Raw genomic sequence first — 72089 nt, 5'->3', positions numbered from 1 at the left:
GAGGGCTGCCGACAGTTGTTTCCTTTCTCTCTTACCGTCCGGAGATAATTCAGTCAACAGGCTTTGAACTGCAGATAAGAGAGGAAGAGAATGATCCCGGGGTTAGGCCTACTGTATATGGGGTACAGGCAAAGGAGTAGAAGGGCAGTACAGGCAGAGGAACCTGCAGGAACAGGTGTATGGGAACTGGAGAGGTCCAAGTAAGATAAGACTTTAGACAGACGCAGCTGTCCAATTTACAGTGCACTCTTAGTTTTATAAGCTTTAAAATGGATGTAGATTTTTGTGCTCTCACATAATAACCTCTTAACTTCTATGCTTACACTTTTTTTTTTATAGCATTCACTACCATTGGCCCTCCTGCACTTAAACATTTAATGAGCACATGTCACAAAACCTTATCAAACACACAAGCACAATTTTTCAATAGCAGAACAAAAGTCAGATCTTAATCTACAATTCACTTCATCATAAGATCAGTAAGTCTTGTGATTTTTTTAATGATCTATTGCCCGTACTGAGTCATATTTCCTGTGCCTGCACATATTTGAGCCCCATATCATCCTGTTCTTTTCCGTCCTGTGTTTTATGAATGCAAAAAGATGAGGGGGGGAGAGGAAATTAATTTCCAATAATCGTTTGACAGAGTGGCTTTTGTTTTGTCTCTGGCACGTGGTTTTGCATACCTGCCAGGTGTTGTGCGACGCGAACCCCATTGGGCCCCATGCTCTGTGGAAAGGTGCATGATGAAAGGCCTCGGGTGGCCCATCAAAGGGTCCATTGAGATCCAGCCACGAGCAGGACAGAGGGCCACAGTGTGGGCCGTGGAAATGTGACACCCTCTGACAGAAGCTCCATACAGCCCACTCAGGGCCACGCTGACAGCATCGCTCGCAGGAGATCAGGCGCTCTCTCATTCACTTCTACTGACTCTCTACCTGCTGACCCCGGGCAGAGAGACAGTTAGAGGGACAGAGAAAGAGATGGTTACAATCAGAGGGAGATAGCCCTGAAAAGAACATGGTGACAATGATCATCTTAAGCTTAGTTCGTTTTATGTAAAACAAGTGATGATCCCTTAGATAGATATTTGCAGCTAATGTTTCAAATATTTTAAATAAATAAGACAAAAATATTTGAAGGAATCACAATTAAGGGAACATATTTTGTGGTGTGCTGACCTTGGACATTAAAATGACTCTTTTGACCTGTGCAACAGCGCTACTTGACCTCGATCCCTTGGTCATTATGATTTACAGTATCGTTATAGATTAAACTACCCAGCAGTATACAAAGTAAATTAAATTATCCCCAAATTTACCAGCTGCATCATTAGAGATGCTTACACATGAATACATTACTTATTACTTATAAACCTGTGATTTAATAACGATAATGAAATAGATCTTTCCGCGTAATGAGAACTTTTATTTTAAGTAATTTGTATATTTTAAAGCTCATACTTTTGTATTTTTACTAGTCAAAATTTGAATGCAGAACTTTTACATGCAAAAAGTTTTTTCCACTGTAGTGTTGCTACTTTTACTTAAGCAAGATTTCGGAATACTTCTTTCATCACCGTACTACATTATGTACACCGTACACACTATCTACAACAATATTTCCTTAGATATGTTGTGTAGCCTGGAATTATTACCGAATTTCAGACTAGGAATAAAGAGAGAATCCACAACTATAGAGCTGCTACAGAGAAAGGCTTGGTATAGACAAGTAGTACGTTTTCTTGAATTAAATAGCTTGAAGACAAAGAGTCTACAACCACACCACCACACCTGAGATTTGCCACTAACGCACTACAAAGCACACTTCAAAGTTGAAGTGATCTTATTAACCAAGCACCTCCCGAATATCATTCCTACACAAATAAAAAAAGGATTGTGTTTTAATGAAGTGTAATATAATTTTAACTGCGGTCTCTCGAATTAGCAGTGGCTGGGTCACGACTGGGCCGCTGCTCTCATCGATGCCCTTAAATAGGCTAAGCCTCACCTGTCGGGCAGTAAAAGAGCACACAGGCCCTTCAATCAGCAGAGAGTGAGCAGTGGACAGGTCCCTTTCCTCAAGCCCACAACCATAGGTATTAATAGACACAGACAAACAGAGACTTATAGTGAGCAGCTAATGCAGGCAACTGTATGTGTTCATTCATTTATTTTTATCAGCTTTAAAAACAGTGTAAACTTGTACAAGTACAATATAAATATGTGGAACAAAATGTAATACTATTTCTGAATACATCAGTTGTTTGCTTCTAGTTAATCTGATCAATACGAGGGGAATAAAACAAATGATTTCAATTTATCAAGCCCTCAGTCCTCGTAAATAATGCGAACAACATTCAAACCCCAAGCTTGATTGCACAGTCCTGGCCATTCAAGCTCATCACCTTTAAAAGACACAGCCTTAAATAATAAGAGTTGTTCGTGTTGACACTCAGGCTGATGTTTGTTGCTCAGTAATATATTGCTTCGGCAGAGCAGAGCAGTTGTCTGCTCTCTGCACCTGCACCAACCATTCAGCCTGAAGTCTATAAATCCTTGCGCGACGAGGAATCAAAGAGCTGGAATGTTCCACCCTGGGTTTGCCTCCTCTTGTCACCTTACACCATGTGAAGCCTCGGTTGAGATTTAGTTAGTGCACATATATGTTTGGCTTTGTGGTGGGACCTTTGCATGTGGCGGCGCTTTGATTAGCTGCCCTCACCACACGAGCGGTACTCCCCGCCCCCACTTTCTTCTGTGTCGCAACCAGCCCCCACCACCACGTGCCACCGGGCTGTGCATATACAAATCACTACGGCCTTGTTAGCATAGTTTAGTGAAGATGTCAGCTTTACGAGGGCCAGGATGCTTGCTATGCGTGTCAGGGACGGCAGGGGAGGGGCTGACCCACAAGGGGAGTACAGCGGGGCACACAAGCCCTGCGCTGTAAATTTAGGTCTGAGGTATGGGAGCTGTGAAACGACAGGCCCGGACCTCTGTGGAACAGCGTGAACCCACGCCGCACTGTATGATTTAACAGGGACACAGCAGAGCAGGCAGAATTGAAACTGAGAGAATGGGATTCTCGCATCAAATAAAAAGAGCTCCTTGTTTTCTGATATATCATAAATAATAATTTGATCATACATCACTGGAGATGCCTTTTCCTGTGCTCATAATCAAAGCTACGATAAATGGACATTTGCTTATGAGTATTGTTTTGTGTGTGCATGTGTGTGTGCGTGTGTGTGCAGAGTGTGCTGGCATCATTAGATTGTTAATCTCATTTCCTTTCTGATGATTGAAAATGGAGAGAGGCTCTGAGTTTATCAGGCAGATAAATGGACGGCCCATCCTCTGAGAAGATCTAATCTGTCATGCGTCAAGGCTAGGGTTCACCTGCTGCCGGATAATAACCATGTCGAAGGGCACAGATGATTTAGGAGAGCCCGGGCTCTTTGTTTGCCTTTGCAAACACCTGATGGTTTCATTAATTAACCAGTCTCAATTAGCGGCACATGTCACGCCAGGTAGGCTCCTTCAAGAGAAATGTGAGATATTAAAAAGCAGGGAGGAACTCCATTAGAGCTGACCTTTTCTGTGAAATTACTGATATTTGAGATTTAATTCAGAATTCAATGAAAACTTCATCTTTATTCTTATGGCTGAGACCCTTTCTGTCTCCAGTCTGAAATGGGGTCTCCAGCAGCCTGCAGGTCGTTAATTATGATCTTTATAAATTAAATTAAGAGGATGTCACTGCTTGATTTTTTTTTATCTTCCTGTCCTACAGGTTAAAGAGTAGATAAGATATTTATCACCTCTTGACTGATCTCCTACATATTAATTATAAAATGTATCAAACTCCGAATTGGCTTTTTCTTACAGTCTGCTTTCAGTTATCAAGACAAAATTTATTACACGTTACCAGAATACATTGAGAGTATCCTTGTGAGTTTATTTGAACAAATGGCCTTTCTTCCTCTGAGGCTAAAAAACAATCTCAGCTATTCACCTGATAGTTAGGTAAAATATTCAGCGGGACAGCAGCTGCCTTTGACATGTGACAGATATGAACCCAGGGACTGAAAAGACAATGTAATTCTGAGGGTATCCATCCTGATAAAAATGCCTCAGGCAAGATTAAGTGCAGTGTATTGTTAGACAGTAACGTTTTAAGATGTGTAATACTCCAGATGATTTTATACTCGCTGAAGGGGAGGTAGAACTGAGATTCCTGTCCTTCCTCTGTCACATTTCCGTTTTACTCTCTTTTTTTTTCTCTGTCTTTAACTCACACAAACACCTTAAAGCACAAGACGACCACCACACTCATCCCTCTAAGTCTCCCATTCCAGTCTCGTACTTTGACTCAGGGCCACTGCAGCTGCCTGCTCTCATCTCATCTTATCTCTCTCTCTTCCCCTTTCTCGCACACACACACCCTTGTACACAAAAACACACACAGCCACTGCCACCCGCGTGCATTTATTTATTCGTTATATTTCCTAATTCAGTTTGACGAATGAGTGACAGCTTGACACTTCATTCGGCAAGATTAATAGAACGACACAATATTTACGTGGCAGAGACAGCCAATTATCCCACCATCTATCATCCAGATTATCTTTCTGATTGAAAACTACTCGTCCATGTAATCGGAATTATTTGGAATTAGAAGGGAATTTATGGCTTCTTGTGTCACTTTTCCTGGACGGTGGTAAATTAGAAATATTAGATACATAAAGAGAGTATAGGAAGTGGGATAAATAGAGGCCTGGAATTAATGTCACACATTTCCATTTTATTTTTTGCCAGTGTGGGTGCCCCTGAATGAACCCCAACATTTTCTTCACAAATTATTGACACACACTGTAGGATATGTATTCTTTTGATAATGCTAATAAAATGGTACAGATATGTTTGATTGAGCAATGAGTTGTTTAAATCAGAAAGCAGAATAAAATGTGTTGAACTTTGAAGACAGTAATAGATTGAGCTTATCAACAGAGATAGCCTCGTGTGTATTGATCTCTGGCTATGATTTTAAATGTCCATCTCACTCAAAGCAGAACCGACATTAGTTTACTCCTTCAACCTCTGTCCTTCAGCCTCTGTTGATTAATTTGCCCGACTCTTTCTATCTCACCCTACAATACTTTGTATTCTGTTTTCATACATCACCTTTTTGTACCATTCTCTTATCAAACTTTCATCACTTGTTTAATTTACCTAATCTCTGAGCTCTGCTTAGTGTCTTTGAGTATCTACGTTTCATAGCTAAACCATATATCCATCTGACTTTTTTATGAAAAACAAGAGAACAGAAAAAAGTGTGCCAGCAGACTGTATAAGTATGTGATGTGGTTGTCAGGCTGTTGTCAGATCAGTTGTGACATAACGAATGGACAGGACTGATAGTAAAAGCTCTAGCACGACTCCAACACACTGCAGGAATCAATGTGCTGGACAGAATTTGAAACTTGTTTCTAAACAGCTATACCTTAAATTAAAATAGATTTATAATGTAATCTGTTGCCAAATGGCTCAATAGGTCTTTAATAATGAAATTTGGAAAGTGACGTTTCATCCATTTAGTAAATCCTGGCTGTCTAAAAGCCTAGCACTCAGTCATTTCTTCTTTTAGAAATGGTGAAAATTGCCACATATAACAATGTTGCTGGGGTCTGATTTTATTGGCCAGAGTGCGTTCAGACTTGTAAATGGGATTATGCCATCCCAATATAGTGCTTCAACAACTAGCTTGTTTATTTTTATCCTCTTATTAAGGGAGTTGAATCCTTAAAGGGTGCCAAAATTATCCTGCAAACCGCTGACAGGGAAAAATGAAAGGTCTCTAACGGTTATTATAAGCAATCTGTCTGCATTGAAGCACAATGTGACTGCTGCGCTTGCGATACCAACGAGGTGACCTCAGTGAGATGGGGAGGAGAGACATGTTGAAAGTCAGACACACCGTCTGGATGGGACCACCAGGAATATACACACACCACGTTCACACCACATCCACCCTCAAAAGGACACTCATTATGGACTGTAAAAGTTTTCATTTGACGGTATTATAATACATCCTTTAAACTTTTGTGTAGTACATTGTCTGAATATTGTATATGTGTATTTAACAGTATGTGGGACAATCATTTGTGCAAAATGATATCAAAACCTTTATACTTGTATACAAGCTACACTATAAATATATATATATCAGTACTTCCCACTGATTTGATGGTGTAAAAAAATCAATCAAGAGTCAATTAGGCAACTCGTAAAATCATTGGTGAGCGGCAGGATTCTCTGCACGACATTTACACCAAACGCACGGAAAGCTAAATCCATCACATCAAATCCATAACATTTCCCTGAAGGAATATGACCTCCCTCCCATCGGGTCAGGGTTACAGGTTTCCAAAATTTTATTTTTATTTGCAATAAGTGCTCCTAATTCTGACACATTATAAACCAGCCTGTTGCTTCCCTTAGCAATTCAATTTTCCTATCTTTATTCTTTCTGTTGCAGCTTCAGCACCATACACCCTTTATTTTGCGTACAGACTTTGTTTATGTTTAATGTCTTTTTAAGTTGCAGTAATTTCTTCAAAAAGATGAACCGAAGTTAACTGAACTGAACTAAACAAACACAGAGCTCAGTCATGCCACCAACGATTAAGAAGATTCAGTTCAGCAATATTATGCCCGATAGTAAAACCTGTATACGGATAAGATGAACATCTACCAAAGTGAAGAAAAGGTAGACTAGATAGAATAGATACTCGTCACGTAAACGTGTAAAATATGGCTAATCATGTTTTGCTACTGGCTTGTCAGTGCACCAGGAGAGCAAATAATAATTACAAATAAATAATTCCTGAAACAGTCAAAAGTAAAATGCTGTTCATGTTCTTCATAATTTTAATCCAATAAAAGCATTTAACTTGATTTGTTTTTTCTCAATGTTATTAATTGATAATATACATTAAATTGGCTAAAAAGCTAGTAGGTTGGGGAAATATTCTTCTTTCACAAGGGACTATGACAAAAAGAAAAACTTGAAATACTTCAATATTTCTATATTCAGACACAGGGATTTGTTGAGTAATCACAAAATAAAAAGTTGTGGGTAATCCACCAAGCACAGTTTGACAATCCATGTCATGGAGATGGTATTTGTCAAATGTCTTTATCATAGATGGCTGCAGGCTGCTGGAGGAGCTGGTATTTTGGATATATCTCATGAGTTAGCAGAGCCAAATCACTCTGCTGCTTGACTCCTTGGACCCCGGGGAGCAAATTAACAGTATCTAGCTCTTGGTTTCCATGTAACCTTTCCCCATCCTGACTGACATTTGTGTTTTCATTTGCCTTGGGCCTGGGCGTATGGCGGCCTTTGAGAGAATGCATGGAGATGCTGCATATGTTAAACAATTGCATGCATGTGTTGCTGTAAGGGTATGTCTGTGTGTGATGTGAGAATGTGTGAATGTCTAGAATATGTGTGTTTGCGTGCCAGCCAGTCCAGCTGTTGCGTGGAGGGGCTTCCTCTGCTGTGAAACTGAGACTCTGCGCAGGACTCATTGGAGGGGTCGCGACCTCAGAACATGGCACAGATTCACAACTCTGACTGGAACGTATCCGAAACAAGAGCCTCTGAAAAGAGTTGAAATGTTGTTCTCGAGTTATGAAATCTGGTCATGGTTTTGTCACATTATCATAACACTTGCACAGCCCACTACTGTGCATCAGGACTGCATGTTAGGAGATCTGACAGAGAGACAGTTAAAGAGACAGAGAAAGTTTACTGTCAGAGAGATATTTTTCTGAAAGAACATCATGACATAGGTTATTTTAACTTAAAAAGTTGTATATCTTGCATTACACAATTGATGATCCTTTATTTAGATATTTACAGCAAAAGTTGAGAAATATTTTATCAAGTCACAATTAAGACAAGCAGTGTACTGATCTTTGACATGTGACATGAGTCTTTTGACCTGTGCAAGGATATTTGATCAGTGATGTTCTGATTTATGAATGATATGTGAGTCGTATGTAAGTGTGATAAAGAAAGTTAATCTTGCTGTCACTAAATTAATCTGCACTTTATCTTTCGTGGAGGCCTTCAATCATTTTCCCTGCCAAGACTGTAAATATTGTGATACCACAAGCTGTGACAACATGACAGTAAATCAGAGGGACTGTGGATTTTATTTTATTAACTGTTTTGCAGTTAATAATTAAATACTTTTCTTTTTGTTTTGTTTTCCAAGTTCGTGCTTTAATTGTCCAGATTCAGTTAATCATTACCTTTTGCATTGTTTTGTGGAACCACAAAGTCTATGAAAAGTGCTTTTAGAAATCTAGCACCTATTATGATATATAATGAACACAATTTGTTAGTTTGAAAGTTATAGTTACTTATTAATGTGAAGATACAAAATTTTACATACTATACATGACCATGCAATAAAATATAATGCACCATTAGAGATTAAAGTAAAAAATGTATGAAACAGTTAAAATGAACTTTACCTCAACCAGTTATAACATTAAAATGCATCTTATACATGTATGCATCAGAAAAAATAACGGATTAATGTAATACATTATAACAATATACTGTGACTGGGCCCATTCTGCTGCATAATGAGTACTTTACTTTTACGCATTTGTAACATCCAGCCTTGACTACTGAAACAGTATCCTTTATGATGCCATAAACAAAGTCTTAAATAAACTCCAGTGGGTACAGAAGTGATCACATCAGCCCAGTCCTCCATGACCTCCACTGGTTCCCGGTTAAACACATGGTGAATTTCAAGTTTCTACTCAATCTACAAGGCTCTCAACAACCTGGCTCCCCCCCCTCTCTCCAGCCCGCCCCCTTCCTGATGCCTTAACCTGCTGATGCCAATTTCCTGCAAGTCTCCAGGACCAAGCACCTAACCTAGGACAACAGAGCCTTTTTAGGTGTCTGTGGAACTCTTTACCAAACTATATAAAAAATGCCCCCACATTGCCATCATTAAAAAAAAGCAAAACCGTGGTAAAACTATAACATTTCGGCCAAGCCAACAGTGAGGACATTTTCTAAATCTGAATTTCTTTACGCTCTGACTGGATGATAAAGCTGCACTGAAACAAGTGAACTTCTGAGGAGTGAAGGGGACGCAGTGAATTTTAGTTCCCAGAAAAAAACGAAGTGGTGTGGTAGAAGAGGGATGGAAATATGGTTGAGTATATGAACCTTACAGTGGAGCTGTCATGGTGCTAATGGAGGAAGTGGAGCAGAGGGTCAGGAGTCCTCAGCACCTGTGTGGAAGATTAATGACCACAGAGCCACGGGAGGGAAAGACAGACAGAAAAAGAGAGAAACTCTGAAACAGGCCTTGGCCTATCTGACGAACTCAAAGGTCAGAACTGCTTGACCTTTGCTAGGGAGCTACAATATTAACTATGTCTGTGTGCACTAATGTCACCTGTGTTAGTCTTAGAAAATGAGCTAAAGAAAATTCACTTCAACAATTATCAAACACCAGCCTGAGAACATGCTACAACATCACCCAGGATCATCATGCTATATGTAAAGTCTATCATAGAGCAGTTAGATTCATATTCAGCACAAGCTGTTGTCCCTTTAGACCATAAAAGGTGCTTTCAGGCAGTGATGACAGTAGAGACCTTTATGATTACCTCAGTAGCATGTAGCGCCACAAAAAAGAGATATCGTCATTATCTCGACACAAAGGCGGCCCTTACATTGTTAAAACAATTTGCTGCTTGCTAATGTAGGCTGTCAGAGCGGCGCACAGGTCTAGTTCCAACAGTTAAGTTGTAGGGCTTTTTTTCCCTCCCTGCCTGCCTGGGGAATCACGGCGGGTACGAGGCTCATTTCCTCATCAAACACAGGACGAGTGATTTGGAATATTTATGAGGCTCCCAATTTAAGTTAAACATTTAACAAAAAAGCATCCGATTAAAATGAGACAGCAGAAAGGGTTAAAGTCCCTGTGGGCAGCCAAGGCTAAAAATTAAACATGGAATGCTGGAGATGAATTAAAGTAGCAGGTCCAAGGCAGATTTCAGCTCAGTGGCATTATACTGTAAAGAAGCAGTGGTGATATGGCATATGTTGAAACAAGCTTTTCATTGACTGTGACTAGAATTGTAATTAGGTATGAAGAGATAATGCTTTGATAAAGTCAATGCAAGATCATTTTTGAATAATTTGCATACTAATGTGACAGTTTAATATATATAAGAAATCGTTAAATATGTTAGAAAATACAAAAATCAAGTATGTGAAAACAAGAATCTACATATTTATCTTTTTTGCTATTTATAAATAACTTTGTATTAAAAAATATATATAAATTACCCTCTGATGAAAATATCACGATTATTATGTGAAATGGTTCAGTGGTAAGCTAGTTAATAATTTTCAATCACTCTAATCAGAACATTGTTGAATAAAAAATACCCTGATAAGCACACATCTAATTGTGGAATACAGATAAATGATGAGGATGTCTCCTCCAATAGTCCTGTCATGATAAAGATATCAGAGCTAGTAACCCTGCTTAGGTCAGAGGGCACGTGTAACACAATGCCGCATTGACTTTATTGATAATCTATGGCTCCCTTTCATTCTTTCTCTCCTCTCCTCTCGTCTTTGTAGCAGCAGATCATTGAGCGGCCCAGAAGGAGGGGTCAGCCAGCTCCTGGTCGGCTCAGTGACTCTCTCTACTTCCTGTTTAATCACCAGTCCCTCAGGGATATTCTGCCATCCATCTATCACACCAAGAAAAAGTTCAGGTGCTTTATTTTGCTGAGAGATGAAGGGTTTGGGTGAGGTCCAAGTGTGTATCAGTATGTGACTGTACACTGATTTTTCCAGGATGCAAATGTGATCCTGAAAAACGACTGACGGGTGTCAAATGATGTATATGTGTGTGTACCTATCTGTATTTCTGTGTATGTTGTGTACCAGATTTACTGGACATGGTCACAGGCTTTAATGGTTGTGGTGGAAACCTATCTTTCTTCCCGTGCAACTACAACCTCAAGACGTTCCCTAACTCATTTCACTAAGACGCCGCAGGGATATCAGATCAGTTCAGAGCTTAAAGGAATAATTCAACATGCTTATTTAAATCTACAGCTATAAGATTAGATTAGTTTGGCATAAAGACTCGAAACAGATGTAAACAGTTTCAGCATCACCTGTTTCTGTTATCTATTGTTCCTACATTAATTGCATCCATTTGACTTATCTACATAATGTACTAATGTGCCCCAAAGTTCACTGTAAATAATATCAATGTTAATAACTGTTTTATCATGGTGAACACTTTATACGGAATGAGTTTTCTGGAATGCTTCCCTGGAGAGGATGGATGCTGTGTGTTTATGTTTTCGCTGGCAGCCCTGAGGTAAGTGACTCATGGCTCAACCACTGAGACACCGCCTCAGGCCATCATATGTTGGCCGCCAAGGTTCTGCGATGCAATCTTCATCCCCTAGTGTGTGCGTATGTGTATACACAAGTATAAGTGGGTATTCAAGTTTTTGTATCTTTCTATACAGATGTGGCATTTTCTTTAGGAGAAATATTGCAAAGGGTGCACAGACGCTGCATTAATTACTGATGCAACTGTCACAAATATTAAAAGTAAAATTATGCAATGCTGCAAGGCACAATGGTCGAAAATGGAGCAACACTGGCTGTGAAATATATAACTGTATAATTTTGATTTTCATAACCAAACACAGGCCTTCTTAAGCTCTGTAGCTGCTGGTAAATGACAATAATTTGGAGTCAGTTAACACCTGTTAGTGCTAAGCATTAAGATAATTTATCACAGTGTCTGATTTATTATAATGTCCTCTTGGTTGATGCAAATGGTTTTCCTCTATTATCTTGTAGCCTGGAATGAAGGTCTTCCAAAGGCAGCCCCCCTATTGTGGCGGTGTGATCTCATTTTCTCAGCGGTGAAGCGAACCGCTAGCCTCCCTCTGATCCACCTGGCAGGAGGGGAATTTGGACTGAGACAGGCTGGCCAGCCCACTGACCTCTGGGTAAAATCTCTAGCTGCGCTGGGCAGGCAGCCTGTGTGGGCCAACGATGGGGCACGAATGACTGAAGCAATAGGGCTGTGATTAGCTGACATGGCGGCTGGGTTTTGCAAGCTGTCCTATTCTCGGGCGTGGGTGGGTAAAGGGGCAGAGCAGCTAAAATGGGAATGAATGTATTGATCCCGCTGCCGTTATGAGAATGACACGCACAAGCTATTTTTACAGGAGGGGGAACACATTGCTGGCGAAGGCAATCTGTCGGTGACGTAGATAAGCTCCTAAAGAATAGATGGACCCAATGGGTGAAAAAAAAATGCAGGCTTTATTCAAAGGAATAGTTTGCCATTTAGCCATCTTCTTATTTGCTTTATTGCCAAAAGTTAAAGGTGCAAAGATCAATAACCCTCTCTTGTCTGTAAAGTAAGCATGTAGCTATAGACAGCATCAATTTAGCTTACTTTACCATAAAGACTGGAAACAGGCTAGCCTGGTACTGTCCAAAGGTCACAGAATCCGCCAAGCAGCATCTCTAAAGCTTATTAACACATTATATCTCATTGTTGTTTCCGTTCAAAATCGGAAGCGTAAAAACAATAAGTTATGCTATACTACTTGTGGGCCAGTCACAGCTATGTCCTATAGTCTATGCTGGTTACCTGTTAACCTCATCTTTTGCAGCCAAGAAATGATCTGGCAAAAAATACAATGTGTAATTTTTTGAGGCGCTTGGTAGATTTGGAAGATGTCTGTTCAGGATGAGTACAATAACAATAGATCTATGTAATTATGTAATCATTTTACAGAAGCAGTATATGAATGATGCCTAGATGGACAATGTCGCAACAAGATCCCTGTCATGGTGCAACAAAGCTGTCCACTGCTATCTCTCCTCCCTCCTCGCTGCCCTTTAGTTCCCATAGGAGGTTAGCTGGTCCAATTGGAATGCTGCAGCCTGCTAACCGCCAGAGTTCTGTGGAGGCTTATTCTCACTCACGCCACTCACTGAACTCCTCCACTCTTTTTGCATAAAGTAATTGCTGTCAGGGAGTGTGCACTGCAGAGAGTTGCTTGGGCTCCACAAGCACTGAGGGTGAGATTAGGGAATAAAAGAGCTAAGTCAGTGCTACTTAGGCACTCCCAGATCCTGCGTCTGTCAATGTGCTGCTATGGATGAGGGCTGACAGTGATGAATATTGGCCAAAAGTTGGTATTCCACATGATGATTTTCCCTAATGAGAATTGATGAATGCGGGAGGGGGGGACTCAGGATTGTGTGATGAGAGGAGGGACCACTCATTAGAAGCCAGTCATGCTAAGTTGATCGGCTTTAAGGTGGGCAGGGCTGCTGGGCTGTATGCTACTAAAGCAATTCTTCAAAAAATGTCAGCTGATATCATTGATCAATATAGCATCACACAGAAGAGTGTCAAAATCACATTTATCCATAGGAGGAACAAAATCAATATGAAAACTCCTCCCTGTGCACAAATTGCTTTTAGCAAAACTGTCCACATAGCAGAGATTTTATCTATAGCGATCTCTGAATCCATATGCATGAAGTTGTGGTTAACACCACGGTGTGGGGCGGTCGCAGGCCTCTGCTGTCCCAGCTGCAGCCACACCAGCCACGGAAGGGGAGCAGGGCCGCTGGTCTAGCAGATGGCAGTGTGGGCTTTGAAAAGCCATGGCCCTGAACGAGCCCCAGGCAGCCCCAGAGGCTAAAGCTCCACATGTGGCAAGCCAGGAAGGACATTAAGTGGATAATAGTTAATAGTGAACCAGGTCATTTACTATCATGTGGTTACTTTATGAAGCAAAACCGCCACTATTGTGTGCAGAAGGGGCCATGGCTAGGGGAAGGTTCAACTTTAAGATGCAGATAAAAGTGCTAAATGATCATGCAGGTCCATTTGCATACTGTCACATTCTTGGATAAACATTGGGCAATACTTCAGGTCATTTAATAGCTTGTTGTTGGGTTGATGAGAAGGAATGGTGGACATGTTGTGCTTTCAGTCTTATGACTGTCAACAGAACATGGCCTTGCTTTTTTCAACATGTTCCACCCTAGATGTTATTGCCCCTCTCCTTTACAGGGCCCTGGGCCATGTGATGTGTCACTCCACTATGGTTAAGTACAGATGAAGAGATAGCCTCTTTAATATCCAGGAGCTCATTTCACAGTGGCTGGCAGGTCATAGCATGATGACAGCTAAACAAGCCAGTCTACAGGATGGAACACAAGCCACACAGAGCATATGGACTGAGGCCTGAGTGTACAGAGGACACCAAACACTCAAGATGTATTGTCATTAAGATACAGTTAGTGGTGAAAGCATACATGCATTTGTTCAAATTGCTAAATATGCAGTTTTTGAAGTGTAAATGTCCTCCACCAGCCAGAACATTTGGAGTTCCTTTGTGTATAACTTCATTGTTAAGGACAGTCCGAATGTTTTCTCTTCCTTAGCCAAAGTGACGGACTTTGTCATTGGCAGATGCAAAGCAGGGATATCTAGGGACACATAATAGGATTGTCTTGTCTACATTGTGTCTTCTCTGCAAAGTGAATTAGGATATCTCTTTTCGTCACAGAGGGAAATAATGTATCCGATAGGCGCATTCCAAACCATTTAACCACTTTGTGCTGTATTCATAATTTGATTTTTCCTGCAGGTTCCTTCAAACATCTAGCCGTCACCATCTCCAATATTGGTTTTTTCAAATACTTCTATTCATGAAGCCCTCTCTTTATTCCCTTCCTGTTGAAACGGCATGGTTTTTAATCAGCCAATGCACAAAATGTCTGACTGCACTGGAGTCATTAAACCTGCCTCTACACAGAGACATGCACAAATCCCACTGACTGCATAGCCTATTAGAGTGATGGAAGATTATGGCCTAAATGAAGCCATTAGTTACGCAAACCTAATGATCATCTTATTTGTATGTATAAATCTGATCCATTTCCCTTGCTCAAGTCAAACATTGCTTTCCTCAAATGATTTTGGAGGAATTGAGTGAAAAAACAACAGAAGCATCAACAACAAAACAACATCAGGAGCCCATAATGAAAGGAGCGGAGGGAAAGGCACTCAGGCAATTGCATCCATTACCCCTCTCCTCTATATGGACCCCTTCATAGGGATTACCCCTGGTTCCAGAGAGGTTGATTATTAGACGCTCGCAAAGGTTTCGTTTGAATCGCCCCAGTTAAACGAGAAATTGCAGGCTGAGGAGAGAGGCTAATAACAGTTATTAACCCCGTGCGGGCGGCAGTGTAAAAGAGCGCCACAATAACGAGGTGCACCACCAAGGTTTGAGGCGCAGCGCAGCTAGCACACCCCCGAGGAGAAGCTAACTTATTAAAATAATGAATTAGCCGACCAGATTACTGCAGCCTGCGGCAAAGGCAATTATCCCCCTTCAAATCCCTGGACAGGGCTCCCTAGCGCCACCATAAAACAAGTGCTCAGATAGCTGGAGCCCTCCGCTCCACACAAATGAATAGGCTGTTAATTAGGATCTCTCCCGCTGCGGGTAGCCTTCCCACTGCCATAACAGAAACCACTTCCACGACAGGGAGAGGAGGAGGGGAAAAATAATGGGAGAATACTGAATGAGTGTAATTGCAATAGATAGTGAAATATTTAAAGAGTAAGGAAAAAGTGAGACTGCGAATAGTTTCAGTAGCATGAAAAAAAACACATACTGTAGAATGACAATGCAAGAGTTGGTTTGACTGATCACTGGTGGTGTGAACTAAAAACTGTGTGTGATGGCCTCTCTGGAAACAGCAATCAATCCTAGGTCTGTGCTGTGATCTCTGCTAAACCTTTGATGACTTGACTTTATTGTACATGACCAGGTCGAGTGAGCCAGTGAGGACTGACAATCAGTGCCTTCCTTTCGTGCATTATGTATGTTTTAGACAACAGCAATTCTAAGAGAAAACTGTGCATTAATAAGGTGCCTTTAAATACCAACCTTTTTTAAAAAAAATAGGTGCGAAAAACTAATGAAGATCACCAACAGCAGCTAGGATTCCCTTAAAGTAAGAGGTAAAGTTTTACTCCTCACAAGGGGTTATTGGTCGTAGACAAGGATAAAAGTGAAGTAGGCCAATGGCCACCCTGAAAAAGAGCCCGCTGTACTTCATGACATATATACAGCCTCTAATGGTTATAAATACTAAAATATCACATGGTTGACATCGTGAACCAAATCTGGCCACCTTCTGCTATCACCTTCTAACTCCACATCAGTAGAAATCACAAAGTTTTGAAGGCTGGTCTCACCTTGTCCTGCATAGCTATACTTTCACAGAGCAGGGAGATATAACAGTCAAAGTGGAAACTGTGCCAAAGGGATAACTGCTGCTACACGTGTTGTGGTTCAGCTACCTATTTGGATGTTCTATTATGCCTTTTAGTTATAACGCCTGTGTGAAACAGCCATTCATATACTTGATCTGAAGTCTCTTATTTCATTATGGGTAAAGATTAACCAGATACATCTGGTCCACATTTAATGGTTTGACCAACTTATGAGGCTTCGTTCCAAGCAGCTCCAACTACTGTACATTCAGTCTTTATATGCAGTAATGTCAATATTGACTCCCTGTGGATATAATGCTACCAATTGTATTTGAAAAAAGTATATGTTTACATTATCCTATAACATCATACAGATCATACATGTACTGTATATATGTATAGAGTAATTTGGAAATGAAACATTATGTATGAATAGTTTTTAAAGCAATACTCTTTATAGTGCGATTTGCTCCCTGGAGAGCGATTATATAGTCACACAGATATGCAGGGCACGAAACAAGACATTATGCCAGTGTACTGTATGAATATGCCTGCAAGGCTTGACATGAATGCAATTTCATGTAATTTGAATGCCTTTCATGAGGCAAGGACTCTTTTGAACTGTCTTAAAAAGCTCATCCACCATGGTAGCTGCCAGTGGCCCTGGGTACAGAGGAGTCATGTCGACAGGCCCAATTAATGATGGGGCGTCTGAGAGGGAATGAATGAGGAGCTTTGAGAGGATTCCTCCACCTTAAATCCCCCTGTGCTGCTGCTCCCAGACTGCCTGTGAAGAACAATCAAACGGCAGCAACCCCCTCCTATTTATCACTTTAAGACATTAGCCAGACATGGGCCTGAATATTAACCAGCTCCTTTTCCAGGAGAGTTCCACACCAAAGGCTGCGTGTGGCAACATACATTTTTAATCACAGGGGAAAACGAGGGCTCTCAATCGCTCTCATCCATTACTGTGTGCTTAACTCTACGCATATTTTCTCCAGGGCTCTCAAAACAGGAAACAAGCTTTCTTTGTCGTTGCTCTTTCCTTGTGGTTCGAGGTTTAATTTTGCTATTGTTTCTCAAAAAAAAAATGTTTCTTAATGGGTCCAAATTGATGGTGCAAATCTAACTCTCTCAGTGACTATCTTGACTACGCTGACAGAGTTCATCTCCTTGGGTTTACTGCGTGTCTTCCTGCATAGGACAACTGGGCTGAGGCGGTGGAGCGTGGTCCAGCTTAATTGGAGTCATGTTCTCCAGAGCCTGGAGCTGCTCCTCTCCCTGCACCGGTCTCTCTGGTGCCGGGCCTGTGGTGGGGAAGGAAGGGTAGGGCAGGGGTACCATGCAGGGAGATGATCTGTTCACCCCACCCTCTCCCTCTGGGTCCCCCCACTGTGACACATGGCACCCTGGTGACAAGGTTACTTCACTGTTGTGGCACCACAGGGGGAACCGGCCTTATTATCAGGAGAGAAGACATACTTAAGAAGAATCTAAAGGAAAATCTGATCTCGAATCACATTTATTCACGCAAGACAAGGTTTTTTATGTCCAAGAGCTTTCTTTCTAAGTTTTTCAAGGGTAATAATTGACTTGAAATTAGTTATGTAGAAATGATGATCATTTTCTTAAATGTAGGCCGAGACATATATTTCTACGTTATTAGGGATAGTGTACGGGGAGCACATAAACAGCAATTCCCAGTAAACAGCATGTAATCCAACCCTTCAGTTTATAACATAATAACTTTTAATGTCTAATTAGCTCTGAGAGTGAGTCAAGGAGATATGGTTTTAAAATAATAACCATTTTATTTAAGCCAATGCAACAATACCTTAAAATGTTGTCGTATTCGCTTGCATTTAAGCTGTCTCTATCAATACAAAAAGGTGCTATTTTTTAAATTTGCAATTAATTAAAACATAAAAGAGCTGCATCAACACATCAGTGACACACTCTTAGCAAATGTTTTTTTTGCTTCACTTAAAAATATTTATTGCAGTGCTCCTGCATTTTAGATCAGTATTTTGTACAGGTGTTGCTGTAATTGTTCAGTACCTGTATCATTATAACATGTTACTTGGATGGAAGGGAAAGGAAAGGAAAAGGTGGGCGATAATGTGACAAAGGTCAAGACCTGAACACATAATCCTACAAGCTCGCTACAAGCACCACAGATCACTGTGCACCAAGTATCCCTAAGAATTACGTTAATAGACTATTATTTTGAAATGCTTCAGAATTGCAGTTTTGTTATGTAAGATGGACTTACATAAAAACACAGAAATGTACGTTAAAATATAGACATAAAAATGTCTAACAAATCCCAATAACTAGAAATCCAACCTACTGCAGATCGTATCAAAAAACGAATACAGTTAAGGCTTGAATCATATTCTATAAACTAGATGTTTACAAAACAAGTAATGCATTCGATTTTTGGTTAAGAAGTTTAAAAGCTAAAAAAATTCAGTCGATGTCCCATTTGTTTAGGGAACTATTTAATACTCCCTGTTTAGTAAGGAAAAGTACAGAAATGGGTTAAATGAGGTACACCATGCATGGGCTGGAACTGCACTGACAGCATTTATCAAACTCAATCGCTCTCACAGTGTAGGAAAGTGAAAACTAAGGAAAGTCATTTTGTGCCCAATGAAAGTTTTCCTTTGGAAATTTTGCCTTCCATTAAGAATCAAATTAAGCACTGGACCAGTGCGTTCTAGAAAGTCCACCCCCTCCAAATACACACACTTCTAATTTGTGATTTATTATGTTCTTGATGTGTTAGGAGCATTGGTGTGCTGTTGAGTGAGAGGCGGTTTATTCACTCCACAGTGGGTAAGGTGTGTGTGTGTGTGTGTGTGTGTGTGTGTGTGTGTGTGTGTGTGTGTGTGTGTGTGTGTGTGTGTGTGTGTGTGTGTGTGTGTGTGTGTGTGTGTGTGTGTGTGTGTGTTTGCCAGTGCATATGTGTCACAGAGGGAGGTGAAGCAGAGTATGCAGCCATCATTCACTGCCGTGGGTCAGCCCTCACACGTGACAGCAGGTGACCAGTGTCAGACAGGAAAGGTCGCAGGCCTGCAGTCTGCACTCTCTCCCAGTTTACACAGCTTAAAAAATCCTGCAGACAACCAGGCAACATTTGACTCTACAAGACTGATTATCTGCCGTTCTGAGGTTTGGGTCATGGTGAGATGATGAGCAGCTAAACGTGCATGTTCACTTGGCTGGATGCCCCTTAACCTGATGTGTTTTCTCCCTGTCCTGCTCTCTTCTCTCACTATTTCACTTTCTTCACTGTATCTTTTTCTTCAGAATTTAAGACCGCACACGTAGCCTTTTCTTCCTGGCTCGTCTGTCTGCATGGACCCTGATGACAGTGAAGTCTGGAGGCAGTGTTTTTGAACATCTTTCAGCCTGGCTACTCTCTGTGGGAGTCCTCGGACTTGAAGGTACTACCTTATTTGTGTAATGTGTGATGCACATTTGACATTCACCTGTGAGTGTGTGTGCTTGTGTGTATGTATGTATGTATGCGTGTTTGTCTGGACCTTATTCTTGTGTTCACAGGCCCATTAGTGAAATAGATGAAATGCATTCCTTTTTCATCTTGGTATCGCCTAAAGGGTGTTTTTCCTCTATTGCATTACAATCATAGTAAGCTGTCCCTCATTAGTGGTAAGCATGTTTTAATATCTTAATAAGGGAATTCTACACAAACACATGCACATTTTTTGGTTTGTTTTTTTGTCACGAGCGCAAGTATTCAAATGTTTGTTTTCCTGGCTAAATTGTTGGTTCTTTTGGTGCTATTTCTTCAGGGGAAGATTAAATCTGGGGGATGAAGATTAGCTATGAAGTTTTACGTAGGAAACCTTTGTACTAGCCCCTCCATTGTGGGAAAAGGGCATTGATAGGAAGGCAGATATAGCTGATCAATAAGTAGTGCAGTTTTCTCCCCAGGCCTTCTTTCATATCTCTCTCTTGTTTGTGTTTTGAAGGGGTCGGGGGTAGGGTCTGGTAAAGTGGTGGCGTGGGCGGGCTCGTGCCCCTTTATCAATCAGGATTTTAATTACACACGTCTAGGGCGACAGCTAGATTAGAAACCAATCGACGCTATCGGCCACAAAATCTAATTACTGTTTATTGACAGATAAGGGCAGGCCCCCTTCACTTTTCCAAATAAGATAAACCTCCCCCCTCGTACACAATGAAGAGCAGCCCGTACTGTCCATGAAAGACGATGATAAGTAAACCGCCACCAGAGGATTCCTCTATGCTTATGGTGAGACGTTACCTCTATGGACTTCTCTGTTTTAGATGACACAGGATCAGTGGGAGAGCCAAATTACACCTCTCCTATGAGCTTTGTAATAGTAGAATACGTTTGCTAATACAGTACTTGTGTGTTGAGGATTTCTTTTTTTTTGTCATTGGAGCTCATCTCACTAACCTTTAACCTCATATTTCAAAAACTCTAGTGACTCCCTTTTTTTTTAGTCGCTCATAAATCAATAGGGTCTTAATGATGAGTAATGAGTGACCTTTAACCCTGGCGAGTGCACACAGGTGAACCATCCTGTCTCCTGTAGAAAAATATCTCCTCTGAGGACAGTCCGCCTCTCTCCGAGCTAGAAACGGCCCCAAACACCCTCCGCACCCTCACCCATATCAGCCGCTTTACAGCCTCCGTCACCACGCAATGCACTTTACCTTTAAAGCTGAGAATCTGCTTCAGGTAAATATGGAGTAAATGATTGGATTATTGTTCTTTCATTTGGCTGTGTAGTAATGGCTGGATTATAAACATTGCAGAGTATAGATTTCCTGTCAGATCCTATGAATCAGACATCCTTATCTCATTTCCAGACTGCCGCTCCACCCAGCGCTGCCATCTCCCAGCCAGGGAGTCTGGGAGAGCATGGGGAAGCACACACACACACATGCGGACATAAACATGAACAGACAGACAACCAGACACAGTCACACACACACACACACATATACACAAACACACACATATGGGTTAGTGGGAAAGAGAGAGACAGAGAGACTGTTGTCACCCAGAACAGCACAGGCACTCCAAAGTCCATTCGAAGATTTCAAAAACCACTTAGGCCCCCTGTCCATATTTGTTAAGCAAGTAAATCTAAAGGCTACGGCGCACTGAATTCAAAAAGAGAGGAGAGGCAGCGACGTAGAGAGCATGAGAGAGACGGAAAGGGAGAAAGATATCTCCTAAATGGAATTTAGGCGAGGGTGGGATGGAGAGTGGCTGACAGCAGGTGGAGGGAGAGCGGCTTTAGAGCCTCTGATTTAGTTTGAATCGGGCAAGAAAAATGTTTTGGTTTGAATAATGCAGCATTTTTGACCGGGGGTTGGAGATTGATGCCTGATTCATCTGATGCTTGGACATCATATCAGTAGTTGAGTCTGATATGTTTCATGTTTTTCTCTCTCTGCCTGCCTCTCCGCCTCTTCACTGAATTTGGTTTCACTGGATTACCAACACTGTAATTGGGTTAGGGAGCTGTGTGGACCAGTAACCGCCGCACAAGCATGTTTTTGTTAGAATCCATCAAAACTCACCGCAGAACTATACGGAGACAAAAGTCAACAAACCAACACACGCAAAACTGGTATTGCAATAATGTAGGGTACATGGACAGCCCTATTTAAGTAGTTAAATGATTCTAAAGCTAAGAGCAACAAGCAAAAATGGTAATCCACCTGCAAGATTTCATTCTATCTCATGTTAAAAGTGCCATTCCAGTGCGTTCCAGTTTACCATCAAAATACAATAGCAGGCAGGAGAGAACGCAAAATAATATTTGCTCTTACAGGCCACAGTGACGTGGGCCATTATCATCATTTATTTGAAGGTGCAGTCAGAAAACCATAACAAAAACCCAAAGATATCCGGTTTAGAATGATACAAAGCAAAGAAAGGCAGCAAATCCTCACATTTGGGAATCTTCCTCTTAATTAAATGTTTGAAATGTATGATTAACCAATAATCAAATTTTAAAACAGTTGCCAGTTTATATTGAGTTTATCAACTGATTGATCAACTAAGCATTTCAGCTCTACTTTGAACTACATTAAGCAAAAAAATTAAGTTAAGGAACTGAAATAAAGATTCTACAACTTCATAAAACCACTTTTTCATTTATTCGCACTTCCATTTCCTGACAATATCTCAATGACATTACATACTACAGTCCTTCATCTCACGGCTCCAACTTTTAAGAGAGGATTGTTTATGTTAGCCAATAAAAAAAAATGACATGTGATTGTGAATTCATACATTTAGCGATATTTTCCTTCACCATCTGGAGAATCTTTCTGGGGGTAGTTGAGAGCCGCTCACTGGTAGTTAATGCACCTAACACAGGGAACTGAACAGGAACGCTGTTGTCATTCCTTAGCGCTGAAGCGCTGTGCCATTACATTTATAGATTTTCTCTTTGATGGGATAATTTGGTCTTTATATCTCTCACAAATGAAGTGATCCTCAGTGCTCCTTGCGCAGCTCAATGTGCAGGTCCCATTTTCAAATACAGTTAATTGCATTCGAAAAGAATCAATGATACTTTCACGGTGACAATATCATTCTTTTAATGTCACTTAATTTCCTCAGTGAAATGATTACATCAATAGCCTGGAACCCATTTCTATCTTTCAGCATGAATTAATCTATTAAGGACAATAATTACACGTTTGTAATGGATAGGTTTTTGTGCTCAGAAGTAAATGCAGTCGAGTCTCCATTGTGCGCCGGGTTGTTGGCCCTGTCCTGACTGTCATTCATTCAGTTTATGAATTACACTATCACCCTAAAATAAATAAATAAATAAATAAAGGTACCTCTGCTGCAGCTCCTTGCTGGCCTTGTTTTGAGATAGCCCTCCCTCTAGTGGAGATGATAGAGTTGGTTACTGCTGTCAGCTGGCTTCATGCTCTGGGGCCACAGCTGAGGCAGTCAGTCAATGATGGAGAATGTAAAATGGGTGGAGGAAAGCCTTTCATAAGACAGGATAAAACAGAAATTAGACGAACAATTTCAAATCTTTTTGTCACATGTATAATAGGAAAATGGCTCCAGAAGCTGTAGGGTTAGCTGTACTGCTTGTAAATGTGTTGATTATTTATTAATTATGTTTATACATGTTGATGTTTCGGGTTTTTTTTGGTGTTTTTCCATAAACACTGACAGTGGATCCCAAAATAGGACCAGAGAACCACCAGTGCTTATGCAGAGGGGCACTATGGGGGCCAGTAGTGAGTTCCATCTCACGATTATGTCCAACACATGCATTGATTATAGTTAAGCCTTCTTTCACATGGTGGCCTTAACAGGATCTCACCTTGGCTTTAGTGAAATACATACCAAATTACATTGAAAAACATATATATTTAGATACTGTCACCCTTTAAAAAAAAGGGGAAAAAAATCAAATAGAGTTTGTGAACGCCTGGGTTATGTGATACAGCTACTGTGATCTCTGCAACGGACGCCACACTGCTATTATCCTGTAATTTATTCATCAATAGTGGAAACTAATCGACTGCTGTGGTGTTCAACCTTTTCACGTCTGCTGTCCCCTGCCGTTTTCTCAGGTGAAAATCTATCCACCACACTTCTGGGGTGCTGACAGAGAGTCAAAATAAACCATATTAAAGCCTCTGACAAAACTCAACTAACTGCTGCATAGGGAAAGAATAGAAGTAGTCCTGCCTATAATAATAATTCACAAAGCAGTGAAATAAAATAACAACGGTGGGATAATTAAGAGTATGTATTGTGCGGTATTTTACAACATAGAGTCTAAAACAAAAAAAAACTGGGCGTTAAAGTCACATTTCCTCGGTCCCTAAATCCCATTTGACCCCGCTCACTCGGGTCCCTGCTGCCCGGTGGAGGTGTTTGGTTTAGCCACAGGGTGCGCGCCGGAGGAGGAGTTGGTAGTGGGCTGCGGTGTGTGACAGTTAAACGGCGCACTCGGACACGCAGAGCCACATCACCGCCACCACCGCCACTACGACCTGGAGACACCGGTGCGCTGTGCTCAGACGCGGGGGGATGTGACATGACTTGTCCGAGTAAGGTACACTATACATTGATCAACCTGAGGTTAAATAGTCCGTTACACAGTCGGTGGGAACATTGTTTGGTCGTCCTCAGTTTTTTGTGTAGTTTTTTTTTTTTTTTTATCTAGACATTTTTATGTAATTTTTTTAAAAGTGGCTTCGACACACCTGTGGCTACTGTACATTATACAAATGTGCACGCGGTTCTGAGTGAGGCACGAGTGTGCGCGCAGTCCTGCTACACTGCCTTTCCTCTGGGAATAGTGACTGAATTATGTTATCGATTAGAGCATTACTCTATGCATGGACAGGTTAGATATGACGACTTTACGAGGCCTGGCTGTCTGTTTATTTCCAGAGATATTCTGAGGTAGAGTTTTTCTTAAATGCACTAACCACTAAAAAATCAGATTTATTTGCTAATTCTTTGCAAAAGTTCAGTTTTAAGGATGCTCGGTTGTTGAAGTGCCTTTATGCCCTTTTTTTTTTCCAGGCCATATTTGTTTACATCAACAGACTTAATATAACATTGACTTGTCAATTAGAAAATTGATAAAAGCAACATTATAACACCATCAGGATGCTCTATCATGATCTATAAAGTTCAGCAGAAGTGCACGTTTACCTTCAGCACTGTGTAAAATGATTAACTCTTGAGTTCTGCAGTAGAGTATTAAAAAACTAAAAAAAAGGCAATATCATTTCATGGCACTGTCTCACTTGAGGTTACCACACTGCTTAAAGTTACTGTAGTTTAACCCACTGCCAAGTAAACTTTGCTCACTGTTTTCTAATTGCACAACCCATACTGCACATACAGTACATGTAGACAAGCAGACACGCACAGGAGCTGTTAAGAGTAAATAAATGCAGATATGTCTGATGCTACTTAGAAAACAGAAATCCAAGTCATTAAAACAAAAAACCAAAATATCATGTTAGATAATAAACTCGGCCCTGCTCTCGGTTGCTACACTCCAATAACTTTGTCATGCCATGTGTGATTGAGTGTAAGCCAAGTGCAGCTCTATTCTTTATTTCTATCAGATCCCTTCCTGTCAAATCAACTGTCACCTACCGTGATTTTTTTTTTTCATAACAGAGCTGATAAGAAGCAACGATAGCAGCAGCAGGGCTTTCATAGCTCACACTGCGTGACAAAAGTCTGTGCACTGTCAGTCGAAAGCCTTGGGAGGCCAAAAGGAAAATATGCAGAAATGTCATTTATCAAGTGAAGGCGTTTATCAACATGAAAGACAGTACGCGGTCTAGATGGCTGGATAATATTGCAGTCCGTCTTGAGAGAGGAACACCTCTTGATTCTCTGTTGAGTAGCAACTAAGTCTGACGACTTAAATCATGCTGGATCAGCTGTTTGTGCTGCTAGAATTATGCTGTGATTGCTACAGCAATTCAACTCAAAATGGCTGATGTTTTGGTTTTCTTTAAATAAGCTATTGTTCTTCAAATATTTTGTAAAGATTTTTAAATCCCAAATGAGAGAATGGAGTGCCACAACTTGTAAAATAGCAGAATAATTAGAACTCTAATGAATAACGAAGGACAATATACAGTATAGTTTGTTCCCTGTGAAGTGAACAGATTTTTCCTTTCCTCTTATTTCCTACAGTACCTTATTGAAGTATGAAAACTGTGTTTGATAGTGATTTTATTCCTCTTTAAGGAATTAAACTGACAGGTGTTTGACTTGGCATCAATCTTAATTAGATTTTCATTTATTTAGTCATTTGTTTTTGTCACAAAAAGAGAGCAGATGCTGTGTGATCTGTGCCACTGTGAAGGCACTCTTGCTGCACATCAATAGGCCCTGTGATGATCAATAGGGATTGCGTGATGTTTTTGCATTGATTATAGAAATGTGAGCCGATGAATGGAACTGGATTCCTCTCTAAGGGTTATGCTGTTCCTGTTCAGCAGAGAAAAACCCGAGAGCAGCAGAGCGACCTCACGCACCTTTTCGCACGAATCTGCTGGTCGATCTCGACTCCTCCTCACGCACTTATTTTTTACTGAGGAAGCTGAAGACTGTTGTCAGGCACCTTGTGAGGCTTTTGAGAAGTGGACAAGCTGCTGCTTCTTTACTGCTTGACTCAGCCAAGTGTCAGCCATTGTCGGACTGCTCATTTCTCCAATAAGATGCCATGGTAAGCTCTGTTCTTATAAGGTTGGGATACAGTAACATGGAGACCCTCACCGACTGTGAAATGGTATCTACATTCTCGGCATTCTTACTGAGCTTGATCAACAGTGAAACACAGGCGGTTCTAAAACTGGGGTTAGAGAAGACAGAGCCGGATTTTCCGCTGCTTTAGAAGTTGATGGGCTTCCAGAATATGAGTTATGGCTTCGAGATCATCTCTCACAGGTGGTAAAAGGTTCACAATGGTACCTCACATGTAACACCCGCAAATGGAGCTAGCGACGCAGCTCAATAAATACATTTACTGTCCTTAGTGGTTTGAAAGCTATTGCTTTTTGAAAGTGAAGTGCTGCAGATGCACTCGACTGCTTGCTGGAACTTCTATAGTGTGGCTTAGGCTGGTGTCAGATTTTGACTTTATTATGTGTTAACAAAATGTACATGTACAGGCTACATTTTGATATCTTAAAAATGCATCAAGTACATTACTGTAAGTTTTTAAATTGTCATCGTTCTGAAATGTCAGCTGCTTGGGAAAGTTCTCTGTGGTCGTCGTGTGAAGTTGCTTTGCCGTCATTTTTTTTTAAATATAATTGAAATGCATTTTCCTGGAAGCATAAAAACAGTATGAAGAAGCTGAGACAATTTCTTTTGTAAATTCATCAAATGTGAATTACAAAATGTGGACAAAAATATAAAGATACATCAGTATTAAATATAATACATGTTGCATTTTCCACAAGTCAATACAGAAAGAAAGAAATGCATCTTTTTTTTTTAATATACCATAAATTGTAGCTGGCTGAGACAGTCTCCTTACTTCTATTGCTTTATATTTCAGTGTGATTTCACAACTCTTTTTTATTTAATTGAGATAGAAAAACTTTGCATGTGGACTGTTCTGCCAGCTGCATCTCTGTTGTTCATATGATAGGTTGTTTTGTCTATGTGTGTGTGTGTGTGAGCTTATGTGTCTGTGCACATAGAGCGGAGGAGTGTGTGAGTGAGCGTTTGGATCCCTCCTCCGCGGTGCTGCGCCGGCCCCTCTGTCGCTTTAAGTCCTGCCCCTCGGAGCCAGCCAACAGCAGCTGTTCCATATTCATCAAGCCCTTGAGTCTTAAAGAGCCCTATCCCGACCACGGAAAGAGTCATTCCCCCTCGCTCGCGCTCTCGTGCTCTCTCCATCTTAGCGCTCATCCCGCTGCTGCCTGCGCTTCTCTCTCTCTGTCTCACCCCCCTTTACCTCCTCCGTCTATCTGTCCCACCCCCTTTTTCTCTCTCTCTCTCTCTCTCTCTCTCTCTCTCTGACATACACACACTTTCACTTACATACACTCAGACACACTCTCTCTCTCCCACACATATAGACATAAACACACAAACACACATGCTCACCCACACACGCGAGTCCAACATACCTGTGCAGGCTGGGGGGAAGCGGTGCTGGAGGGGGCTTTTCGGCAGCGGTGTGTCTCTGAGGGTGCTGTGCCATCATTCGGGGGAAGAAGCGGCTCTCAATTGTTCTCTCTTTCCTCTTCCTCTCATTCCTGGAATGCTAAAACTGGACTGATGGACATTTCAGAACTTTGTCTTCCAGACCCTCTCAGCTATCATAACCAGTAGGTGCACCTTTTTTTCCCCTTTCTTTCCTCCTTCACTTTAACTTTTAACCCCTCTGTTGTGATGCACTTTTATTTCTTCTCTGTCATTCTTTCATTCCTTTTTTTTTTTTTTTTTTTTTAGCTTTATCTGCTTTTTTTTAATTTAATGTGCCTGCTCTAGTTTTGTTTCCTGAACCCAACTAGTGCGGGCGCAGAACTTTTTCTTGCTAAAGCAGTCATGTACTTTTCCTGGCTTCTCTATTCATCTACCCTCTAAAAAACATACTCACACTCTAAAAGATGCACTTTCTCTTGTTCATTGTTTTAAGGGCTCTTAAATCATGTAAGACTTGACAGTATAGAGCAACAGGGCAGGTGCAACCGTGTATGTGTGTGCATATGTGTGTAGATTTAATGTGTGAGCGCATCATGTGGAGAGAAAGACTGGCATCTTTTTAAATTTCATTCAGAGCACGGCTGATTGATTTAGCTTGCACCTCTGCAAACTGTGTATTTGTTTCCTAAAGAATTTGGGCTACCTGTCCAGTTGGGTTAGGAGGTTGTTTGCTGATGGCTTTGTTCTTAGATTCGGCCGCACAGGGAGAATATATATATATATTTTTTTAAGGAGATTAACGTGCACCCGTGGAATTGGAGAGGATAAATTACACAGTGTAATATTTGTAGCCAGGAAAGACGAATGAAAGGACCTTGTAACCTCAGCGAGCTGTCGAGTCTGTCCCAGCCAGCGGCACACGAGGCAGGCTGCTGTCTGAACAGCTCCTGACTGCTGGGACAGTTTGAGCTTCCACCACCTACCACACTTTAACTTTGTAAAAACATCCATAGCTTGAATTTGATACAAAAAAACTTTAGTTGTTAAAAAAAAAAAAAAATGTACATATATTTTTTTTGTTGTCAAATATTATTTTATTTCATTCAAAATATCCCTGTTAATGTTAACTTTGGGCTTATGTAAGGATATTTTTAATTTGTGGATTAAATATGTTTTTATATCAGTCTTGATTTTATTATATAAAATGTTCAATTTAGAAAGAAATATTGATAAAGTAGTATATATGCAAAAGTAGGGATTTGTGGAGACCAATCAGTGTTTAAAGACATTTCAATTACCTCACAGTTGCCTGATAAGTAATTTACACATTTAGATCATTTTAATTTTATTCTGTCTCTTGTAAAATGTTTGAAACATTCCAGTTAAAATTTGTATCATCTTGTAACTGAGCTTTTCCTGTACTGAACATAATTTAATGAGAATTGAGGAGTTTAGTTTTGTTTTAATTCATTAGTTTTTAAAGCAGTATTCTACATGCAGTGAAAATACGTAACAGATGATAATTTAGTGTACAGTTAGTAAGCTAAATGTAGTTAGTGTGTATTGCTTTACTTGACCCATTTGGTCACGAATATTCTTTACTTTGGGCTTTAATCACTGAAAAATGTAAAAGTAATTCTAGAGAACATATTACTATCTTAAACAGATATTCAATTATCTTCTTGTTCTTTTTGTTTTTCCTGTAATGGATTAAAAAAGTTCACTTCTTTCTCTGATACACATGAATACAAATTACACAAACAGCAGTAAAAGTGTGGGTATTTCTGTAACACATCATGTATTATTTGTTCATGTGTATTTATATTTGTAATTGTAGTATTCCCTGCAAGTATTACTTTCAAAACTACTTTCATTAGTATTTATTTTTTTAAGCAGATCTTTACACAAACTTCACATTTATGTATATTTATAATTTTGATATATGATTATTCTTAAATCTAAAGACAAATTATTTTCCCTACAAATGCAATTTCCAAATAATTTCGGATCATGTTCATTTTAACACGGAGTAACATTATTAAACATGAAAACATTTTCAGTTATGTTGGAAATCATTTGTTGAAAATGTTTTCAGTTTCAGTTGACTGTATTTGACTTTGTCTCCTTTCAGGTAATCCAAAGAAATTCATTAATGTATTTTAGATCTTACTTCCACTCTCAAATATTATAGTTAATTTATCAAATGTAAAATATTAGGTTCCTAAATTTGCACATGAACAATATGTTTCAGTAATATATTGCAGTTAATGTTCATCTTTGTTCATTTGTTTTAGTTTTTTTCCCAAAACATTACAGTTGCATATTGATATATATATTATTAGAGCTTTAGTGATGGTGTTCAATGATTTGGAATGTGTATATGATTAAAAAATATATACTGATTAATATTTAATGGCACTCCACACAAGAAAGCAGTTGCATTTCTGTGTCCCATGATCAATATACTATTTGATTAATATTGTACATGGAACATTTAAAATAAGAGTGAAAAGAGCATCTGCTCTTTTTAAAAACCGAGTTGTGAACAGGTGTTTGATTTATAAAACACTCTGGTAACTTACTATAGATGTGTTAAGAAATTATAATAATTTACATTTTACATTTTAACTCCTAAGCTAAAAATGTGTCACAGTAACTCATGTAGAAATGTTGATAGTAAATTATCATTTTCCTGATTCCATGCCTTCCTACCAACAGTTAGTTATTTGTGGGATCTCTCTAGCATTGGCCTGAGTGTGCTGTTCATTTTGGGTCAGCAGTGGCTCTCCTCTGCTAATTGTACAGCGGTATTTGCAGCCCCTCACTGTGGGCTGGATGTGGCCGTGATGCTTGGTTGAGAGGATTAGTGGGACATACGTGCTCCATGTAATTAGCACAGCACTGTTGTGGAATCACTGTGGTATACTCTCTATAGATCTACCCGAGGGCATCACCACTGCCTGGGAATCACATGGAAACCGGAGTTTTGCCTTCAGAATAGAGAGACATGCACCTCTGTAAGCGCATGCAAGTTTTCACTGAGTATTCTGGATTTTACTGAAAGTTTAATTCTATACGTAGTCTCACAAAATGTGTTTCTTACATTGCCGTTGGTATGAAGCCTGTTACACTCCGCCTGTTATTTACTTTTGCTTGACACGTTCGAGTCTGAATGTCTCCTGGCTCAGAGGCAGGGAGACGAGCTGCTTACTGTTGGAGTCTGACAGGCTTATTGTTGATCTTGTATTGCAGTGGCAGTTCGCGCCACTCAGAAGTCAGCCAATGCCGAGGATTGTCAGTTTGAGTTCCTCTGTGCTTGCTAGAAATCACACATGGTCTGAGCGGCGGTGAATTGAGATGTGACATCTTTCTGCTTCTAAATGTTCCATCAACACCCTCGCTTTCCTTAAGTCCTGGCAGAGCCACTGCTATAAACTAACCAGGCTATCCAATTTCCCTTCTTGAAATAAGAGCTTTTTAATGCATTTTTTTGGGGAAAACAGAGAGAAGTTAGCACACCATGATGAATTAGATTTCAATTCATTTGACTTCATTCCCAGCTTGCTGCATTAAGAGCCTGCAAACACCCATCTCTAGCAGTCTTTCTGCTTGATTCTTATTAGGTTTCAGAAAACAAGGCGAGGGAATTGCATTAGTGTATCTTAAGTTAAAAGCTCTTTGCTCTTTGACCAAGTGTTTCATTGTTATTGGGTTAATCAGATTTTTGCTGTCTTCATGGAGATGCTATCGCAGGCTAGAGGCAGTGGTGGGTAACCAAAGCAGCCGTGCACAGACACTATCCAGATGGGATCAGCTTACGGTAATTTGGTTTCAGAATACATTACCAGAAGAGGCTCCTGGCCGAGAGCGGCCACCCCGCTACGAGCCAGGAGCTGGTGGCCTCTGTAGCTGCAGTGTCCAGCCCCACGGTCCACCTGTCCCCATCCCACCCTCCTCATCTCCCAGAGCCTTTAAGGGGGTGTTGGGATGTGTGCCTTTTTTTTTTTTTAAAGTAAACCCTAATGTTTTAAAATTCAGTCTGTCACCCAATTCTAAATACTTCTTCCTTGTACCAACAGGGCTTTGTTGTCCAATTCATTAGAGAGATTCCTGAGTCCACTGGCCACGCTGGAGCCCTCTCATTTCTGGTATCTAGTATCATTACTTTCACTGTAAATATGTCACTCAGCTCAGGCTGAGTGGGGGTGGGGGGTGGGGAGGGTGGAGCATGTTGTCCCTCTCCAGGCCAAATGGGGATGCAGAGTATATTGACACTCTCTGGATGTTCACTGTTTTGTAGCTTCAGATGCATTCGGGTTCATGCTTGTTAGTGCTTAGACTGGCTTTAAAGGAGATGTTAATCAAACTCACTTATTTATTTGTAGTAGTGTTACCCCACCTTTGGGTGATCTAGTCCGTGGGTCATTAATTAGGAGACTAGGAGTAAGAAAAGCATGCATGCAATATCCAGACTTGTTCTGTTCTGAAATATTATGACCTGTTCTATCTAATATTGTGCACAAAACTCTTTGTAAAAAAAATGTCGTATTGCAAGTTAACTTTTTCTTTCAACAAACATACATCATTTTTAATATAACTGGTAAATTTAGGATGTTACTGTTATTATAACATGCTGTCTCTTGAGACCCCATCTGATGTTGGGCCTTTACACCTCTCAGTGATTAGCTACCAGGCCTCTTTGGCTATTTCACAACATCCACCCGCACAGAAACCACCAGCCGTCACCGCACGCGTCCCTCCAGATTTCTCATCCATTGTAACCTTGGACACCTCCACCGCAGTGTGAGAATCTGTTTAAAAATAACTAGGTCCATTAGTCTAGAAGGATAATGCTAGCCTACGTGGGCTCTCATGCCCTTGTGGCAGCAGAGTGCTATCACTGACACGGTGCGTCAGCACTTCTTCCTGTTGCTCCAACATTGAAGGGCTCCTCTTCATTTACACACACACATGCATGTATGCGCACAGCACACACACACACACACACACCATCTAGAACACTGAAGTTTAGAAGAGTCTAGAAATAAACTTGAAAAAAAACCTTAAGGGAAGTTTCCTGTTTGCCAAGTCTGCTTGTTTCCTATAGTTCTCTCCATTAGAATGATAGATATGAATGCTCACTACAATGCTGCTACTGTTCAACCACTCTGTCCTAAATGTAGTATATGGGAAACTTGTAGGTCCACTAATTCACATTTGTAAGAAAATGTGATGTAAGGTGGGTAACTATATGGGTGTTTATCAGTGAAGGCTATTGGTATTGAACGGCCAGTTGTTTGAAGGTTATGTTTCGGAGCAGTAATTGAAATGCAAAATAACATTAGGATCGATGGTTAGCTTTGTTTATTTATGAAATCAATATTGAAACCGTCCGTCACGGTAGCCGCTCTGATTCCCACTGACAGCTTCACCAAGTCTCCTCTGCATGGCCAGAGTGAGCCTTGCACCCATTACAGCTTTTAGACCGAGCACTTTTTTTTGCTCACCACTCTTTGGACAGCTGTGATTAAATGTTTCAAGCTCACATTTGAACACACACAGTCTGTAGTTTTGAAGGAAAACTGTGCAGCATGGCATCATCAACTGTACAAAACTGTTACATTTAAAGGACTGGTGCAGTGTGCACACTTATCGTAGCTATGTTATGGGTCTGTCTAGATAGAGAGAGAGAGTGAGTGTGAGAGAGAGAGAGAGAGAGACAGTACGACTATCACTCATCCCTGATTTGCCCAAGGGAAGTAGATGTGACCAATAACCAGCCATTAACATGGCAGTGTTTAAAAAGCCAGCCACTATAGGCCTAGTTTCTCTGTGCTGAACAGGAATTTCTATTGACGTATCTGGTTCTCTTGACCCGTGTCAAATGTGCATTGCTCATATAACAGAAATAAGAAAAACCCTTTGTTTGAATTTTACAATCCTCTTCCTAAAATCAGAATTGAATGGTCTTCGAAAACTAAACATAATTGATACATATTTTATTTAACATTAACTCATGTGTATTCTTACTTTATACTGTCATTTTAACCTTTTTTGAAAGATGACCTTTATTTGTATTATTTGTTAAAACTGATGGTGCTTCCATCTCAGATTAAATCAGATTATCAAGCTAGGTTCTGACTCTCCATAAACATTATTCATTACAGGTTAACTTTGTTTGTCTCATGTCTCATAAAACCTCTTGTTTACAACTTCACAACAGAATCATCTGATAACTGACAGATTTGTTAGTGTAGAAGAGTGTGTGTGTGTGTGTGTGTGTGTGTGTGTGTGTGTGTGTGTGTGTGTGTGTGTGTGTGTGTGTGTGTGTGTGTGTGTGTGTGTGTGTGTTCCTGCTTGCTCGACTGTCTTCAAATTATACAACTATGTGCTTGTGTGTGTATTTTCCTGTTGGTCACAATACACATTCACATTAAAATGCCTCCTTATGAGAGTGCAATCGAATGGTCACATTGAGTGTCTGGTTGTTGAACCTGCAACTTGGAGAGTCGCTCCCTCCCAGTTCATCCGCTGACACCAGACGTGGTGATCGCTGAAATGTATGTTTAGATTGCCCCCTGAAGGAGACACATTAATTCAGGAAATATCCCCAAAGTTTAATTATTCCTGAATGGTGTGGTGGTGGACACTACCGTATAAATCAGTTAGGCCCACCCGTCTTTTTATTACCAGCACTATTTATGGGGAATGTGTGGCAGCTGGTAGAGATGAGCCTGTAAAAAAAAAAAAAAAGCCAGAGGCTATAGCTATGACTATGTCTGCTGCTGTGGCAGCCAGTCATAGCAAGACGGTTTTGAGCAGCATCAATTCATTTTGGAACTGTTTGAATTGTGTGCTGCAATTTAAATCAGAGAAATCAAGTTCAATTTGATGATCATGTTGTATTATGTACGTTATTTTAATCTTACCTATGTGCCGTGATGACACACCGACTGTGAACAAACATTTACACATTTGATTGTGTTTAAATTATCCTGGACGCCTGATAAACCTGCTAATTTTGTCCTGTTAATTTTCCCTTGTATATTTTTTATGTATGTGTGTGTGTGCGTGTGTCTTAGTCTGTTTGTATTTGTCTCTTCTTCTTATGAAGAGGACAATTTATGATGGAGGCCGGATGGGCTCTTTGTTTTAAGCAGGTAGAGTTCTCCCCTAAACAAGGACGGCCTATCAGAGGAAGATTAATGAAGTAATTTCATGCATGGCTCTATGCCTCCGTCCTCCTGTACGCACAGCCACTGTGTCTAAACCTGTGATTTACACTGGACTGTGTTAAATAGCCTTAACCCTTTATAATAATATTTCTCTCTGTTTGTGACTGACACAAACACACACACACACACACACACACACACACACACACACACACACACACACACACACACACACACACACACACACACACACACACACACACACACACACACACACACACAAACACACACACACAAACAAAAAACATGCAGCACAAGTCTGTAATATCCTTCGCCCCTCTGATAAAATTGGATTGGATCTTTTGCTCAAGTTTCCATCATTCATATTTTATAATCCCCCTCTCTTTATTTTACATAAGGAACCCTACTGAGAGTGTGTGAGAGGTGTGCTGTGGTTGATATCTGCTGGCTTTCCACATAATTTATGGCAGTTAAACAAAACCTAGCGTTAAAAGGCCTTTGTAGTATGAAACAGAATTTTTTCAGATATAGTCTTACATTAGCCTGGACATGTCAGTGATTCAGGAGAATATTATCAAATCCTGTTTTTCTTTTACTTTTGTGTTGACATTTGGGTCTTATTGAATCTCTTTCCACTGACTTTATTGATTCATTAAATTACCATATTACACATTTAAATTCTAGGAAAATCACAGTGGCAAAGGTAACTGATGATATATTTTGTCATGAAGTGCTGATAATATGATTTAGGCTTCATGATGCAGGAGATTTTGGGCGAACAATTAAATTAACGATACATCACTGCATCTGTCACTGAAGAGAAAACCATACCATTCCTCTAGAATGTCTGAACAATTTTTCAAAAAGGAGGAAATCAAACATATACTGTAGTGTATTTATTTTTATGTATAAGAGGACTATAGCCTAACAACAGAACTGTGTCTTTTTAGTAATATGTTCCATCATTCAAATGTTAAACAGAGGTAATGTGATAAAGAACTGCCATAAAGCGTAACAGTTTATAGTTAAAACATATGTTGTAAAGGAAGTCTCCACCAACTGTATGCCTCAGTATTGCAAAGGAGTGTATTGTGATATTGGCCTCAGTGTATCAGTAACATATTACACAATGCCATTTAATATATGGCATTGTGCTTATGCCAAGTCATTTAATATACAAAACGCTGATAACTAGAAACTGTTTTTAAGGAAGATTTTTTGCCAGTAGTGGACTATAATTACTTTTTGTAGATATCACTAGCCATTGTAAATGTATGTTGTTAAATTATACCATGGCCATGCCTCATAATGGATGTAATGGAAACTAATCTTTTCTAATGAAAAAGCAGAATTAAAAATTTGATCCCAAATGTACGGCTCGGCAGACTAGACTTATCACGGAACTTCTTTTTTTATTTTTTATTTTACATACAGTATGATGAGCTGTTCAATTCTGCAGGGAGCTTCCCCACTGGGTCTGCATAGAAGACGGTTAACTCTTTGCTCTCCACAGTGGGCTCACATCCCCCAACGACAGTAGCTCTGTCATTAGCCATTTGCCTCTCTCAACATCCTGAACTCAGCCCCCTTATTAGAACCAGATCTGCCCAGTGCGGCCCAGACAGTTTACGTCAGACAAACAGCAGCGCCTGTATCACAAGAGGCCCTCTCTTTCCTGCCAGCAGCATCTCTAGAAACAGGAAGGAGCAAGAGGGGGGGATCAATAGATGTGATCTGCTTCTTGGCCAGCGCTATCTCGTGGTGCCGCTGGAGCATGGGGCTCATGTTGTCGTAGTGGAGTGAGCTCATAGCTTTATAAAGACTACAGTGACATCGCTGTGGAGCAGCTAAATATAATCCTCTGCTCGAGACTGAAAAACTTAATTGCCCCGGCCACAGAGCAGCATGGTCCCCCCCCCCAGTGGTAACCGTGCACGAGCCCCCAGCCTACGGACTATTGATCCGGGGCCCTCGCTCACCATTGGTAGCATAAACACTGCTCTCTCTTCATCTCTTCTCTCTCTTCCCCTCACGTATCGCTTACTTTCTCTTTTCCTGTTTTTTTTTTGTCTCCTCGACTTCCCTTTTGTTTGCCTCCATAGATCTGCACATCATAAATCTCTGTCAGCTTCTCCTGAGTGTCTGGCGTATCCGTTAATAAAGAGACCCCTCCCCTCCCTTCAGGTCCCCCCTCGCTGCCAGAGCAGGACTAATGAATGAGAAACTCCAAAAATTAGGGGCCTCTCCCTCATAGATTAGAATGGGTCCCTATAGAGTGTCGGGCTTGCCTCCAACCAAAGCACAGCCATCTCCCCCCCCTCCCATATTTCCATCTTTCATATTACACAAACACACCCTGAGACCTAAGAGCACATAAGCCCATACATCGTTGGTACAGACACACATGCACATCACCCCAAGAGTCCTTTGGTGACCTATTCCCCCGATGGTCATTAACCTGGAACCAGTTAGGCAGAGAGGCGTCCTCCATATTTGAACTCAGTGTTTTGGAATCTCAATTCCCTTCGTTTCTCCCAAGGGCCACCCAAACCCTTCCCTAAGGCCCCAGTCCTTTGTAATTTCTATTTTGCTCTGTAAGAACACACTGAGCACCCTTGGTGGCATGCACACTCCTCCATGTATTTCTGTGACATTAGTCAGGCTGTGCAGAATTTCAGCATGGTGTCCGCTCTCCCAAAAATGAATCCCTGGCTGTGTGTTGGAGCAGTAAAAGGTGGCGGTGGCCCCTGGAGGAGAGGTCAGCGTGGCAGCTGCCGGTGGGTTCTTGCTGTGGTGGGGAGGCTGAGCCCGGCCGTGAGGAGGTCTGTCAGGAGCTAATTGAGTTCGTCCTACCAGCGCTGACTCTGGGGCCAGTGGCTTATCAGGCCACATCGCCTGGGGCCCTCCAGACAGATCTGCCCCTACTGGGGCATCTGATATCACCATCGCCCTGCCTGCAGATGTCAACCCCCACCTCCAACCACCCACCCCTTCCCCTCCACTTACCCAGTTTGATCAGGTAGCAAGGATGTGACACCTCGGGATGAGGTTAGCAAATGTTATAAAATTGTGTTTTCGGCATCTGGTGGCCTTGAGAGTGAAAAGGACGTCGGGAATATACTCACTGTTTGAGTTGAGCCTCGAGCACGGGTTTGTACCGTGCTTGTGATTTAGACATGAAACAAGGAGTGAGCTGTAGTTACCCAGAAAACAGTGGAGGATGTCGGTATCCTCCTGAAGTGAGCGGGAAGCTCTCAGCAGGAACACTTACAAATTGGCTCAATTAGATCCTGAACGTTCTGCGTTCTTGCGACGGTGTCGTCCAACGTTAAGGGTTTTCGCTTGCAGGCGAGGAAAGTGTCGAGACACGAGAAAACGAGTGCTCCTGGCTTCTCCTCTCGGAAGTCGAGGAACAGAGAGTGTGAGACGAGCTGCCAGATCATTAGGCCAGCTAATCCTGGTCACAGCAGCACTAGTGGAATGATATTAGGGATCTGAAATGCTGTTAGGAGGGCCAGGTGGAATCAGATTAAAACCAAACTGCGCAGTGTGCGTTTGCGGGCCCATAACCCACTACTCAGCATGAATTTTGATCAGTACAAAGGGAACAAAAGGAGGAGGACCAGAGAGAGGAAAAAGAGAGAGGCAGAGAAACTGTATCTTGGACGAGCACTGCTCCTTTGGGCAGCCAGGCAGCAGAATTTGAAATGCTCTTACGTCGAGGAAGGAAGTAAGACAGAACTATAGATTTTACAGCATCAAGTCGCAGTTAGTCCAGCAGACCCTTTCCTGTCTGATCTGTCTGTGTAGCACACAAGCTAATTAGCACCTGCCCCACATATTGAATTATTTATTAAAACTATTGCTGCTGTCAAACTATTTAATGCTCATAATTCATTTTCCCATACAATGGTATTTATAGATTTAAATTGGACCTGTCCCATTAGAGATTACGAATATTTATAGAAATATTTTAGACTATTTGATTAATACGCCAGGTTCAAGTGGTTAGTATTCCCTCAGTATCATTAATCAATATATGCAGGCTTGTTAAAAACATAAGCATAGCAGTGGTATAATGTGTCATAGCAGAATGAGTTAAGGGGATTCTAGCCAGCACATTTATTATAAATGACCACATTGAGCTGGAGGGGAAACAGTTAAGACACTTATGCAATTATGCTAAGTGTCACCCTGAAGATGGCCTTTGAACCGGGGTTAAGCTTACTCTGAATTTGTGAAATAAAAGCTAAATGGAGCCATCTTGTGCTCCTGCGTTTTAATATATAGCCTTTAATAAGCCAAGTGCAGGTGCCCTAGCGCACAGGTGCACATATCCATCTGAAACATAGAACATAAAGCAGATGAACACAGAGCCGTGCATTAATTTATGGTGATGCAATCTGCATTCATTATCAAGAGCGGCAAGTTCTATTTTAGAGAGGCATGGAATGGATTCACTTTTTCAAATTCTGTCGGCAAGGACATTTAAGAGTACAAGTGGATCATTTTTAACAGCAAATCTGAATAACTGCCCCTGTTGCTACCAGTAGTATTAGATGCATTTTTGCATTGTTTAAATTGAGAGTACCTGAAAGAAAAACTATGAATTGGAAAGCATGTTCTCTAGCACAATGGTAGTTGTGTATCAGTTTTATATAGTGAAGGCTTTATATTGCAAGAAGAATTCCAGGAGTGCACAGGCAAAGGGCTTATTCCACAAGGTCAACGGTTTTAACAGGGGGCATTTTTTTATTATTTATTTTAGCAGTTAACCTTTTTGTGAATTTCCAGAAGTGGTAGGCACCTGGAGCTCCGATGAATATACATGACAGCGGGGAGGGAAACCTGGGAATGAGATTTAATTTGACACGCTGACCCCCATCTCCACGGGCCCAGGAAGCCAGGGTGAGAGAATAAGGTTGACCCACTGACCCCTGGGCCTGAACCCCTCCGTCACCCACCCTCACAATTAAATCAGCCTCAGAGAGCAAGAGGCAGTCCGGCCGACCGAAGGGGACACGGTGGAGGCCGCTCGTTTCCTGTTTCCTCTCAAGCACTCGAGACAGACAGCTATCGTCCAATCAGGCAGATAGAGCCCCGATAGGGAACATCCCCCTCTCCCCGTGCTGATGGTAAACAGACATGTCAAATATGTAAACATTACCATTAGTTGGCAATATGCTAATGGCACTAATGTGCTAAGGCACAACTTCGGGCTGTCGAGCTGCCACTCAATAGGAGCCCCTGTGTCTGAATTTGCATAAGCCATGCAAGTCTCAATTTTGTTAATGCAGGCAAGTGCAGGTGACCTTTCACCCCTTCCGTGGTACCTAACGCAAAGGGGTGTGTGTGTATGTAAGTGTGTGACCTAGCCTTGACCCTAAGGGGTCACTATGTCTACACGGCATCCCCAATACATTGAGTTATCCATCTCCTCCACCAGTCCACCCCTTTAGTTCACTCCATTTGTGAACGAAAGAAATGAGTTGAACATGTCCGGGCTAAGTTTTTTCCCCCATTGTTCTCCCAATGCAATTTCAAGTTAAAGGTTAGAGAGCGAGACTGAAATAGATTTATATGGGCAAAGAAGGCATCAGAGTGCATTCTGTGGCCACAGCCAAAAGGCTGCACTTTAGTCTGCACACGTTACGGCATCATATTCCATGTACTCCAAAATACAGTTATTAGGCAGACAGTGAAAAAGTCAATATCTTGCCATCATGTTTCCTTTTGGTTGACTGCTGACTCAAGGAGACAAGCCAAGGTCCACTCTGCTCTCTAAACTATGGAGATGCCCCAGACTGGATGTGCTTTGTGTGTGTGTGTGTGTGTGTGTGTGTGTGTGTGTGTGTGTGTGTGTGTGTGTGTGTGTGTGTGTGTGTGTGTGCGAACACTTGCATGTTAAGTTATTTGAGTGCTCTCTTTCTATCCCTCCCTCTTCCTCTCTTTCACTTTCCTTTCTTTCTTTCTGTCTGTGTGTTGGTATTGTGCGTGTTGCACACTAAAGCGCTTTTCCGGCTGCCGTGGTGTGTGGCTAATGAAGCACTTAGGATCCTACCTCTGGTTCACTGGTTGTTAGGGGAGGTTAGGACACATAGTGGTATAGAGGAAATAACATTGGAAAGACTTAAAAATCATGTGACCATAGTTGGAATAGTAATTTAAATTTGATTTGGCAAATACAATAGATAACGACTGTTTGAGCACATGAAACCCACTGAATGTGCCACCCATCTTTTCCTAAATGAAGTACTTTCATGTTTATGTATAAATAAATAAAATTATATTAAAAGCATTAGAAAGATTGAAGCATGAAAGCAATCCTATATGTTGTTCTACTGGGACTGATTTGTTAAATATATGCTGTATAAATCATTAACTGTACCATCATGTCTACTGAAAGGAAAAGAGCTTTTGTGTTGTAATTGTCGTGAAAAGCCACAAAATCATTACATTTTGTACTTCATTTCAATCAACTGTTTAGCTTTTTAGACATTTATGTCACTCCACTGGTTGATATGATTAATTTCTACTCTCGGAAGACCCTGCTAATCATCTTCCTCTCTTCCTCCGTCTCCCTTTCCCATCAACCCTCCCCCTCCGTCTCTCTCCCCCCATCCCTCAGGCTGCTGAATAGAATGGCCGCTGATGACCGGCACCTACCCTCCAGTTGCGGGTCCTACATCAAGACGGAGCCATCCAGTCCCTCCTCAGTCATCGACACGGTCAGCCATCACAGCCCAAGCGGCAACTCAGACGCCAGTGGCGGCTATGTCAGCGCTATGAACAGCCACTCCAACGGCCTGGACTCCCCACCAATGTTCACCCCCAGCGGGCTCGGGGCCGCCGCCTGCCGCAAGCGCTACGATGACTGCTCCAGCACCATCATGGAGGACTCGTCCATAAAGTGCGAATACATGTTGAACTCCCTCCCCAAGAGGCTGTGCCTGGTCTGTGGAGATATAGCCTCGGGGTATCACTATGGGGTGGCCTCTTGTGAGGCCTGCAAAGCCTTTTTTAAAAGGACAATACAAGGTATTTTTCTCCTCTCCCCTCCCCCACCTAACAAACACTCAATACAAGTATTTCATTCCTTGTCGCTGCATTGCCAGACATAAAAACACCCTCCATACAAGACACCTTTGGCCTCACAGCAACAATGAAACATACTCAGTCCAAGCGATTTACTATGTAAAAAGAAATCACTGGAGTGTGAAAGATGTTTTCTCTACCTCCTGAGACTAACAATCTCCGTTAAAAAAAAAGAAAAATGTTTTTGATTCAATTGGTGTAAAATACTCACTATAGGATAACGTTATAAACACATTTACAAATTATCAACTAAAAAGAGAAACCAGAAGAATATTTTGACATGGGGCGGAAGTGAAGGTATGATTATGTCGTCTGTCATGGTTGGTGGCGTAGGGTGGACATGACATCATCACTCAGAGGTCAGATTTGGTGGAGTGTATGGGGCTGTTTGCCCAGATGCCTTGGGGGGCTCAGAGAACGTGCTTTATTATTCCTGTTCTGTATTGTGTGTGTGTGTGTGTGTGTGTGTGTGTGTGCTTGGGGACTAGGGTGGGATTGGCTATCTGCAAGGCATGATGTATCACAGCTTCTCATTAGAGAGGCAATGAAAGGCCCCCCACTGTGAAACTGTGCGCTCTGCTCCAGATTAATCAGGGAGACGGAGATATTGTTGAGCCGGTAAACAGCTGCCCAAGTCCAAGCTCTGCCGGCTTAGTCCTGCAACAAATACAGAAGACAAACTAGACGAGAAAGGTGAAATGAGCCAGAAGGTTGGAGTATAGTGAAACGAGGTGATTAAGAGTGGAAGAATTTGATTTTTAAACCAAATGAGTCTGACATGTTTGATCCATTGCTTTCAGTAACAAATGATTGCAGGCATAATATGAAGATCTGGCCTTCTGTCTGTTTAGGTGTTGATTTTGGACATTACAGCCCTATCAGCTTTAGACAGTCTATGTACCTTTTGCAGGCAAACAAAAGCATTAGGCCAAATCCTCCTGTTTACCCATGCTGCCATCAGCAGTCCTGTCTATTGACAAAAGATGAACATTTTTTTCTCAAGTAACATAACTGGGCTTTTGTCCCCTCACTAAAAGTACACTGACGGCAACACAATGAAACAGGAAAAAAGGCATCGGGGAAGAAAGGGACGTCTTAAGTGGAGCAATGGCCCAAACAATTAAGAGGAAGGTACATGGAAAAAAAATTGAAAGCTCCTCTTCCCCCCCCCCCCCTCACTTTGCATTGTCGATTTGAAATCCCTCTCTTTCTCTTCTTGGAGGGCTGCCTGTAATGGAGCTAATCTGCCGTCGTTTGTCCGAGCCACAGGAGTTTTGTCAATAACAATCAGCGTTTGGAAAGTGTAATTAAGGCCGAGGCTTTTCATTAGGAAGAAGGGAGGGGGCCGTCTCCAGGGACGGGCATGCCAATTAGAAACTCAGGCACGCGTCGCCGGGTAATTTCAGGGAAAGGAGGGGAAAAAAACCCAGGACTTCTTTAGATTGGAGAGGGACCCTGCTGCTCTTTCAGAGGAGAGGGGGAGAGGCTTAATGGCATAATAATCAGACAGGGGTCCCAGGCAGAAAAAAGCAGGAGGACGCAGGGACTTTTTTTGGGGGAGGTGAAAGCCTTTCCAAAATGATAAAAGAAACACATGCGGGATGGCTGGAGGAGACTGGAGGCAGTAAATAGCGGGATGTAGAGCCCTTGAAAGAGTGAGAGGGTGCCGCTGATGAGAACTGATTAATTAAAGGAATAACGAGGCAGTCAAGGGTGGAGTGTGAGACGGCCCTCTCTAATGAGAGGAAAACAAAGGAGCTGTCTTTTCCAGCCCTTTATCACATTGTTCTATAGCACTTAGGGCAAACACCATGCTAAGTTAATGTTAACCATGTACAAGACAGTTTCTTTATCACCTTGTGCTCACCTTGTGTAACTCTGTATCATTTCTCGTGATACAGCAGCTAATTCCTGATAAATATTCATTCATTTTAGTCGCATTTAAATTGTTTAGACTTTTTGTGATAATTTAAGCACTGAGTAACTTACTATCTTTGTTTTTTCCCCGCTCCAGCCTCATGCTCTTACCTTTTCAACAAAAGCGGATGGAAAATCCATCATCCGTCACCTATTCATCCAGTGAAAAGCCCCTTGAACTCTTACGTGGAGATAGTTACATTACTCAAGGCCAGGCCCAAATTAATGTCAACCTGGATCTCCATCCATCCCAGAAATACCCCCGTTCTCATTGCTCCCTAATCATCCCGCCATTCCTGCACCTCACGTGCCCCACCAATCAAAAACATAAATCTCTTATTGAACCGTGTTTTCTTCCCGTTTTGAACCCAAGTGTAAAATTGCTTGAAAACCAACTGAACTCAGTGGCCCCCTTTTATATGAAGTAATAGACCTTGACAGTAAGCCTGTAAAAGTCAGTTTAGATTTTGATGAGAAATACCTGCCATTTTACTGTAATTTACTTACAAGACCTGACTTTCCCCTCTGTGCCCTGGCATGGGTCCTGCAAAGCCATAAAATAGATTGAGACAGATACTTATCAAGAGGAGGAGGGAAATCTTTTTCTTCTCCCTTCACTCTGTAATGTTATTGTTAACCATACCATAACCTCTCTAAAGACGGATAAACCCCGGCATGGCCCTCGGGTTAAAGGGGTTCCCGCCAGTATGCTTCATTTCTGAAAGTGAAACCGGCCATTCTATTTCTCTACAAGCCTGGATTTCCAGTCATCATCTCTGAATTACAAGGTTATTGTAAATCGTTTAAAAGAGGCGCCCCTTTTGAGTATATGATTGAATCTAATGTGACTACAAATTCCCAATTAAATCAGTAGTTAATTGTGACACTTAATTACTTGTTTACTAATTGTTTAATTACTGTTCAGGAGACTGCAATGTTACATTAGAGGTAAATGTCAGTTATATCCATTCATCTGTTGACCTAAAAAGTTCATTCACCCTTCTGTCTGAAGTTTTGGTAAATAAGACGAGAAAGAGACTGTTTCAAACAATATCATTTGATCACACCAAGGCAAGAAAGACACAGTAGGCATACAATTATGGCTACATCTTACAGTGATAATGCCTACTCTGTTCAAAGTAGAAATGTAAATGCATTAATGTAAATACCTATAATTTTGTTTTTATTTAACAATTACATTCGAGTACCAACCTAATTAACCATTTAAATTACAGGTATGTGTTGCATATAGTGTATGTGAAATATATAACATAATTATTCCTACCACGGTGGTTACAAAAGTTACTATAACAATCAGACATAATAAATAATTACATTTGTCGCAGGCGTAGCAAGTTCCAATCTATGGTTGGTGCCTTTAATACGACCATTTCTTGGATATTTTTCTTCTTTTATAAATATGAATGTATGTCAATAAATAAAACTGCCAAAGAGAGGTCGAAGCTTATGGTCAGTTAGCTCATCTAAATGATGTTAGGCATGATTTGAATTGGGACTTACTGTTCGTATACTGATACTGAAACTTCTTCTAAATATAAACCTAATGTAGAGATGAAAAAATTAAGTTAATCCCCCCCCTCTCTCTCTGTATTGAGCTATGAGAAGCCTCCTCTGACAGAACATCAGACGCAAAGAGGACTTGACAGGACAGGTGGACACAGTAGCACAGCAGTGTGTGAGCGTGTGTTTGTTTCTGCTTCTAGAGTGTGTGATAATCAAGGACTATCTCTCGGAGAGTTAATAAGCCACCAGGTGTGGTCTGTGCACGTGCCCCCATCACCCCTGAGACGGGGAAGGGAGAGAAAAAATACCTCCATAAACAAAGAGTCCTCAGGGGACACGCAGGTTTAACTGTGCCTGGTCGGGCCGTGCAAGCAAGCAAACCTGCCACATAGCATGCCTTCAAGGGAGTGAATAAAATGATCAGTAAAGATTTTTCAGATTTGCAGAATCTATGTTTCTTTCACGTATTTAGTATTTAACGTCCCAGCAGATTGCTGATTGGTTAATGTATAATGGGAACGCAAACCGAAAAGACCTCCAAGAATTGATTCCAGCACAGGGTGGCACTGATTGCCTCCTCCCAGGATATGGGAAATGGATAGGATTATTATGGTCTGGTTCTGCTATGACAACAGAGAAAACAGACAGAGGAAAGACAATCAGAGCTCATCAGCCGCCTTCCCTCACACCTTTATTTACCCCAATCCCAAAGAGATGAGGAGAATTAGCATACTGATTTCTAACCCAGATATAAGGAGGAATTTCTAATTATTTATAACATCTTGGGACCCTCCTCTTGATCTGCTCAATAATGTTAACATAATTGCATAAGTTGTCAAAGGATGTCGGAGGGCTAGTGGAGGAACGCCAGTGGAGTATTGCACAGCTTTCTGTTTCTCTGTACAGAAAATATGGAGGAAAGGTTCCGAGCTGTGGAGCAGCTACAGGATGTTGGATTGCAATCCTGATGTGCTCGTGTGTGGATTTCTGTTGACACACCGCAAAATATAAAAATGTCTTAGAGGAATTGCTTTACAGTATGTGTGTATTTACTAGTTTCAACAGAAAGCACATTTGCTGACATATTGTTTACTTACATGTATTTTAATGGATGAGGGAAAATATTGAGGTACTCATGATGATTGAATTATATTTTTACTCATCACTCAACAGTTTATTTGTCTGACAAAGACATAAAACCCCGGGTTAAAAGAAAAGTTTCGGGCAAACCCCAATGTCAAAAGCATTAAAGCTGAAAGCCTGTTCAAAATGAGGGTATTTCAGATTCCGAGGCTGAAGCAACCATTACATTGAAACCCTTTATTGAAAACCCCTGAATACAGTAAAATGTACAGAATCAGACAGAAGCGGAGGCATTGGCTCACATATCCTGCCCTTTCTATCGCTAATGCTAGAGTAGAGCGCAACCGGGTCTTTTATTGTGTAGCAATGAAACTCTTTTTCATTGCTCCGTCCTGGAATCAGACGCTGCAGTTGAATAATGCATTAGGCCTCTTGCCTGTACTCTATGTAAATAGTCAACAATAGCAACAGTGGTAACAACAGGTTTGGGTCTGCTGGAGAATTATGTAAAGTGTTCAGGGGCAGCGTGTCTGGCTCTCCAGCCTGCTATTGAAGCAGTGGCAGGCCCTTCTGAGCGCAGGGGGACATGGCCTGAGCCCGGGGCCCGGAGGGGACACGCGCAGAATTAATGAGGCCAATTTAGTGTTGGACCTGGGTGGCTTCTACTGATGGGTCCTGAAGGACTGTTGTAGCTTGACTTCCACCCCCAACCCTCTACCTCTTACCCCAGCTTCTCCTCCTGCTGAGGCCCAAGTGCTGGAAGGTTCTCTACTCACTGGAGACCTGAGCCACCTGCACACTACAGAAATGGATTCTATAGGCATCCATGTGGTTAACAGGTGCCCGTTCCTGGTTGGCAAAATATGATTTATTATAGACCATCTGAGAACACACATCAGTAGGAGCACCCACTTTACCATTAGGCTCTCTTTAGAGCCTCGTTCAATGCTTTCACCTCATGTTCTACTCAATATTTGAAGATTTCCAAAAATGTCGTGTTAGATTTTTATGTATAGGACTTAGACTGGTTTTGTTTGTGATAACCTGTTCTTCTTCTTCTTCTTCTTCTCCTCAGGTAACATAGAATACAGCTGTCCTGCCACAAATGAGTGTGAGATCACAAAGCGGAGACGCAAATCATGTCAGGCTTGTCGCTTCATGAAATGCCTCAAAGTGGGGATGCTCAAAGAAGGTAAGAAGAGTAAGAGCATTTTTTTATTATTCTTACACACACAGATACATGTACTGTACGTATTTTGGTTCACATAACATTCATGCAAATAAAAAAAACACAGCATTAATCTGATTTGGGAGCTGCTAGTGGAACATTACAGCATCACACACTTGTTCTCATGATAGTTGTTTCGTTAAGTCCCAGACTGCTTCTGCAATGAGTCCCACAGTAGCTTTCATGTAGCAGCCCAGAGTGAGAGATGCATACAACCGGCTTGCCCAGAAAACATTTCCCAGCCCCCCTGTCCTCCCCCTACCTACACAGCAGTAAATAATGTGCAGTTGAGCTGTGGACAGAAATATGCTGAATAGGTTGATCCTGCCGTCTGAGTAATAGAAATGTAACAGTATTCCACCTGGAAAGGCTCAGGCCGGGTCCCTGAGCACACACTGGGCACGGTCTCAGCTCATCCCCGGATATTGATCCACTAAATGTTTTCCGAACATCTCAGCTCTCTTCCTGAGGATGGTTTTTTTAAAGTCACGCCAGCAGGGAATTCAGTGACAATTAAACATGCTTCCGATGGATTGTCCTGGTAGCTCCCCCCTCCCCCTCCCCCTCCTTTGACCCTGACTGAAACCCCATGAGACACAGAGGCATGGCTGCTCTTCCGAGGCAAAGCACCTATCCGTTGCTCACCTGCCTCTCTGTTTCTCCCTCCGTCGCCTTCTCACTTGTTGGTTGCTCCAAAAGGGCCAGACAAATGAATAATGAAAGATTTGTGGCTTGGGGGTGAAGCGGCGGTGTTATATTTATTCAAGCCTCCTCTGGGAGTAGCTCAGGGACTCTGTAAGGAAACGCGTTTTCCTCGAGTGCTGGTGAGCGTGTCACTTATGTTGCGCCAAGTATGATTGTCCCTCATGTTTATACAGTGATATGAATACGTCAAGACAGAAGCTCTGATAAATGAAAGTCCGTACAATCTTCCACTTTTAAGTTCTCTGTCTAACTCTGTGCAGTATATATATCCCACCATTATTCCTCCCATTATTCATTCCAAGAGCGGGATTTATAGATGCATAATATATCCGGTTGCCACCTGAAGCCAGAGTCATAGCCCGTATGGATCTCCACACAGTAACAGAATCCGCTGGACTGCATGCAGCCAGATAAAGCCTCAGTGCCAGAAAGACAGAGTAATCGCATTACTATCTGATGAAAAATTGATGCCAATATATCATCTTGGAGAATAAGAGACTACAAAAATATGTAGCCGTGGCTATAAATGAATGACCAGTGTCAGGTCGGAGTAAAAAGAATGTAAAATTCAAATATGCAGAATTCGGCTAAGCCCGTGTGGTTCTAATGCCGTACACTTCAGCACATTGCCAGAATAAGAATGACACAGCGGCTGTCTTCACCTCACGACAACTATTATCAGGGGCTGATTGAAGTCTTGCGCAGGTGTTGCAATAGATCCCTCTAAAATAACCGATTTCTGTCACAAGCAAAATATTATTCTTAAATTTGCACATTTGTCATGATTAAGAGAGACTTGAGTACGCTCTGCCTTAAGGCCTGGCCCTTTAAAGTGTCACCAAGACGAAATGGAAAGAGAGACACATGGTCTCTGTCCACCGTAAGCTCTATGAAGCCGTCGGCTCAACGCCATGCTCAGGCCCAGAGTGTGGAGATGGCCACCGCTCATGTGACTGAGGTTGCCACTTACTTTCATTACTGCAGAAAGGTCACATTGTGTCTCAATGGAAAATCACCTAATTATAACTTTACAGCTCCAACAAAGTACAGTGCTGCCCCCCGATGAAGCAGAAGTTTAAATACATCACTGTCTCTAGAAGAAGAGCAATATTACAGGTATTCTGAGTAAGTTATGGTCAGATATTTCAGTTTTTATTACTCGCACTAGTGAAATTCATACAACATCAGCTTCTACTGAGCAAGCACAAAAGCTGCGATCATAACACTCATATCTCAAAGTTCAGTAAGAGGTGAAGGAAAACGGTCTGGAAGATCAGCAGTCTGATTACAGGAGAGGCTAAACCCTGTGTTGAGTCGCTGTACTTTCCCCCGACTGTATAAAGGAGGAAGTGATCAATAGAAGAATCAAATGTCAGAGGCAACAGGTTTTTCCTCTGATCAATGGAAACGGATCAGAGCTTAGAGCAAGAGAGAAGACAAGATACTATTGAGAGATTACATTGACATCATTCAGTGGCAGTTGCTCTCTGCACTGACTTACTTTCTCCATCGCTCACTAACACATAGATCCCTCCACACATGTGCACACGCACAGGTGTAGAAATTTTTTTTTATTTCTGAATCGTCACATATATATTTTTATCTACACATCCGTAGTGTTGACCAAAGACTATAGTTTTTGTTCCATTGTCCTCACTGTGTAACAGTGCTTTCTGTAAAGGTAAAAAGAATCCGGCCTCATTGTAAGAGGACAGCGTGACAGCCATGAACATTTGCTGGACAAAGAAGCAAAGTGTGTCTTTGCTGATATACAATACACCTCTCATTGTTCCGCAGACTGGCATGCAAAGGACAACCGCATCCCACAATAGCCCCGTCACAGCCACATAGGCAACATAGAGAACATACACGCAAACCACACTACGCTCCGATGTACGTTGCCTGAAATACTAGACATGTCACTGTCCACATGTATTGCCGGCCGTCTATACCAGTCAGACAAATACAGTCTGCTTCCAAGATGCAGTAGTAAAGTAGGTTATAAAGAAGCCTGAGCCAAAACGCACCAAAAATGTTTGTTTCTTTACAATACTGTAAATTTAGAGCAATTTAAAGTGTAGTTAAAGTATTTTCAATTAGCAGTGGGAGCAGGGCTGTCAGCTCACTAGGGAAATTGTAGCTAACCTGTAAATTGACTTTGTGACGAAGGTGTCAGTATGGCAGCCCCTGGGTCAGCAGAAGGGGCGGAGGGCAATGCGTGACAGTTTTTCCGCAACCTTCGCTCATCCCCACTCGTGATCAAAAATGCTGCAACACACGTACAAGCATGCAAAGCTGGCAACAGGGACCCTTTGAAATAGTGCTGACGGCAGTTTAGCGGGGCGGCTTCCTTGAAAGGCAAGGTTCACCATGCCTTGCCATGTGGCCTTCTGATTTTCCCAGCTAAAATAGGGTCTGCCTAAGCCCCCCTTGGCATTGCCAACCATCCCAGACATCCTGACACTTTCCCCAGAGAGAGACACCCAGAACAGGTGAGGGACTCAAAATAAGGATCCCTAGCACTGCCGGCCACACAAAGTGAGTGAAGACAGGCCCTTTTGTAGGAGGGTACTAGGAAGGGGATTATTATTGTTTTTGGAGAGAAAGAAGAGCCCTAGGTCAGCTGGCCCCAGCCCCCACCCCGAAGGCCTGTGCTAATCCGTGCACAAATGCCAGCCGCCTTGGCCAAAAGCCCTCTCCCTCTGCAGACCCGCTTTGAAGAGATGATACCCGAGCTCGCCCGCTGCTACCCACACTGCACTGTGAGGTGGGCCATAAAACAGCGAGATGACTTTGGATGAGGTAGCACTCAACTCTCTTCACACATTTATTACACTCCTTCTGTTTACTTTGGAAGGAGCACAAGAGACCGGTCAGAGTCAGAGGCGTCGGGTGTCACCAAAGGGACATATGAACCCCACAAAGGCCCCGATAAAGTCTCGACCATAGATCCCCATAGCAAAGTGAACGAATCCGTCTAGCTGCTCTTAATCACTCTCTCTTCCCCTCTGCCTGTATCTGGCCCTGTTGGACAGTAAAATGAGACAGGTTAGTGCCAAGCTTTAATTCCTGTCAGCATCTGTTAATTATGGCCAGGACTGTTCTAATTAAAAGAGGCACCCATCTACCTCCATCACCGGCTTTACACTGGCTGATTCGGCCACATGACTCAACCGGCACAGAGGATCATGGAGAGCAGAAGCAAAGCCAACTGGCAGACGCCGAGCTCAACAGGGGGGAAGAAACTGCATAGAGCAGTGAATTTTCCAACCCTACAGTAGTAACGGGAACATCTCGGCTGAATCTGAAACTTTTTTAAGCAGTCGCGTAGTAAAGGGTGTTTGAAGACTATTCTCAAGACGCCTTCGAAGAAAAAATTGTTCTTTATATTTTACACATAAAAATGAAACTGTCATTTTGTATGTGCGTGTGTGTGTAAAGCTCAGGTAGTCGCCATCATATGATTCCCTGGTGCTTGCTGAGAAGGATGATGTTCTATTGGGAATTGGGGGTAATTAGGTTAGTGGGTTGTCAGTGTCAGGAAATTGAAAGACAATCCTAATCAGATTTGTGTTTCCAGGGAATCAAATAATTTATAAAAGTAGAAGAAATCTCTATTCTTCAGCTTTTTCAAGATAATACATGTGTTGAGTGTGAGGGACAGGGGGCCACGTACGACCACGTAAGATAAGCGGTGAAAATCAAGAAGCTATTTTGCATAAATCCACCGTTGAATTCCTCTTTGTTAAATGAAGGCCACCCTTCTATCTTATATCATCTGATTTTCCTCTCAACCCCCCTTCACTGACCGACCTCCAATCACCGTGCATGGGACACATCCAAACTCATCCCCTCCAAGAGCACTTGCTGATGGACAAATTGTATTAGGCTCATTTGCAGTGGCCACACAATGCCCAGGTTTGACACCGTCCTCCCTGTTATAAAGTGATGAAATCATCAAGGAAGTGCTCTGGCTGCGGGTGTTGTTCGCTCAGAGGACGCGGGCGACTGACAAATTAACTCCTCCTCCACCGCAAGCATTTCATTGAGCCTTTTCTCATCCACCCTTTAATATTAAATTTGTTTGGGGTGGGGGGGTTACATTATGCATACAATGTAAATTGAAGGGTTTCTCCTTCTTGACAGGATTAAGATATCAAGGATATTTAGGCCTCAGGGAGCAGTGGACACGCTGGTCCATATATGGGGATGCAGGATATATTATATTATATTCTATATAAATATTTGCATACACTTACATTAAATAACCAAATATGTGCCTGGTGGTATCAAATAAATAGAACAGTGTAGATGAAATATTTTAACTATGTTGAAAATGAATAGAATAGAAAAGACATCCAAATGGAAACATTCTTATCAAATAATGAGATAATAAATAACTTATGTTATGATGAGGCCGGCCTGACATTTACAGTATCAGTGTGGAACCTGGCCTCTAGGTGTGGCTGGGGGCGATAAGGCCTCAGTGCTACTCCAGTGAAAGAGGGGTGAAATAAGGGTATTTTATTGGAAAGCAATACCTAGTTATCTATCTGCAGCGTGACAGCGGATGTTTTGTACAGTGTGTGTGGGGGACTGTGTCTTTACTTGTGGGCTGGTTAAGTTTCTTTTCGCGAGATACCGAAGAGCGCTCACCTGAGCTCTCACACCTACTAAAGCAAAGAGGCATGTGGCTGGCAGCTAATTAGTATGCAATCTGCCTCACCCCAAAAGCTAAATAATTAGAGGGCCAGTCTGTGAGATCATTGACCCTGCGTTAAATATTCATATGTTTAGACCTGCTCTGGGCTCAGCTGTGTCACAGTAGACCAGCCAGGCATGGACCACATATGTTAAGGCAGCCGTGCCTCTGACACATTCTCACACACACACACACACACACACACACACACACACACACACACACACACACACACACACACACACACACACACACACACACACACACACACACACACACACACACACACACACACACACACACACACACACACACACACACACACACACACACACACACACACACACTTGTCACTATGCAGTTCTTTAACAATACTGCTTTTACACTTGATCTAATACAGAATATGTTCAGGTGTCATCTCTGATCATCATGCTACATGTTTGTTCTAGTGTAATACACAGAGGATTTATTTTGCATCCTTTCTCACAAATATTATTTTTGACCGATTCAATTTTTATGTATTTGAATTCCCTTAAAATCTATTGTGGTAAATTATACAGTCTCTTAACCTCATGTCTCTGTTGTCATTTCTAACCCAGGGGTGCGTCTGGACCGCGTGCGAGGAGGCAGACAGAAATACAAGCGGAGGTTGGACAATGAAAACAACCCGTACCTCGGCCTGACGCTCCCCCCTCCCACCAAAAAGCCCCGTGAGTACTGCTCCGTCACTAGCCCATTGTCTCCCTCCTCTGCCAGGCCAACATGCAGGTAAAGCTGAGGCAAAAATTCTAGGCCAGCCTCATGTTTCTCCCGTCTCTTCCATGTTTGGTCAGTTGAGACATCATTGGTTAGAAAAATAGGCCAGGTATTGTTCCGGTCAGAGCTGAATTATGATAAGTCCCTCGAGCAGATGACCGATATTAAACAGCGACAGAGTGCTCGAGGACACAAGTGTCTCACATTTTCACACATACATTTTTTCCACTCGTATGCATCCTGTAGGGATAAGAGCTTTCAGTGCTTTCATTTCACTCCTACAAATTCAAGCTCCATCCATTAGTTTGCATAATGAGACAGAGAAAGAAACCGGAAAGTGAGACCATTCTACCGTGTGTTACAATTTCACAAATGCCCAGTGTTTATCAGCACGATGATTCTTTGTGCTTGGCTGAGCTTTGCAGTGAAAAGACCTTTGACCTCTGCTTTGCTTTGACATCCCCTCCTCCCTCCTCCTCCTCTATCCTCAGTCACAAAGATAGTGTCTCACCTGTTGGTGGCAGAGCCGGAGAAGATCTATGCCATGCCTGACCCCACCATGCCGGAGAGCGACATCAAGGCTCTGACCACGCTGTGCGACTTGGCTGACCGCGAGCTTGTGGTCATCATCGGCTGGGCCAAGCACATCCCAGGTATAAAGCAAATTATTTTTGCTTCCTTTTTGTCTTTATTAGGCCCGTTTGTTCTTATTTTTTCACCAGTTTTTTTTTTTTTTCTCAGTCTCTTCTCCACACACAATCTGTATGAATAAACATGTGCACCCACCCGTAGATAATTAATGATTGCAGCTCATACAGCCTCGGGGTGTGTGGAGGATGGACGGGGTGCAAAATGGACAAAGCTGTGCAAAAAAACTAATCAATAGAGGGCATCTAAAACACCTGCATTGAACGGAGAGGGGGACACAGACCTAGTGCCAATGTATGTTGTAATCACCAGGGAGATTTAGAAAAAAGTTGGGGACCTGCCCAACCAAACAAGACATCATATCGCACACACACACACACACACACACTCGCACACACACACACACACACTCGCACACATCACACACACACACACACACACACACACACACACACACACACACACACACACACACACACACACACACACACACACACACACACACACACACACACACACACACACACACACACACACACACACACACACACACACACACACACACACACACACACACACACACACACACACACACACACACACACAAACACAAACGCACTCAAGCACAAGCACACATACATTGAATTATTGATGGGCATAATCATGTTTCTTCCTTGCCCCATAGACGTTCTGATAGACGAGGTGTTAGGTTATAAGAGGCTGTTGAATTAAGGATACAGCACCTCACGTCAGCAGAGATTTTGCTTCCTTCAAGAGTTTTCCCTCTGATTTTGACAGAGAACACATTGTTTAGCCGCTCTTTTTTTTTTTTTGCAACCGAGGCAGATTCTCCTTGATCTTGAGCTTGACCCCCATAACTCTATAACATTACACTGCTGTAGGCACGGAGGGGTAACAAACTAAATGAACGTGTCCCTCAGCGGCACCTCCATAACCTCTTCTTCTCATCAGCATAACTTGGTGAAGCACAGAGCATGCATGTCAGCATGCAGGAAATGTGCGACACCACTACCGCAGGAACACACGCACACACACATGCTGTCTGCCTCTATCTCTCACACATACACATATTCATACGAGTGTGTGCATGCTTTTAGGATCATATCAGTGAACTCAGAAGATAAATTGCAATTTCAATTCATAGATTAGGACGGTTCATTTATTTTCAGTAAAGTGAATAGGACACTAGCTGACCTCGGGCAGGTGCATTTTGTACTGAAAAGGTATTAGAGTACTTCTCAGAAGGAGAGGTATTAATCAGGTACAGATCTGATAGTAAGGAGATTAGAGATGGATATGCTCCCAGCCTCATGGCCTCCGCCCCGGCCCCTTATGCGTCTAAACTGTTTGGATCACTCCCCATGGGCCTGCGTGGTCAGCACACTGAGAGTTTAGCAAGGAGCTTAGTCAAGACTGGATCACAACTGACCTGATAACACACTCATGGTTGTGACCCAAAAATCACAACAGTGTCGCAGACATGCGCAAAAACGCCGACACTCCTGTGCTGGCTTCTGAGTATAGAGTGTGCAAGCTCGGAGGCATCACTTACTGAGACACAAACACAGTGCAATCAGATAGAGAGGAGTCTTTTTTAAATCTCACTGTAAAAAAAACAAGGAATATTTCACAGGTCACCTTAGGCCACTGAAAAACCTGAAGCCGTATGATAAATAAATATATCATATAGCTCACCATTTAATATACAGTCAGTGTTAAAGGCTTTAGCTTGTATCCTGGAGTGCATCATCATGTTAATATGTGTACTCTCTATCTCGGATTTTGTGTGTCATAGTGTTGAAGCTCTGTTAATCAGATTATACTAACACGTATTGTACAGTGGATAGATTCATAATGTTAATGGGATTTGCTGCACAGATTGTTACAGAGGACTTGTCATTCCAAGTGCGTCGATAATGATCATTTAACCCAAAACCTGATGCAGTAAGCCTGACGTTCTGTTCCAACTGTGTTCCAGTACCTATGACAATGTGCAGCACCTGCGGGAATGCAGACGTTAAGTAGATTATTCTGATCTGCTTCCGTTTCACACACACACACACTCAGTCAAACTCGCGCTTTTGTTTTATATTTGGTCTTGTATCGTAAAAGCACACATTCGTTTAAGATGAAAAATCTAAAAGAAAAAAAAAGGATTCAGCTGAGTGCTCGGTCTTTGCCTGTCCCTTTGGTGGCGTCTGTATTAGGACAGTGGGTGTCCTCTGGCCATGAAATGGCTGCATAATTGAGTTGTACATGGCTGAACCTGATCAGAGACGGTTCACTGGTTGAGCGAGACTCCATGCACTAACAGTCATGCAACAACGGTACCCAAGGGCAGCCTACCATGCTCGGTTACTACCATATTTCTCCCTCCACCCGCTCCAGGACAAGAAAGGAACAGGGGGGAAAGTAACTGCTGATTGCATTCTGATAGATTTTTGCAGCCTTAGGCAATGGAATTAAAAAGATTAACAGTTCATTATGAAGTAGACCACATTGATTAGGCCATTGACAGATGGGCCAATGACCAAAGTCCAAATGTAACAATTTAAATGTCGCGAAAATTGGCACTTACCTTCTCCCCATTGATTTTTAATTTCCCCTATTCTGAGCTAACATTTGAAAACGCATTTGAAGAGTGGAATAATGTGGAGTAGAGTGGCCCCATCGAGTTTTAATTGGAGGGCGATTGGAGAATATCAAAGCTCTACCATTAGTGTAGATGGTATCTTTGCCTTACAGGGTCCAATGTCAGCTTTGTCATCCCAACTATATTTAGCATACCGTGAAAGGTCAGTTTGCATACATGAAGTGCTTTTTCAGGTGTTTCAGGTTTTTGCTCAGATGAAAAAAAAAGAGCACAATTAATCAATCAGATCAGGTGCACTTGTTATCTTAGTTTAACGAGGCAGATATTGAAGGCTGGTGTCACATGTCAAGAGCCTTTTTCACAGGTTTGCCATTGCCAGGCTTGCCCTCTTTCTGAATCCGCCTTAGATTAATTGATAATCACAGCGGAGCTTTTGGACACTAGTGTCACGGCTCCAAATAGCACCATGAAGCAGTCTAACACGGCTGTTGCCTGAGGGGGGGCAGGGTCATTAGGAGCCGTGTTAGGGGGATGCTGACAGATGGCTTGTTGCTCCTAAGGTGCTAACAACCTTTGACACACATAGCCGTCCACTGTCCACCCCTCTGGCCCCCTTCCATCCCGTAAAGCATCATTTCACTCCGTCCCAGAGGTTTAGGGATGTATACTGACAGCTTCGGTACACTAGGACCTGTTTACCACCCTGACATTGTTGACTTCTTTAGGAGTGGTGGGATACCAGTGTGACCCCTGTGGCCTCATGTCACCCCACATTGCTTCCCACCCGCAGTGGGAATGTCATGTGTTCATATGTTAAAACTGCCATGCATGCTGCTTATACAAGAGGTACTCGCTGTTTTGTGTTTGCCCGCCCCCATCTTCCCAGGCCGGAGTGTTTTCAGCGAGGGGAATTCTCTGAAGGCTAAAGGTCCAAGCAAACATTGACTCTGCTGCTGCTTTGCTCCCACACAATAAAACATATTTTTGGTCCGGCATGTCTATCGCCAGAATGTAAAATATTCAAACTGCATGTTTATGCCTTCAATTTATTTCGTTTTTTTTTTTTTTAAAGCTACTTAAATGTTCGTCCTCCTCATGTTATTGCATTTTGGAGTATTAGATTCAGGCCAGATTAATCTAATAAAACAGTCTTGTTGGCATTGTTCTATTCATTACTGGTGTTTTGGGAATATTCATCATCTCTGCTTTATTGGATTCCAGCTCATCAGCACTGCATTTGACAGACAACCGCCTGGCGGGTTAGTTGTTAGCGTGGCGGCAGCGATGTTAAAAAGAGATCGCGCCTCTTGTATGTTGTCGTGTTTGTGTCAGCTCACCCCTCCACCATAATCACCCACCCACCCATCAGACCACCCTCCTCCAGCCCCCTCCGGGCTCCTGTTTTCTCTTTGCCATTAAATTGTGAAATCTACTTACTGTGTTGCCAGCCTGATCCCACTCAAGCTGCGTAATCTCCTTGTAATAGAGTGCGAATACTGCCCGGCAATAAATCAGCACCTCATCAGTGCACTTTATTAAATATAGACACCAACAGACAGCTCTTAGTATATTCAATTTACCCTCTGACGTAGGCTTCGACACAGGAGATAAAGATAGATTGAGCAATCAGGTGGATGCCGAGGCCTGAACCCAGGCAGGAGAGCGGGAGGAAGGCGGAAAAGCTGCAGGGAGATTGAGATGGGGGCGTACGGGAGGCAGACAGGCAGTCAGGAGTATGCAGGGCCAGCAAAGGGACATCTGCCAGGGAGGGTGGGGGAGGGGCTTTGTTTAGATACTGTGACACATAAGCAGGTACATCCAGCATCCAGCGTGTGCAGTGTTCATTTTTGTAGCCAAGTTGAATCAGTTCAAAATCTGAAACTGTAGCATCGGTGTAGAGTTTTGCGTCGTATTCTATATAAAATGCCTTGAAGGAAATCTTATATGCTGATGTGCCTTTAAGTGATCGTCAGCAGAGCGCCATCCCTCATTAAGCAATGTTGCTTGATGGCAGCGGAGATAAATTATGTGTAATTATGGCAATGATTAAAGGCTGATTCGTCCTGGTCTTTGGGGCTTAACAGAGATATGTAACGTCAGGATTGGGCAGTTGGACCCTTGGGAGGGCTAAAGACTTCTCCTTAAGGGTCAGGGGGTCACAGGGTGCAGATTAAAACAAGGGGATTACTGTATTTAACGTTCTTCAACCTCACAACGTTCACAGGCTGCTGGTCAAATCACCCATTCCCCAGCTACTTACAATGGGATAATGGGCTGGTTATCACGTTGACAGAAGGCAGATAGCGGACTCTCCTGAAAGTCGGCGCTGGAGTTAAAAAAAAAGAAAAAGAAGAAATACATTTTGGTCATCAACCTCTTTTTTTCACTGACTCAATTTAGTTTGTATTGACATGATTTTGTCCAATTTAAAAAAAAAAAAAAGCCTTGGTTTCATCAAATCAGTGTCGAGGGAAAGCTCGCAGCAAACTGAGCTGTTTGTGTTGTACATGAGGCTGGACTGCAGGTCAAATTATTTACGTCAAGCACAGCAATTTATTACCAAGCTGCTATTGATTGGGTCCTCCTGACGCTGTCATGTAGATCCAAGGAGAATCATAGGTACACACACACACACACACACACACACACACACACACACACACACACACACACACACACACACACACACACACACACACACACACACACACACACACACACACACACACACACACACACACACACACACACACACACACACACACACACACACACACACACACACACACACACACACACACACACACACCACTAGATCTAACACCGTAGTGTGTCACTTTGCCAGATCAGAGGAATCTATACAAATCAGAGGTGCATACATTTTCCCCTTGTCCTTTTATTTGTTCTTTAAGCTGCCATCTAAAATGAAATATAAAAAAAAGCTTTGATATAGAATAAGTTATGGCAGCATGATCATTCAGCTCAGTTTGAGGTGAAAAAAAAAAGATGTGTTGAACCTCTGGGGTCCTGTTAGGGGCAGTTTTACTCAAACTGGAGCCCAGAGCGCACTTGACTTGGCTGAGGTGAGATTGCCGCTGGGCAGAAGTCTTCAGGGCCTGCTTGTCCTTCTGATAGCTAGCCATGATAGATCAGCTGCTGTCCGGCCAGAATTACTCTCCTTCCTCTTTCCATCTCTCTCTCTCTCTTCCTCTTCCCCTCATGCTCCGGTCCCCTTTTTTTCGCTGCTCTCTTCCTTATCTCCCTCCTCTCTGGCTCATATCTTCTCCTCTCTTTTATCCTTCATTTCTCTCTCTCTTTCTCTCTCTCGCCATTTTCTTTCTCCCTTTTCTCTCCGTCCCTCTGTCTGCTATGTTGTCTGATTGAGGGTGAGTTACGAGGGGGCTGCAGCTGGAGGGGGCCACCGTGCCTCGTAATTACATCTCTTTTTATTACCCGCGCTAATGGCCCTCGGGGAGAGGGAAACAATAATAAATTAATAGAATATGAACTCCAGCTCAACAGAAATCTACAGCATTTCATTTTGGACCGTCCTGTGCTCTGGCAGATGAAACGGCGCTCTGATTAATCTCTGCGAGGGGTTTGAAGCAGCCGACTGTGGGTTTGGGCTGCCCCCTCCTGCCCACAGCCGAGTGCTTTTGGGGGAGATAAAGGGAGAGGTGATGGTTTTGGCTTCTGTTGTTGGTCTTTAGTGGCCTTGTTTTCACCCTTTGAGCTATGGGTGATGGTGTGCTGGTGCAGTTAATGGTCAGTTGGGCTGCTCTGTTGTGTTGTGTCTCCGTCTGCTAAATATGTTGTTATTCCTTTTTGTAGATTGAATTTCAGTCATGCCCACACAGGATAAAATATGGCACCTCTGATCAATTTAAAAGTGAAAATCTCTTTGAGGCCATATGACTGCTGTATGAGCAGAGTGCTTAAGTCAAAGTGAACAAAGACAAAGCGCTGCATTGTTATTATCTCTGTATACATGCCACAGAGACAGAAGCCTGCAGGTGCACTCAGCAGTGGAGTGGAAAAAGGCCCTTCAAGCGCGCAGACAGGCCTCTCTGATTTGGTCAATATTGTGTCATGTTTGGTCAAACCCCGCCAAGGCAGTGGGCTGGAAATGAAGATGTAAATATTGATATTTCATTAGAAGGAAATCACCCACTCTGACGGCACTTAACCGGGCCACCTTCAGAGTGCGGCGGCCGGAGCGCCGCGTGACCCGCGGAGTCGGGGAGTCACTTCATTACTCGATTAAATTGAGTGGAAAAAGGCGAGGCAACGACACGAGATCCCATTTGGAGCGATAATTTAGGCCCTGAAGAGTGGGGATGGAGCAGAGGAAAAACACCACCTCTCCATCTCACAACACTGGATTAAATTCAAGGACTTTTAGCGTCAAAGGTAATTGTAGGCTGCTGGGCTGCATGTGTGCATGTGGTTGAGAGGTGTCTGCCGTATCAGAACAACTCGAAAGCCTCTCCAACAAACCCTGAACAAGGCCTTCACACGGGCTGTCACATTGGGAGCAGCGCTTTAGTTCCGCCTCAGTCCTCCTTGGCATTAAAAGGCTCGACAAAGCCTTGCCTGTGATTGTGATGCCAACCTGATGCGGCAATCAAGACCCCCGTCCACGCTTGCATGACAATTTCCCCTCCGGCCAGTCCACAGTCTGTACGACTTAATGGCCATGTATGCAGACAAGGAAATAACACAACAAAAGATTTTAAGATGCAGCCTGGATATGTGTAATGGCACAGGGCTGTACAAAATATGGCTTATTGCCTCCGCTGATAATAGCCGAGTGCTTTGAGTGCTTTCGGCAGTTTGCTTTGTTGGGTCTAATTTGGGCACTTCAGACCTCTGACCAGTCCAGATGGACAGCAGCACCTTTCTGTTAGCACTCTATTCTACTGACTATTGATTCCCCTTCAAAATGTGAAGGCCCGCACATTTTGATCACAATCTGTTAATTAATGTATCCTGCAGCTCTTCCCCTGCAGTGGTCATCACCACGATAAGGGAAATTGAACACTCAGGTACTACTCTCTCATTTCTCTCTGTCTCTCTCTCTCTCTCTCCATCCTATTTCTTCTTTACTTTCTCTCACTCTTCCTCATCATGTCTCTTGTTCTTCTCAACTTGCACGTGTGTGTGTGTGTGTGTGTGTGTGTGTGTGTGTGTGTGTGTGTGTGTGTGTGTGTGTGTGTGTGTGTGTGTGTGTGTGTGTGTTCACGGTGTCCTGGCAGTAGGAGATAAACATCAGACTGGTGGCTGCACCCCAGCGAGATCATTTATATTTAAGAGAAAATGTGGGGGAATAGGTGCGGTGAGCGGCCTGGTCAATACTGTAATCTATCGCCTCTTAATCACGCAGTGGCAGCTAGCGTGGCAACAGCAAACTTGTAAAAGCAATCATATTAATCAGGGGCGGAGCTGAAGAGCCTAATATGCCGCCGGCGGGCACGCTGTGCAGACGGAGGGGAGGTGGGAGAGGGAGGAGAAAGCGTGGGGGAGTTCATGCAGTTTATTGACAGCTGAAGGGTAGTAGGAAGGGAAAAAGGGGATGAGATGGCTATCTGTTCCTCACTCTCTCTTCCTTTTCTCTTTTTTGCTTTTACCCTTTTTAATTTGTTTGAGTTTCTCACAGCTCATCTTTCGGGGATCTAGCAGTTTGTTTTATTTAATGTTCTATTCTGAGCGTATGTAGAGGTGTTGAAGGGGGAATGACAGTGGTTTGATGCGCCCGAGCCAATTTCAGCTCCTCCAGCTGCTGTTGGAGAAAGAGGCCCTGGGTTTAAGCAGGTCTTCAGGCTGAGCTTGAACCAGCTGACCCGTGCTCTCTCTCTCTCTCTCTCTCTCTCTCTCGCTCTCTCTCTCTAGATCTATGTGCATACGTAGGCCTATAGGGTGTCATGATGTGTTTGTTTTCCTCGTGGACACATGTTGGTGTATCTGTGCGTGTCGCTCTGTGTGTGCGGTTGTCCCCTCATCACCTCCTCCATGTCATGTCCTCAACCCCTCCAATGAGAATACGTCTCGGCGCTAATCCCCCCACACACCAATAGAGGTGTGACAGGATACAAGGGGTAACCACATGGCTTTGTGTGTGCCAGACCTTTGCACCGATTTACTGTCCTCACTTACAGTAAAGCCCACTCAAGTGCTCTGACACCGGCTTCAAAGAGGACCTTCCACTGTGCATTTAAAATTAAACACAACTCGCTAACATGTGCCTCCGTGAGTACTGCCGGCTACCAGGGCTTGACCATGCCATCTGTTCTTTCAATTTAAAATACTTGTTTTCTACTTTTTTTAAACTCTCCAATGAAAGAAGACTTCTGGCTGAATCATGGAAGAGGAACAAACGTGCATGTTTAATGCACAGACTCCTGTCCTCATACAGTCTCCCCCTCTCTGTCCCTCCAGGCTTCTCCTCCCTCTCTCTGGGAGATCAGATGAGTTTACTGCAGAGCGCCTGGATGGAGATCCTCATCCTCAGCATTGTGTTCCGCTCGCTGCCGTACGAGGACGAGCTGGTGTACGCCGAGGACTACATAATGGACGAGGAGCACTCGCGGCTGACGGGCCTGCTCGACCTCTACGTCTCCATCCTGCAGCTGGTCCGCAAATATAAGAAGCTCAAAGTGGAGAAGGAAGAGTTCGTCACACTCAAGGCCATCGCTCTCGCCAACTCAGGTGGGACGCATCATTAATAACATTCACGTGTCATGATTTATCAATGAGGCGAGTTTTATGTGCATTTGAATTAGAGCTACCACAAGTTTTAAATGAGCATCAGAAAATTAGAGAATAACCTCAATAAAAAGGGAAATTATTTATTTCATTTATTTAGATTTGTTATACTTATTTTAGTTATACTTACACTTTCATGAAAAATATTTTATATATATATAAAAAAAATATATATATATATATATATATATATATATATAAATATATATAAGTAACTGATTAAAATTATAACAACACTTTTAATAACATTTATAATTATTGATATTTTCTCCACTTTTAGATAACAAACCTACCCTAAAGCAGGCATTTGTTTGCTTAATATTACTCTTATTTGTTTCATTTCACAATGCAATATGTTTTTGTTTTAAACAAATAATAATTTTCCCACTCAGTTCAAATCAATGATGTAAAGCATTATTGAAGCAGGTAAAATCTAAAAACTATTTTGTAGATTTTGTTCACAAGAAATCAAAGTCAAAAATTAAATAATCTTTTGAATAATGATAACTGAATTAATATGCAAAAAATATATAAGTTGAATACATTAAAGTTGTACCAATATTAAAAGAAAAGAAAAAAAGAGATTTAAACATAACATTCTTTAAGTGTATTACTCACTCGGATTATTTGACTTTTTCCTGACTGGACCTCTGAGTAATCGACACAGACAGTGTAATATCCAGAACAGTGAGGTATTGTCTGACACAGTTCCAGAAATGACATTTCTTAGTTTTTCAGAAGTTTTTCAGCGTAACCTTTTAGTTTAGAGCGTGAGATGGAGAGATGGAGAAAGAGATAAGGGCAGTGTACAGGAAAGAGGGATTTTTTTTTTAATTGAACACCTTCCGTTTTGTGATATTTCTCAAGCCCTCCCTCTCTCCTCTCCTTCTCCATCTCCATAACAGTAGCTCCCGGGCACAGCAGCCACGGGAGATAAATTTAGCATTTCATTAGGAGCACAGGGGCTGTCAATAAAATGTGTTAAGTCGAATGGAATGAGTATCGGGGAGTGATGGGCCTCGTTTGTTTCAATGCGAGGACGGCACGCCGCTATTGACAGGCTCCTTTTGAGGAGGCAGGACCTGTCCCCGCTCTGATCAATGCACGCCTGGGTCACCGGGCCGCTCTGCCTCGTTTTGTCCGGGGCTGAAAAATGAAAATGCTGATGGCGGGCCTTTGCTTTCAGACAACAGAGCTTTGGTTGGGAGGTGGGGTGTGGGAGATAAAATAAATGGGGGTCGGGGAGAGAAGAGGAGGAGGAGGAGGAGGGTGTCCGAAATGTTAGAACAAGGTCTCTGGGAGATCGCTCTCCCGGGAGTCCCCCTGGTCTGACAGCTGTGAAAATTCATAGCCATTGATTTTGTAATTAGCAGTTTATCAATCGGATCGACGTGGGCTCACTGATGGATTGCGAGGAAATTGTTTCTTCAAAGTTGTTTTTTTAAGTCGGCCCCTCCTCCAAGGACCACAAGCTGCATGCTCGCCGTCTCCTGCCCTCTTTTCCTGCCCATCTGTTGAGATGTCTCTATCTCTCTTTTTATTTTCTCCTTTTTTTTTTTTACTCTCCCTGCAAAGCGTTCAATTATAATAGGTTCAAATCAGGTTTATTGCTTAAACGTGTTTGAGTGCATAAAAACAAGGGCAAATTATGATTTTGATTTGAAAAAAAAAATGCAGCTTGTTAGGCTGTGAATCCAGCCTCTGTGAAAACAACAAGAGATAATTATGTCACACCACGTCCTCATCTGAGATTTTCTTTCTTTCTTTCTTTTTTGCCTTTTGTTCTTCCATCCTCCCCCGCTCACCCCCCCCCCCCCCCTCCCTCCCTCCCACATTCACTTTACAAAATGACCTACTTCATTTCACCACTGTGGATTTGAAAAACCGTCAGGGTGAGAAATGTCTCAAGGTCTTGGGAATACAGTTGTTCCAGTCAATGAATTTGGGGCGAAGTCTGAAATCTGTTTTGCCTTTTATTGTCCCGTGTGGTAAAATATGCACCGCCAAGGTGAGACGAGTCAGGCAGCCAATGACATGCCGCTGCCGGAGTGCCAGACACCGGTTAACCAGTGAGCGGCAGCGTGACCCCCAGACTGTCCCTGAGAGAGGCTAGGAGGTGGAAAGAGAGGCAGAGAAAGGCCACAATGAGAGGGGAGTGCTGTAACATGATGTACAATAGAATCAGTGAAAAACAGTGGCAGCGTAGCGAAACGTTATAGGAGCGACGACACCGGAGGGAAGCCAGACTGAAACTGTAGACTGCTCTAAAATTGGCCAGAAGGTGGGATGGATCTTGGCTGACTGAAGCTGAGAGAGTCCCAGTTTTGGTTCAATACAATATAGAAAGAGATAAATAATAGAACATTTACAGCTATATTTCTGTGTTCATCTAGCTGTAAAATAAACCCATTAGTATTTGTTTTTCCTCCACTCTGATGGACAGAAACTCCTTGGAGGGTGAAGGAGGGAAATTAATTGAAAGAAAGTGTTGTATTCATCCCAGGCTTGTTTATGGCGTCCAATTCTCTAATGTAGCCCCTTTCTTTCCCTTGTTTTTTTGTCCGTTAACAGCCTGTCCTTTGGAACAGTCAGGTGTTTAATGTGTACTCGCTCAGAAGAGATTGGGTGCTAGTCATGCTATTGTTACTGGAGGATAACATTGATTTTCAGTCTCGCTGGTCAAGGGCCGTATGAATATCCCGCCTGGCCCACCAAAGACCAAATATATAAATAAATGAAATAAAGCAGATGTCGTTTTTTTATGATCTATTCGTTATCTTGTCGGGGTGTGAGTTACACTGATAATGTGTTTGCTACCTTACTGCTACTGACAGAGCAGTAAAGATCAATCAGATCAGATTTAATTTAGTTTTCGTAAAATTCCATTTCCCATCACCCCTGTTATATTACTACTGTCTCAGAGTGCAGACTACATTTCTTAAAAGTTACTTTTTCCTTTTAGACAAAACATTTAAAAAGCCCATCAATCTTCAACCTCCTATCTCTGCTCTCGTCCCATCAGACTCCATGCACATAGAGGACATGGAGGCGGTCCAGAAGCTTCAGGACGCTCTCCACGAGGCTCTGCAGGACTACGAGAGCAGCCAGCACCAGGAGGACCCGCGGCGGGCGGGCAAGCTGCTCATGACCCTGCCTCTGCTGCGGCAGACGGCCACCAAGGCCGTGCAGCACTTTTACAGCATCAAGGTGCAGGGAAAGGTGCCCATGCACAAACTCTTCCTGGAGATGCTGGAGGCCAAGGTCTGATCGGGAGGGTGGCTGATTGGTCACGGCGATGGCGGAGGGCTGCATTAGCGATACAGAAGGTGACTTGAACCAAGGCTGAGGGTCCTCAGGAGAAGGAGACCCCCACTGACTGTGCTAGGCAGGAGAGAGACTGACCTCTCTCACTCCTCCTCCTGGAACCCTGGGACACTAAATAAAAAAAAGAACAAATGCAAAACTTGGTTATTAATATAAATATAAAAATGATGCAGATTAATTTAAAATATATAAGAAATACTATGTACAGAAATAATTTTTTTGTTTTTTTGTTAATTGTCAGTGGTCAATCTGTATATGAAAAAGGACCCTTCTGCCCCTCAGCATCTTCAGAATAAGTAGTTGCCACTTCTTGATAACGAGAGGTCTCTTCTTTTTCGGCGAACTAAAAAGTTCCTTAAATTTGTTCTGAAGACAGCAGAGGTGTCAACAACCATAAACAGACTCACAGTCTCACAGTTGTGTTTGTTTTTTTCCTGGACTTGACCAGGACATGTATATATTTATTAATGGAAGACTGAGTGTACAGTTCAAAGTCTGGTGAACTCGGTGGCCATTTTCTCTTGTTCTCCTCCTGGGAAAAAAAAATGAACTAAAGTTGTTACCTAAATGTGAACTCTTTATCAGTTTAAATGTCCTTGGAAATACCTCTCCAGAGCAGTACTTCTGGTGCTCTTTGTGGATCTGTCTCAGAGTGGAAGACTTGCTGGTCCCATGTTTAACCAAACTAGCGTAGGCAGGTACAATTAGTCAGTCGTCTTATTCTGTAGTAACTCAGCAATAAAGGGAGCTGTGGGGAAGCCAGGCTTAAAACTCCAATCTTTCATGTGCTTTTCAATGCTGCTGTTGCTAGAGGACCATGTCTGCGTATCTCAGTCCCACCAGTGGGACTCACCGCTGCACTGCTGTTGCACACTAGTGTTCCTCCTCCCCCTTGTAGTGGTTTGTGTCGGTGCTGTTCACGTAACCCATTGAACCCCAAATTTGGTCATTGTTTAAGCCCATGGAAATTGCCACTTGGCATGCAAATAGATGACCTGATTCAGGCTAGGTGAAAGATGATCAGCGTGTTTGGTGTGGTGGTATCAAAGGATTTATGCCGAGTGGCAGAAGTCCAGGAGATTCCTTGTTCAAACAATCAGAGGCCCATATGTCAGCCACTCTATTTTGGGCCCCTCTAAGCCCGCGGCAGAGTCATCCCACACACAGGGAGCAAGGTGCCCAGCATCTGCTCTCACCATTTTAGACACCTCTCGTCTTTTAATAGCGGTGCCTGCATTTATAGAGCTTCAACCAAACAGAGGTCAATGGCAGGTGCAGAGAGGGAGTGGTGGCACTTCACACTGGGTTTTATTTTTAACCCAGCAGGAGGTTGTTGTCTGCACGGCCCTCAGTCCAGGAGGAGTACGGTAGACACTTGGAACACTTCTTCTTGACCTCATGTTGACACAGTGGCCAGTGCAGAGTAACACCCTTCCCACCGGCCAGGAGCCAGGCAGGCATCTTGCGAGGAGATCTCCGGATGCCCACGCATGAACATGTGAATAGCTATGCAAGGAAAAAAAGTGTCAGCACGCTCCTAAGGGTAACAGCAACCCAACAGCGTGTCAGAACAAGGTGTGACCCGCAGTGGGAGAGAGAGAACTCGTGCTCCCTTCTCCCTGTGTTTAGCTACATGTCCATTACGCTGGGTGTGCGTTAATACTGTAGTCCAGTCCAGCAGAGCCGGGCCGCTTGTCTCCATGCGAGACAGAATCTGTTGGGAGGCGAATGCTTATACTACTGAAGGACTTTATGTGATGTGATAAATTGTGGTGCTGTCACAATAATATGATACTGTGATCAAAGGAATCCCTGACATTGCAGACGGGTAGAGTTGCCGCCATGCTTGCGATATCAATGGCTAGCTCTGATCCAGCGGCCGGCATGCCTTTTATACAGCAGCCTGATTGGCCACGTAGGTAATGGAGGACGACTACCCACTCCAGCACCCAATCACCCCAACTCGAACTAGCCGCTGTCCAGTTAACAAGCTCCACTGTAGAGGGTGACGATGTAACTTGAGTTATTTTGCTGTTGTGCAATGCAACAGGGACCAATTCTGACTGGAACCATGCTAAAAGCATGCTTTTACTTAGATTTGGGAGAATTTGTATGCTATTAAGTGACATATTCTAAATCCCTCTGACAAAATACTTTCTTGCTTGTTTCAATAAAAGTGCAGTAAAAAATGAAAAATTTTGCAGGAAATCTTTACAACTAGAAATTTTGTAGTGGCCCAAGATGATCAGCCATAAGAATCTTAATAATAAGGAGTCCTCTCATCTCCCTTTTTACCTTGCAATATGGCACTGTGTTAAGTAAAAGAGAACATGTCTTACATTACAAGCTGTGTCTAAGTGTGTAAATATATCAGCATTAATACAGTAGGTTGCCGAAATACCATTGAAAATAAAGTATGCAGCGCGCTGCTGACTACTACCTCATTATCATATTGTCAATATTTCTCTGATCCAACACGTTCTGCTCTTTATCATCCTCACATGTCTGTGACATACCTGAGCCATCCATGTTTCTATCTAAAACCGTTTCTCTCCCTCAGTGCTCCTGCCAAAATATTTGTAATTGTAGTTACTGACCTTCTCTTCCCACTCATTCTTCATAGATCTGTTTGTAAAGGTAAAGCATGCTTCATGTTGACCACATGACTTGGCCATCAGTGGGTGTGACCCCCATTTTGGTTACTAAGCGGGTATGTGTTTTTATGAACATCAATGTGTCAGAATTGGTCCCTTGATGATAAATTGCTGACAGGGGCAGGTAACTGATTTCCTGCTTCTGTGCTATGACTATTTATGGTGTGAAATATATCATTTGGCAATGGTGTACATTGATATCTCTGATCGTTGAATCACCAATATCTGTGTAACTTTTACGTTTTGATTTTCAAAAAGGTAAAGGATCAATGAATTAAATACTACCTGAACTCTGTGATTCTTTTGTGTTCAAACTTAAAATCTGTTGTTAAGAAAAGATGAAAAGTATTTTAGTATAGGAATGCATCATATTCAACCAGTTTAAGGCAATAATGTTTAAGTTAACAGCTTTTAAACAAGACACTAGCCACTCTGTGAGGCTACTAACATCAGCATGCTAACAATTTGACAACGCTAACATTCGGACGATTATTAGGTATAATGTTCACCATGTGGCATGCTAACATTTACTGCAGAATGAGTCTGAATGTCATTCATTGTGCAGGTGTTTGGTTCTAAACCAAAGTATTAGACAAATTGAAATGTTGACATGATGAAGGTGTTCTTGGAGAAGTTAAGGAAGCATCAACATTATTACAATCCATTCTTAAGGGGAACATGATTTCCTGACAATACATCAAATAGCTTTTAGACGTGCAATATGACAATACTAGATTGGGAACGATTAAAATGTATTTTATTGTTAGTATTGTGCACATTATTCCAGTTGCAGTTCTATGCTAAATGATTAGCAGTGCTGGTATATTAAAAAAAACACAATAAACTCGCTATCAAACTTTGTTTAGAAAATAGCTTTTTAAAGGCTACATTGCTTGTCAGCGACCAGTCTTATAGTTGTTGACAAGCAATGTAGCATAACTTCGGAAGCAATTTGGCCTTGTGTGCTCTGATTTATTTGGCATGCAGTTAACACACCAGTCTTAACTTAGGATGGATGAAACCTTTAAATGGCATTTGCTCCTGGTGCTCTTCACCACTTTTGTGGAAGAAGGGAATAATAGGAGTAACAGGCAAACCAGCTTTAAAAGTGAGTCCAACCCTGCCCTCTACTCAGTGTATTTACTCATTCTACTATGGCCATCCACACACACACACACACACACACACACACACACACACACACACACACACACACACACACACACACACACACACACACACACACACACACACACACACACACACACACACACACACACACACACACACACACACACACACACACACACACACACACACACACACACACACACACACACACACACACACACACACACAGACTGGGAGTTCAGCGGTGGGACAGAACAAAGAGGAGATCGCAGCTCCCAGCAGACCACAGATGGGTGGCAGTAAACGAGGCAGGCCAGTCGAAGATTCACGCAGGCCACCCAACCATCAACCGCAGCCACTGCAGGGCCGGGAGCTGTTGAAAATGGATCCGTCACAGGAAACAGGCAGACAGACACGCTAACGCTGATGGAGGTGGGGGAGGGGGGGTGAGGGGCTGTAGCTCCATTATTTCAGGAAGCTGATATTCCAGGGAGTTAAAGTATTCCCTTCTCTATATAATTATAAGAGCCAATTTCCCTTTTTGAAATAATGTCTTGCTAACCAATTAATTGTAATAATCCTCTTTGTGGAAACAATGGCATCACAAGTCGAGATGACTTGGGGTTGGAAGAAAAGAAAAAAAAGGAGATCCG

General features: G+C 42.4%; 1 protein-coding gene across 1 annotated transcript; it reads left to right on the top strand.

The window, feature by feature from the left end:
• Positions 1–41921: 41921 nt before the first annotated feature.
• Positions 41922–67595, top strand: esrrb (estrogen-related receptor beta). The gene is given in 7 exon segments (XM_054613671.1): positions 41922–42331; positions 47988–48104; positions 54147–54288; positions 54290–54315; positions 54795–54956; positions 64001–64270; positions 67350–67595. Coding segments are annotated over 7 exon segments (1359 nt in total). The 5' UTR covers positions 41922–41934; the 3' UTR covers position 67595.
• Positions 67596–72089: the final 4494 nt, after the last annotated feature.

The sequence above is a fragment of the Anoplopoma fimbria genome, chromosome 15, assembly GCF_027596085.1.
Source record: "Anoplopoma fimbria isolate UVic2021 breed Golden Eagle Sablefish chromosome 15, Afim_UVic_2022, whole genome shotgun sequence".
NCBI lineage: Eukaryota > Metazoa > Chordata > Actinopteri > Perciformes > Anoplopomatidae > Anoplopoma > Anoplopoma fimbria.
The sequence above is the reverse complement of the archived record's forward strand: the minus strand, read 5'-3'. Positions and strand labels throughout refer to the sequence as shown.